This window comes from Denticeps clupeoides, chromosome 3 (genome assembly GCF_900700375.1).
Source record: "Denticeps clupeoides chromosome 3, fDenClu1.1, whole genome shotgun sequence".
Lineage (NCBI taxonomy): Eukaryota > Metazoa > Chordata > Actinopteri > Clupeiformes > Denticipitidae > Denticeps > Denticeps clupeoides.
The window spans coordinates 23520140-23588835 of NC_041709.1; the positions used below are offsets into that span (position 1 = coordinate 23520140).

General features: G+C 45.4%; 8 protein-coding genes across 9 annotated transcripts; 6 read left to right on the forward strand and 2 right to left on the reverse strand.

The window, feature by feature from the left end:
* The first annotated feature begins 204 nt into the window (after positions 1-204).
* erp27 (endoplasmic reticulum protein 27) lies at positions 205-3980 on the forward strand. The gene is made up of 6 exons (XM_028971010.1): positions 205-250; positions 1027-1121; positions 1821-1958; positions 2074-2190; positions 3210-3335; positions 3759-3980. The coding sequence occupies exons 1-6, from the start codon at positions 205-207 to the stop codon at positions 3978-3980; spliced, it is 744 nt and encodes a 247-aa protein (XP_028826843.1).
* Positions 3981-10229: 6249 nt separating this feature from the next.
* bglapl (bone gamma-carboxyglutamate (gla) protein, like) lies at positions 10230-11786 on the forward strand. Its single transcript, XM_028974230.1, has 4 exons — positions 10230-10348; positions 10436-10681; positions 10774-10882; positions 11326-11786. The coding sequence occupies exons 1-4, from the start codon at positions 10288-10290 to the stop codon at positions 11426-11428; spliced, it is 519 nt and encodes a 172-aa protein (XP_028830063.1). The 5' UTR covers positions 10230-10287; the 3' UTR covers positions 11429-11786.
* A 436-nt stretch (positions 11787-12222) lies between these two features.
* Positions 12223-23554, forward strand: LOC114786672 (target of Myb protein 1). Its single transcript, XM_028973972.1, has 15 exons — positions 12223-12380; positions 13436-13520; positions 15378-15456; positions 15566-15715; positions 18545-18679; positions 19302-19427; positions 19546-19662; positions 20107-20240; positions 20496-20535; positions 20618-20714; positions 20795-20867; positions 21660-21735; positions 22287-22346; positions 22914-22953; positions 23103-23554. Exons 1-15 carry the CDS (start codon positions 12329-12331, stop codon positions 23243-23245), a joined length of 1407 nt encoding a protein of 468 aa, XP_028829805.1. The 5' UTR covers positions 12223-12328; the 3' UTR covers positions 23246-23554.
* Positions 23555-25290: 1736 nt separating this feature from the next.
* Positions 25291-27628, forward strand: LOC114786865 (noggin-like). The gene is made up of 2 exons (XM_028974420.1): positions 25291-25970; positions 26993-27628. The coding sequence occupies exons 1-2, from the start codon at positions 25648-25650 to the stop codon at positions 27522-27524; spliced, it is 855 nt and encodes a 284-aa protein (XP_028830253.1). The 5' UTR covers positions 25291-25647; the 3' UTR covers positions 27525-27628.
* Positions 27629-27824: 196 nt separating this feature from the next.
* On the reverse strand, positions 27825-30468 carry hmox1b (heme oxygenase 1b). Its single transcript, XM_028973521.1, has 7 exons — positions 30388-30468; positions 30033-30098; positions 29831-29942; positions 29510-29725; positions 28628-28900; positions 28437-28542; positions 27825-28352 (listed from the first exon to the last, which is right to left on the reverse strand). The coding sequence occupies exons 2-7, from the start codon at positions 30083-30085 to the stop codon at positions 28240-28242; spliced, it is 873 nt and encodes a 290-aa protein (XP_028829354.1). The 5' UTR covers positions 30086-30098; positions 30388-30468; the 3' UTR covers positions 27825-28239.
* A 1035-nt stretch (positions 30469-31503) lies between these two features.
* On the forward strand, positions 31504-38330 carry hmgxb4b (HMG box domain containing 4b). Of its 2 annotated transcripts, none has more exons than XM_028973125.1 (12): positions 31504-32133; positions 32690-32820; positions 33188-33263; positions 33697-34017; positions 34118-34306; positions 34654-34766; positions 34962-35043; positions 35169-35233; positions 35925-36003; positions 36108-36289; positions 37830-37952; positions 38032-38330. In XM_028973125.1, exons 2-12 carry the CDS (start codon positions 32692-32694, stop codon positions 38074-38076), a joined length of 1404 nt encoding a protein of 467 aa, XP_028828958.1. In that variant the 5' UTR covers positions 31504-32133; positions 32690-32691; the 3' UTR covers positions 38077-38330. The 2 variants fall into 2 exon arrangements, with proteins under 2 accessions (XP_028828958.1, XP_028828960.1); XM_028973127.1 differs by lacking the exon at positions 31504-32133 and adding an exon at positions 32151-32349.
* Positions 38331-39166: 836 nt separating this feature from the next.
* Positions 39167-43669, forward strand: LOC114785171 (uncharacterized). Its single transcript, XM_028971011.1, has 5 exons — positions 39167-39337; positions 40228-40787; positions 41019-41829; positions 42266-42492; positions 42845-43669. Exons 1-5 carry the CDS (start codon positions 39334-39336, stop codon positions 43667-43669), a joined length of 2427 nt encoding a protein of 808 aa, XP_028826844.1. The 5' UTR covers positions 39167-39333.
* A 2768-nt stretch (positions 43670-46437) lies between these two features.
* lyl1 (LYL1 basic helix-loop-helix family member) lies at positions 46438-53932 on the reverse strand. The gene is made up of 5 exons (XM_028973576.1): positions 53894-53932; positions 51244-51584; positions 49719-50530; positions 47658-47752; positions 46438-47554 (listed from the first exon to the last, which is right to left on the reverse strand). The coding sequence occupies exons 3-5, from the start codon at positions 50276-50278 to the stop codon at positions 47016-47018; spliced, it is 1194 nt and encodes a 397-aa protein (XP_028829409.1). The 5' UTR covers positions 50279-50530; positions 51244-51584; positions 53894-53932; the 3' UTR covers positions 46438-47015.
* Between the last annotated feature and the right edge of the window lie 14764 nt (positions 53933-68696).

Here is a 68696-nt window from a genome sequence, read left to right on the forward strand (position 1 = left end):
ATGCCAGACCATTAGCCGTCTGTTGCAGTGACACGTAGCCCAAAATCCAGTGGAACTGTATCATTGGCAGCTGTGAGGCTCTCACAGGGTCAGTGGTGGAACTGATGGTGTCAGCAGAAGTAAAAGTACCACTTATTCACATACAGGGTGTGAAACAGAAAGGCTGGACCGTTCAGTGGCATTAAAGTCAATTCCAGAACTAAAATGTTGCTCACTGTTGTACTTTCACTGCTAATCGCTGACACACAAGGTATGTGCTGAAGGATTTTTATTTTACGTTTCCTGTCATTTCCTGCTTCAACTAAAACACAAGATGGAAAAAAACTAAAGCATATAGTCAAATCTTTACGTGTTTTACGTTTTCATGGTGGGTGAGTAGATTTGCTCTTTATGGAATGTTCTTTAGCGTCCTGTTGGACAGTAATTACATTTTGAAACAGTAATGAAGATGGATTCCTTACTAGTTTAGTTTAACATTGAATTAGTAATTATTTTTTAATTAAAAGTTCATGACGCGTTTTAGTTTTAGCACATCAGTTCTTAGCTGATGACGGAATCTTCTCTAGTTTAGCTTAATGTTGGACTGGTAATCACTTTGTGAAGACATCCTGTTACCATGCTGATGATTTTCCTTTGTGATAAAATAAGGGGTGAGTTGAAGATGGAATCCTCACTGCTTTCCTTTTATGTAACAGAGGTCATTTTTATTTATTTGGCAACACACTGGACCTGAAGCAGAAGCAGGTCCAAATCCCACTTACTACCATTTCCTCCCTGTGCAAGACACTCCAGTGTCTCCAGGGGGACTGTCCCTGTCACTACTGATTTTAAGTCAGTCTGTATAAAGGCGTCTGATCAATGCCAAAAATGTAAATGTATAGCAGTAGTATAATAGTGATGTCTTCACTGGTTAAACACCATGTTAGTCAGGGGCTGAATGTCCAGCATGAACTAAGAGTTTAGAATAGTGGGATTCATGGGACTGTATTAATTGTGTTAGTGATAAAAGGTTTGCCTTGTCCTCAGCCTCCACGAACAGCCCCCTCCACAGGCTGGACGACCTTGGTGCAGCTGAGGCCTTCGTGGACTCAGGCGACGTGGCCGTCGTCGGATTCTTTGAGGTCAGGGGCGAGTGGGGAGAACATTGTGAGTGTCTCTGGTATTTAGCGGAGCCTCACAGAGCAGGAAACGTGGGAGAACTTCATTCCTCCGGAGTGTCGTGTCCCGTCACTGCTTCCCTGGTTTTAACCACAATCCTGGTTCAGTTCAGTTCCGTGCTACTGTCCAGCCCACATGGAGACAGGGCAGCCATCCCAGAATGCCCAGTGCTTTGGTCCAAGGCAGGGAGAGTAGGCCCATGTGAGGCGTTGTTTTCCTGGCACCGATCTGTTAGCATAAACCCGACATGAACCTACATTCTGTCCACCTCCAAAACTCCCACTCTATACATTCATTGTACAGAAATGATTTTGGATTGAGGTCCACTCAGCATTTGGAGACGACATACATCTGGACAGCACAAAGATTGCATGTCTCTTTCTTTTTCAGCTGACAGGCTTGTCCAATCATCCAACTTTGATTAGTTACAATTGGTTGAGAAAAATGGAAAATGAAATAGTTACAGCAATGCTAAACATCCGACTAAACACATTTATATGAAATATTAATTGATATAATCAACACACAGGTCAAACAGAATGAAATAGGAGTGCTGAGTTCACAGCAGTGGTTCTCACCTTGTTTGATTAGATTTTGTAGAATCATTATCATATCATCTTGAAATGGCTGCTGTAGAATTGATCTCGTTTGTCTCTCCTCAGAACAAGGACGCTCATGGATATAATGAGTTTTTGGCAGCTGCTGCTGAGGTCAAGTCCATTCCTGTGGCTGTGTGCAGCAACAAAGAAGTGTGGGAGAAGTACAACGTAACTTCAGACACCATCTCAATCTTCAGAAAGGTAGCAGCTGTGCACCATGCAGATCAGGACATTACGTTTTACGTCAAATGTGTTTTACAGAGCACAGTATCTGTGTGTGTGTGTGTGTGTGTGTGTGTGTGTGTGTGTATTGCAGGCAGACCTGCATCAGGAGAACCTTCAGCTTTCGAAAGCCAAGACGGTGGACATTGATGGCCTCAAACGCTTCATTACCATGTACAGCATTCGCTACATCACCGAGTACAACCAGATGGTACAGTATCTTCATGCCACCTCGCATGGCTGTTAAGAGAGAGTCATGTTGAACCGAACATATAGGGTGGTTGATCCAGTTTGTTCAGGGAATTTCTATGAAAATGATTTGGTGAGCTTGTTTCACTAATTTCACTGCTAAAAATGTGCATGTTTATTATACAACACCATTGTCGAAATGGCATTTTGTGGCATTTCTAGCAAAAATACACCCCAAATATAAACTACTACGACTACCAATAAACATACCCTCCATATAATAATATTACCTGTGATTTGTCTTTTTTTAACTGCTACGGGGCCTTTCATTTCTCGAGCCACCTGTGCATTTACATTAACAGCAATTATCAGATGCATTTATATAGAAATACTGAACCTGTGATCCCAGAATACTGTTTTATAGATAGAGTTCACAGATAGATAGTTTGATAGTTTAAAGTTTAAAAGTAAAGAGGTGTAATATTGCACAACAGTTATTGCACTTCAAGACACACAGAATGAGGTAGGACAGAATGAATAGTGTATGAGTAGTGCACTACTCTTTTTACAACAGCGTTTAAATAATAATAAGGCATGTGTGTAGTTACTGTGGTTGATATATGGTACAAATGACACATGTTCTGGGGTCTGGTGGAACCTACTTCTTGTTATCATCAAAATGGCAGAGACCTTTCCCATCTTCAAGAGACCATTAAACACTTGCCTTTCTTAAGTAGTGTAATCTAAGCTAAATACACATAACGATTCCATTGCCATAATCCCGACTCTTAATAAGGTTTGCGGTGGTATTTAACTTAGTCAGTGTCTAACAGCAGTTGTTGAGTCTAGTTGTACAGTGAAGATCAGATATGGACTACTAAATGCTGTAGATGTAAATGTGAAAGTCTGGCTTTCCCAATAAAGGGAAATTCCCTACAGAAAAGCCTCAGATATTATAATATAGTGTTTCAAATGTTTTTGTGTTATTTTATGTTTTCTTTCATGGATACACCATGGAACCCACTTATGTTCTTTTGCCAGACCGCAGTGGGGCTATTCAAGTCTGGAGTCAAGACGCATCTCCTGCTCTTCACCAACAGAGGGAGTGGTGAATACAGGAAGCTCAAGGAGCAGCTGGCCACCTTGGCTCCAGAATTCACTGGAAAGGTCTGGCCACTAGTGGACTTAGAGGGGATTTGTTTTCTGTGGTGGCACCGCCACTGGGTGAATAAGATCCCTGTCCTACTAAACCCAATAATCCATCTTCCAGAAGGTTCCACAAATCTGATTATTTCAACCCAGCTCTAGCATTCCGAGTGGACAGATGAGGCATTTTCCATAGCAGGGTTAGCACAATCCTTCTAGGATATTGTTAGCTCACAGCTGCAGAATTCACAGCCCCATTTTCTGAAGCTGAGGTTGAAGGCTGTAGGTTTGGTGCAGGAACAAATAATGTGTAAATAACATATACACATTAAATAGCAAAAGGTGATTCTAACCATGAATTCCAGCCATGATTTAGGACCGAGGAGGAACTGACCTCAGGTCGTGGATAACTCAAATTATTAGTGAATATCCTTTCTGTTCCAGTTCCTCTTTGTACTGATCGATGGAGAGGAGAAGTCCAATGACCGCTCACTGGACTACTTTGGCCTCAAGCCTCGAGACCTACCCCGAGTCGGCATCTACGACGGCCATTCCGACAGGAAGTGGCTCATGTCAGAGGGAGAAATCTCTACTGACCGTGTGCGAAGCTTCTGCCAATCATTCTTGGACAGGATTCTTCAGGTATTCTTCAGGTTCGAGTGGTAGTAGCCTAGTGGGTAACACACTTATCTGTGAACCAGAAGACCCAGGTTCCAATCCCGCTTACTACCATTGTGTCCTTGAGCAAGACACTTAACCCTAAGTTGCTCCAGGGGGACTGTCCCTGTAAATACTAATTGTAAGTCTCTCTGGATAAGGGCGTCTGATAAATGCCGTAAATGTAATGTAAATGTAGGTAAGGTGGGCTCTGTTCATAATTATCAGCCAAATCAGTGAAATAATATAGACAAAAAAAAGTGATTTTACTGTGTCATAATGAATCATGAAAATCTCAAACCAGTGAAACGTTTGGTTTTTACACTGTGTCTTTATAAAAAAACAGGAATAACACAATTGCACTTCTTTTTTAGAAAGTAAACGATGCTGGGCAGCCTGAGGCCAGAACCGAACTCTGAACATGTCGGACGAAAAAAAAACTTTTCAACTTTTTAACTGAATCCTGAATTCTGTGAAATGCAAAAATAAAGAAAAAAAGTTGTCAGGTGAACAAGGTTTATTATTTAAAAAATATAATATTGCCCCCTTGTGGTCTAAAAGGCTTTTAATCCACGTCATCAATGCATAAACCCACGTCAATAAAACAATCATTATATTGATATTTTATGAAATACTTTAAAATGCAGTGCAAATATTTGATACATTTTAAAGAGCACATGACAAGCAGATTTTGTACATTATCTTTATAAATGATGATTTAGGCTTTTGGTTTTCTGCACCTCAGCACGTCTCAGTATTTGTATTTTTGGCCTCAGACCTATATGTGTGTGTTTTCGAAAGACGTCTGTGGCGAGTGGTTTTCACCCACAAGTCACTAGGCTCCTCCTGCCCACATATGGGGTCCTGATCTGATTTTTTTTCATCCATCCACAACAGAGAAAGTAAATTGTGTGCAGATGAATGACAGAATACGAAGTGGAGTAACGAGACCTGAAATAGAAATGTATAGAGGCTATCAGACTTTATACGGCATCCTAAAATGGGAACCAGTGGAGGAGAGCAACACAGATGCAGCATATATACGGCGCTGACAGCAACAGAGAAGAAAAAAGAGCATTTTTGAGGGCCAGACTGGAATAATTAGCAGGGTTCGTTAGCCAACAGGAAACGGGTCTCATAACGAGGGCAGTACTGGATGTCATTGAGTGCAGAGTAGAATATAGGTCTGCCGGTGGTGTGAGAATTGACGGGTTTGTGGACGTGTCCGGCAACATTACAGAAGATGTCCAGACAATGTGTGGCAAAAGGTTTTTATAAATGAGATGAGAGGTATGTCCTCGGGTCAATAAATAGTAGCAACACAATGTACACAATGTGTACTAAAAATACACACAGATCAACCATAGCCTTAACACCACCTACCTAACTTCACTCCTTTAAGATGTGAGGTAGGACCAGTTTTAACATCCCACCGATGCTAAAACGTTGTTGGTTCGAATCCCGATCCGCCAAGGTGCCACCGAGCAAAGCACCGTCCCCACAAACTGTTCCCCGGGCGCCTGTCACGGCTGCCCACTGCTCACCAAGGGTGACGGTTACAAGAGAACACAAAAAGGTGTATTTTTGATTGCGATATGGAGAATTTGGAGGACAAGTCAAACTCAAGTACTGTGCTCCTGAAACCGTTCTTGAAGCATTTCTGCAGTGTGTCAGGGAGCATCATCCTGCTGAAAGAAGACACTGCCATCAGGAAGTACTGTCTCCATGACTTGGTTTGCAACCATGTTTAGGTAGGTGGTACATGTCAAAGTAACATCCATATGAATGCAGGACCCAAGGTTTTGAGATAGAGCATTGCCTCCACCAGCTTGAATTCTTCAAATAGTCCCACATGCCATCAACATGAAGAATTTGTGATTCATCAGACCAGGACATCTTCATTCTGATCTGCATTGCAGGAATTTTGGTGATGGACACTGTGTATTTTGACATTGGTAAATATTTACAGAATGTCCACTTGCTCCGTATCAAATTCCATCCACTGTAAGCGGATCATCAGTGATCTTCACCTTTATGATTACCTCATTACCTTACCTGAGGCCTGGTCTGTGAGCATTATTAACATTATTCTGATAAAATGTCCAGCTGATGGTTTTGGCAGGAACTGGTCTGGTCTTCATCGCTGTGTTGAAATGGTCTACTTGTGCTCCACATGACTGGTGACACATCATCAGGTACCTGTAGATCATGGAATAAGCACCAGCGCCAGGGGTCAAGGTGTCATTGGGAAAGTTCTTGAAAGGTCATTCCTGGATACAGGATCACAGGAATTTTGTTTTGTTGCTCAGACGGCAGTAAATCAGGGAGGACCGAAAGGAACGGAAGGAGTGGGACGTTCTGTTGGAGAAGGAGCTGGACGCAGATCTGTTAGAGCCTTTCTGTCTATAAACAGACAGCGGCTGTAATTGCACACACAGCGTGGCCTGAAGCGGAGCTGGTAGTTATGCAGCGTGGCGTTCGGCCGAACGTGAACCAGACACACAAACATGCCACAGCGGCGAGGCCTCCACAGCTGCGGCCAATGGCTGATGGGATTGCGGTGTCTGGGGGGGCGGAGGCAGGGTGACTTCTCCACATGTGGCCCGCGTTCTGGGTGAACCCGTCGGTCAGCTGCAGGAAACAGACTTAATCTTCAGCTGTGTGATGGAGGAGGGGGCGAGGTGGGACGTCTTCTTCAGTATTGATGCATCATGAAGACAGGAGCATCCTGTTTAAATTCAACAATAAATAATAAAGAAATCATTTTATACAAACCCCCAAAAATTCGGCTCCAGGTAATAATAAATACAGGGATTAACGATAAATAATAAAGGAAAAAATAAACTGTTAGATGAATCTACTAATAATACGGTAACATTGCATAATGATTGTAATTTTTGTTGTTTTGATGTTATTGATAATAATGTCTTATTGTAATTTATAGTTGTTTTGTTTTCCCGTGTGAACTTTACCACCCACCATGTGGAATTAATGTGGTGCATCTCTCGTAGCCAGTGGTGACATCTGCTTATTCGAAAGTATAATTCATTACTATTAACGCAGCTCATCTACGTTCTGCTTGATGAGCTTCATTAATTAGGATCTTTTCCCCCTGGTGTGTCTGCTCAGCTTGGCTGAAAATGAGGAGTGTGATTTAAGGGCAAGATCCCATCATGCAGGGTGTCATTCTGGTGATGGCAAGTTGAAGGAGATGCTCTCAGGATCTCCTCACCTGGCTGTCTTTGCAGACTGTGGTAAATAGTTTTTCTGTGTTTTTCTGCTTGTGGAGAGAATCATTTTCACTGCTAGGACAACACTATCTGCAATGTCCAATCACATCACATCACATGACACTAATACAAAGGTGCAGTGCATATGTAGAAATAACCAACAATAGAGAAATATACACACACTATTTTAATTTAACAAACTGTATTGTGCAAACAGTGCAAATTGAGATTATGGGTTTGGTGGTTGTAAGTCAGTGCGGTCAACAATCCAATGATCCTATGGAAGAAACTGTCCCATTGTCTGCTGGTCCAGGACCAGATGCTGCTGTACCGTCTGAAAAGTGAAAAAAGTGAAGTGACTGTCATTGTGAAACAAGCACAGCACACAATCACACAACCTTAGTGAGCAGCGGTGAGCAGTGTGTGGGGATGGTGCTTTGCTCAGTGGCACCTTAGTGCCTCATTGGCTCTTTGGTGGCTCCTTCCGATTACCCAAGTCCGCTTTCCTACCTGCTAGGCCCACCACTGCCCCACTGCCCAGGCTCCGCTTGATGATGTCCTGTAGAAAGGCAGCAGTGTGTGGGGACAGTATCTTGTTCAAGGGAACCTCAGCTCGGGATTTGAACCCACAACCCTTTGGTTACGAGTCCGTTTCCTTAGCCACTAGGCCACCACTGCCCCATATGATGTTGCCCAGTCTGACAACCTGGGGTCTGACAGGAAGTTGAGCATCCAGGTGCAAAGGCAGCTGCTTGGACCCAAGTCCCGGAGTGTCCTGTCCAGTTTTGACTGAATGCTGAACTGTTCTCTACAAGCAGCATTCTCACATATGGGTCCTTCTTCACGAGGTGGGAGAGGGCAGTGTGGAGTGACAACAGGACCATGGCATCGTGGGACTTTTATGTTAATGAGATGTTGTACTTGTTGGATGGGCTTTAACTTTACAGTTAAAGTGATGGCTTTGGGGAAGAAACTGGACATAAATCTTGTAGTGCGTGTTTTGATGGACCTACTGAATATCCAGAGGGCATCAGTTCAAACAGATGATGGGCAGGATGTGGTGGATCCTTCAGGTTGCTGTATGTCTTCTGCAGACAACAGGAGGTGTAGATATCGTTTTGATATTTATGATATCTCTGCTCTACTGTAAAATCAGTATTATGAGGTGTATCGTGTATGGTGGAATGATACCAGTGCTGGCAGGGTGCAGAAAACGGGCCGGGATCCCCGCAGTGGTGCTCTTCTCACACTTACGCTGGTTCCTCCAGGCAGACAGCGAAGCAGACGTTGAAATTACAGCCCAGCACAGCCACAACAAATCCGTCCCCCAAGAATAAACCGGAGAGACGAGGCAGAGGCCGACAGCAGGGTCATCGCTGCCGTGCACCCCAGTCCACACGCCCCGCCGAGCATCTCAGCAGCCGCTGGCCTTCCTACACACGCCCTCTCCTGAGCCAGCACGGGCTCTGGTTGTAAACTTGCCGTTTTGGACGCCTTGCAGGAAATGCTGCGGCTGTGGTGGGCCGGGCAGCAACCTCTAATTAAGCTCCGTCACATAATGAGTCCCGGACGCTCGATTAGCCGAAGGCGGCTGCCGGTTGGGGTGGCACTTTGGGAACTGCGGGGGCGGCTGAAGGCAGCGGGCAGCTGCTGATGTGGGGACACCTCCATATGGGTCGCGTGCCTCATATCACTGCATCTGCTGCGCCACGGCGCAAAGGTTACAGGCTCCGCCTTAAATCCCACTAATGACTTGCTGTGTTAGGGTTATGTAATGAATGTCCTCACTAGAGCATATGACAATTTTTAAGTAGGAATTTATGCCAACCCTTCGGCCCCAACCAAGTGTTGCGTGTGTAAAATAAGAACAGATTGCATAATGAGGATGATTCTCATGAAACTGTTTCTCACTCCCACAATAATTTACAGATTATAGTAACAGAGCATATGATGTCATTTACAGCTTGCGCACAGCTTTTTTTAAATATATTTGTGAGACCGTGATATAGTACTAATCACCTGACATTCAAATTTGGTGTGAAATAGTAGCGGTTTTATATTGAATGAAAAGTTCTTCTATATTAGTCCATTCAGGGTTTTAAATAAAAAATCAATCGGAATTGACCTTATCTGTTCTCTGTTTCTGTTGATGGTTACTGACACCCAGAGCATGGTCTGCTTTCTTTCTTGTTTTATCTATTTAATTACCTGACGCCAGTGAACATCCTTAGTGTTCAGTGCTGAACTCCTTGTCAGTTTAAAATGGACTTATTTTGAAAAGTGTAACGTGTCTTCAGACTGAGCAAATGCATAAGCTGTTAAATCAACTTTCAGATCTTTTATGACTGGATTTGTATGAAATGTGGGATTTTTACAGAGCCCGTACTTTGTCATTTTTACTTGGATACAGAGGTTGAGTCAATTCTTTAACTTTTTCTAGTTAACTTACTAGTTTAACTTTTTTACAAAAATTTTTAACACAATTATACATACTTCTACTTCAGCAAAGAATTAGTGAACCAGCACAACTGAGAGAAGGTTCTGGGTTCCAGCAGTGGTAACAGTAATACCATCCCCATCATTTAGTTCACAAATCCAAACCAGGAAGGTGGTGTTAGTGATCAAGTCTGAAAACTTCTTCACCAATCATCCCACCTTCTCGCTGCCTCTGTCACATTATTCACTGATGCGGATGTTTCTTTTTCTAGAACACATACAGTTAGTTCTGCATTTATCATAACACATTTCTGTTTCTAGTTGACTGTCCATCCTGAAGAGAGTGTGTGTGTGTGTGTGTGTGTGTGTGTGTGTGTGTGTGTGTGTGTGTGTGTGTGTGTGTGTGTGTCGTGGAATGAAAACCAGCATGTGGGAGTGAGTTGCGGAGTGTGGCATGTGGAGAAGGGTGGTGTGCCGGGGTCAGGTTGCCACACGATTCTCAAACCAATCACAATCGTAACCGATATCCCCCCTGTGCGCAGAAAACACTATAAATACTCAGGAGCGAGGAAGGCAAATCACAGCAAGGGGAAGAAGAAGCCAAAGAAAAGAGCATCTCTGACTCTTCCAGACATCCAGAACAGTCCAGGATGAAAACCTTCGCACTCCTCGCCATCTTCGGCGTCCTGTCGGTCTGTCTGTCCATGGGAGGTAAGTTTTATAGATTTTTAAACCTGACAAACGTGAGATGTTTGATAGATCAGATTTTTAACCCCTTTTATTCTCAATCGGTCTCAGTTCCACAAGCTGTGGAGGATTATGGCCTACTGTCCACTGCCGGGCCACCAGACACAGACGGATCTGATTCTAGCTCTGCCTCATCTTCAGCTTCTGACTCTTCAGCTTCAGACTCCACATCCTCCTCAGAGTCCAATTCCGATTCTGCGTCTGACTCCGCGTCCGACTCCTCCTCAGATTCCACCTCCTCCTCAGATTCCACCTCAGATTCCGCCTCATCCTCGTCGGAGTCACACAGCTCTGAAGGTGAGACGTCCTCAGACGCTTCTTCTCTTTACGTGTCGTGTAGAGGACGTTCCTCACGTCTCCAGATGCCTGAACTCAGACTGTGCACACAGAGAACCCGGCTCCAGAGGTGGTGGTGAAGAGAGACGTGGCGGCTGCTCTGCTGAAGAGACCGAGAAGAGCGACGGTGGCGGCTGATCTCAGCCCTGTGCAGCTGGAGAGGTGAAGACCATGCAGATCATAATTCATTTGATCATGTGTCGCTAAACTGTCACAATATTCAGATGAGGCTGTTCAGACCAAGACAACCAGGAGATGTAATCTCACCAGCAGGTCCTAGCCCTCCCCAGTGGGACATGCCAGAAAGAGGGCAAATTATCATCAGTACTATTGATATTTTTGTAGAGGACGTCATCGTCCCTGCATCGGATCTTGCCATTATTCTGCCAAACTACAAGACAAAATTGTTCAGCAACATATTTTGTATTAAATATTAAAAAGTGCTGATTTTATGAGTAGAGTAAGCTACAAGTTCTTGACCTGAAAAATTCTAAAATTCTTATTTTATCTCCTACATTTACTACATTACTACAAATTATCTGCACAATTTTCTGAAGCTAATCTCAGAGACTGATTCGCCTGCTTTTTTTTGTCCCGTTGTCCAGTCTGAGGGAAGTGTGCGAAGCCAACCTGGCCTGTGAGGACATGGCTGAAACGGCGGGCATCATCGCCGCCTACACAGCATATTATGGCCCCATCACGCTGTAGACCTTCAGAGGCATCCTGCTGGGCCCTCCATGAACTCTGACCCCTCCTCTGGGATGGAAGAGCGATGAGCAGCAGTGCCGAGGCCTGTCATCGTTACACAAAATGAAGGGTTAAACTATATACGTTACATCTTTATTAATAAGCGTATGGAAATGGGGGTGTTTCTGTATTCTGCAATTTTTTGGTGCTTTTTTGGTGCTCGACGTGCTCCTTTGTGGAAATGCTCTAGAGAATGTCCATTCTCAACATTTATTTTGCCCATAGATATGACTTGCAATATGAAATGTTTCTCTCGTAATGTACATAGTTGTGTAAAATACGGTGCTTACTTGTATAAAATAAAACTTTTCTGAAAATATTCGTTTGTTTGAATTCACGTCATTACAACCACATCTCTCGTAAGTCGGTGCTTGTCCTGAAGGGGGCAGTATTTCACCACAAATCTCGGCCGCCGTCGTAATAAAGTATAAATAGATTGTTATGAGAACAGAAGGCATTTAGCAAGTGTGACGCTGCTTGTGTAACTATTGTGTAATTGTGCTGTTATTTTATGAGGCATAACACATCACAGTTCTTGCAGGCTCGGGGGAGAGATTTCACATCCTGAGACAAATTTTAACACAAACCTGCAAACCCGGAGCTGTAGTAAAAGCAGAACATTACTGATTTGGAATAATAAGGTCTGATTAAAAATGTTGAATAAATAGGTAATTTGTCGCTTATTTGCGAATTGTTTCATTCTGTGACGGATCTTCGTGAATACGATAGTTCGCGTTAATGTCTGACACGCCTGCTTCCTGACCCCGGCGTCCACGTGAGCGCGCGTCCGCAGTCCAGACGCTGGCGGGTGCGCGCGCAGCCAGTCGGGATCCGGACTTTTTCAGGGGAAGAGGAACGGCGATGGACTTTCTGATCGGAAATCCCTTCTCTTCTCCCGTGGGACAGCGGATCCGTGAGTGTCGCAGTAATTATGATGATGATGAGGAGGAGGATGATTATGATTTGTAATGCGCGAGCGGCGGAAACACCAAAAGCAGAAGTAAAGTGTGTGATGGTGAAAGAGTGTGATGGTGGACTGTAGAATTACAGAATAGTCTGCGGTAACAGGACTGTAACCAACTTGTCGCGTTACTTTATAACTTCATTTTTTTATTGGAACTTGCGGGTCGCCAGACGGTGGGCGGGGTCAAAAGTTCACCGCAAGCAAGTCAAAAGGCCATAATTAGAAACGACGTAATTACAAGTTCCCGGCGCTCATCGACAATTCTGCAGATTTCACAACAAGTCCCGGTCTCCGCCCCTCAGATAAGGGATGTGAGGCCGAGTCAAAGGTCACGCCGCGCGAAACGCCCCTTTATTTCATCCAGCAGACATCTCGGAATGGGACGGACCTTCACCATCCTCCCTCCGAGCGAGGGTGCAGCAGCAGCTGACAGTCACATGAAGCTGTGGTGTGGGTGGGTGGGTGTGGGTGGGGGTGAGAGAGAGTGAGAGAGAGAGTGGGGGGCTTGGGGGATTTAGGGGATTATAACACGCTGTGGGCAGGAGGAGGAACCTCAATAATTGGAAAACTTCGGTTTGCTTTGTTTTCACCTTGATGTCGCAGAAGGACCCACTCTTCCATTTGTTAAATTTTCCTCCGATGTGTGCGGTCATAGTTATATATATAAAAAAAAATCCCAGATCGTTCACCTAAATTGATCTTTAATTAAGTTGATTCATTATACAAAAAATAGTATTATTCAAGGAGATATTCCTACAAACACACAGGCTGTTGTTTGTTCATTTATTTAGCTTCTTTGTTTTGATTGGTTTTGACATTGAAACGTATGGTGGTGGGCGGAGCCTAAACTGAACCAAACAGCCAACCAAACAGCGTTGATGCTGTATCCCAGATCCATTTCATTCAAACTAAAAAAACAAATCGTTTCCTACTTCATTAAAAGTTGAAATGATGCAGAATATAGAACTGGAACGCTTGGCTAGCTTTTTTCCTTTTCTTTTCAGAACATGCCACCAGTTCCGCTTTACAAGCTGAAGACTGGGGCCTAAATATGGAAATCTGTGACATCATTAACGAGACTGAGGACGGGTGTGTTCACCTTTCATCTGCTCCGCTGTTTTGTGCAGCTTCTCGGTTTGATAATTAGGGCTGAGCAACATGAGCTAAGATTCAAACAGCAAGAACGCTGATCATGATATTCAGTGTAATTAATAAGAATGAAAAAAGAACACAACAGGAGGTTTAGACCTTCTTTTTCTTGGGACAATGCGCAGGATGGTTTCAATGTCTACCAACAAGGAAATAATTCGCACGTCAGTTCAGGATGCAAATAAATATACTCCAGATACAGTATGATGCTGCTGTGTACAGCAGTGTTCTGCACAACAGAGTGGAAATAACAGACATTTCTACACACAGCATAGACAAAACAATTTAATTATGCAGTACAATATCTCACCCATATTCACGATATTGTAACGGAACTTGATATGAATCGTTCAATTAGGGCTGAAACGATTATTCGAAAAACTCGAATGATTCCATTACAAAAAAATATTCAAGGAAAATGATTTGCCCCGAGGCTTCGTGTAATTCGTCACCAAAGTCCATCTATTATCGTATCGCTACGCAGCACCGGTATCATTGTTCTACACGGACTGTTTTAACTGAGGCAAATTTCAAAGATTTAAGGAGGCGCGATTTATTGGCAGAAAATCAAGATACCACTGTGCGTAAAAGCATAAAATGTCTGAAGTGTGGGACTATTTTACGCTGCGTGGACAACGTAGTGCGGTGTATACACTGTAAAACGGACCTGGCTTACCATAAAAGTACTTAGTCAATACTACAGCACCTTAACCAAAAGAATCTCCAAGCGGACTCGGAGCTTCTACAAGGTATCGTATTTATGATTGCTAACTAACATTAGCGCTTCTTAGAACCTACATTATTTGTAATTATTTGCGTTATGAGTCGATAGTGATGAGGCAGGATAAGGCATGAGATCTCACTCATGTAATTAATCCCTCCCCATCTCTCCCTCCAGCGTGCCACACACACACACACACCCACACACTCTGACAGGTAACATCTCAAAACACGCCTTCCCCATACAGAAGGTAGTAATAATAAATGCAACAGATGGACAAATATACGTTCATTAGCATATAGGTTTACTTTTGGGCAAGTTTATAGCATTTGTTGCACAAATCAATGTTTTTGAGACTTGCACATGCATTGCACACTCATGCACTAAGACAAATTCTCTCTCTCTCTATTTTGCACATAACATTGCACAAAGACAAACATTCTACCTACCTACCTCATCTGGATACAACTGGAAACTGAATTGTATTGTTTAAGTTGAATTATTAGTAACACTTGAATTGTTTATTTATATTTTCTTTTTACTATTTTGTACCTTTAAACTTTTTTTTCTCTTTATTCTCAGATGGACTATAGCAGAGGGTGCACCCCTTTTTTATTAAAATAAACAAAATAGGCTAACCTATGTTTCTTTTTTTTTTTTCATGTACATCATGAATGTTTCACAGAAAGGTTGATTTAAATGGGCTTAATTCTGGATACAGTAACCCAAAGGTTTTAAGCTTTGATCTAATTAAAGTATTGAGTTTGAATAAAAAAAAACTTTTTTTGTGAGGAATAACAGCCAATTGCTTGCTCATTTTAAGAGGATTTTCATGTTGCATAACACACTATTGATAGAGTTGTTAAAAAACGCAAAAGTGGAGTTATCCGATTACTCGATGAAAAAATCGCCAGAATACTCGATTCCAAAAATATTTGATAGTTGCAGCCCTACTTTCAATCACAATAACTGTATTTCAGCGATATTTTGCTGTCTAGTTTGTGATCATTCTTTACCACATTAAACTGTTGATGGCATTAGACATGAAATAATAATAATACATGTTTCTTTTGCAGGCCCAAAGATGCGGTGCGAGCGATTAAGAAGAGGATTGTGGGGAATAAGAACTTCCGCGAGGTCATGCTGGCCCTCACGGTAGGGCTGCGTTGCCAGATTTAGACTATAGAATATAAAGCTGCTCTTGGCGCACACGCTGTTTTCGTGGTGAAGCCCTGTGGTCTCCAGACTCCCGGCTCCGTTTCAGGTCCTGGAGACGTGTGTGAAAAACTGCGGCCATCGCTTCCACACGCACGTCTGCAGCAAGGAGTTTGTGCAAGACGTCCTTGTCCGGGCCATCCTGCCCAAAAACAACCCGCCCATGGTGCTGCAAGAACGCGTGCTGAGCATCATACAGGTCAGCGCCCCTTCACCACTGTTGGTATTACAGGCAACGCGGCCTGCCAACACGTTAATCACTGCGATTCGTTCAAAAAGCGTATCATATTCAAATAAATGAACAGCGTTAATTCAGCCACGTTTTATTTATAGGAGGAGCAACCAATCATTGTTTAAGCCGCAATAATCTCGACTGATTGCTCAACTTTGTGGAAAAATTGCATGAATGGATTTGATTGCAAGCAACAAGGCACGACCAACGCAATTTTTTTTATGAATTCATCGCAATTGATTATTTGCATTAATTAGTTTTCATTTAAAAAATGTAATTAATTGACAGCTGTATGTTCAATAAAATATTAATATTGTATATATAATGATGTATTTTTTGTATGTCAGCAAGACATACCAAGATTCTTCTATTACTGAAGCACTGGAGCATTGGAGCATTTCAGGAAATCTGTGCCATGAAACTGGCTTTTAAAGTGAAAGGAGCAGGTCAACCCATCAGCATTTCACGTTTTATCAGTACAAATCATTATAATTATAAATCATGACAGCAGACTAAACCGGTTTGTGTCAGCCTTGTGCTTGCCTTTGTTGTTTTTCCAGCATGTTCCACAAAGTGTCTAGTAAATTTGAGCCATGAAAATACTACTTAAGTCAAGTCAAGTCAAGTCAACTTTATTGTCAATTCTGCCACATGTACAGGACATGCAGAGAATTGAAATTACGTTACTCTCTGACCCATAAAAATAACATTAAATACAAAAACAGTAACAGTAACGAATACAGAGTATAAATACAATTTAAAAAGAAAGGCACAATATACAATTTTAAAAACACCATGTACAAATAAGGGCACATGGTGGAGAGTGCAACATCAGGAGAGTGCAAAAACCAATAGTGCAACAGAGTTTTTAAGTTTAAAGTGACGAAGTGAAAGTGAGGTAGATGGCAGACCAGAGCTGCACAGAGTGACTGGTGCATGGTCAATTTGTGTGATTTAGAGTTCAGAAAGTTTGTGGAGCAGAAGAGGGGAGTGAGGGGAGTGGGGGCAGAGCCGGGAGGGAGTTGAGTTTCCTGACAGCCTGATGGGTGAAGCTGTCCTTCAGTCTGCTGGTCCTGGCCTGGAGACTCCGCAGTCTCCTCCCTGATGGCAGCAGGCTGAAGAAGGTTTGCATTGGGTGGGTGGGATCAGCTGCTATGCAGAGGGCTTTTTTTGTGAGACGTGTGCTGTAGATGTCTGGGAGGGAGGGGAGAGGGACACCGATGATTCTCTCAGCTGCTCTTACTATGCGTTGGAGAGTTTTTTGACAGGACGCATTGCAGGCTCCAAACCACACAGTGATGCAGCTGGACAGGATGCTCTCGATGGTTCCTCGGTAGAATGTGTGCATGATGGGGGCTGGTGCTCTTGCTCTTCTTAGTTTGCGGAGGAAGTAAAGACGCTGCTGTGCTTTCTTGGCCAGTGCAGTGGTGTTTTTTGTCCAGGAGAGATCCTCGGTAATGTGCACACCCAGGAACTTGGTGCTGCTCACTCTCTCCACAGATGCACCGTTGATGGTCAGAGGAGCATGCTGAGTGTTTCCTCTCCTGAAGTCAACAACAATCTCTTTCGTCTTCTCCACATTCAGGGAGAGATTGTTGTCTCCGCACCACTTGGCCAGGCGGCTCACCTCGCTTCTGTAGTTAGACTCATCCCTGTTATTAATGAGTCCCACCACAGTCGTGTCATCCGCAAACTTGATGAAGAGGTTGGAGCAGTGTGACGGAGTGCAGTCGTGGGTCAGCAGAGTGAAGAGAAGGGGGCTCAGCACACATCCCTGAGGAGCCCCCGTGTTAAGGACGATGGTGCTGGATGTGCTACTGCCAACCCGTACTGCTTGTGGTCTTCCTGTGAGGAAGTCCAACAGCCAGTTACACAGTGAGGTGTTGAGCCCCAGCTGGATCAGTTTTTGTGTGAGCTGTTGTGGGATTATTGTGTTAAATGCTGAACTGAAGTCTATGAACAGCATTCGAACATATGAGTCTTTTTTGTCCAGATGTGTGAGTGTTGAGTGGAGTGCAGTTGAGATGGCATCATCGGTTGAGCGGTTGGGCCGATATGCAAACTGGAAGGGGTCCAGTGAGGGGGGGAGGGCAGACTTGATGTGCTTCATGACTAGCCGTTCAAAGCACTTCATGAGGATGGGGGTAAGTGCAATTGGACGGTAGTCGTTAAAGCAGGAAGGAGATGACTTTTTTGGCACCGGAATGATTGTTGTGTCTTTGAAGCAGGTGGGGACGACAGCCTGGGAGAGTGAGATGTTAAAGATGTCTGTGAAGACATCAGTGAGTTCCACTGCACAGTCCCTCAGTACACGACCAGGAATGTTGTCAGGGCCCGGAGCTTTGCGAGCGTTGATCCTGCTGAGGGATCTCCTCACACTGTCCGGGGACAGAGTCAACACCTGGTCACCAGGAGGGGGTGTGGTCTTCTGTGCTGTGGTGCTGTTTTTCCCTTCAAAGCGAGCGAAAAAGGTGTTCAGCTCGTTCAGCAGGGAGATGGTGCTATCACAGGTCTGTGGAGGGGGCTTGTAATCCGTGATGGTTTGTATGCCCCGCCACAGGCTCCGTGTGTCTCTGCTGTCTTTGAAGCGACTAGATATTTCTCTGGAGTACTGTCTCTTTGCCTCTCTGATGCCACGGGAAAGGTTGGTCCTGGCTGTCTTCAGGCTCGCCTCGTCTCCAACTCTGTACTCATAGAGAACCATCATAGAGAACCATCATCATAGAACCATTAATCATAGAGAACCATCACTGCAACCGTCCCTCATTGCAACGTCCCCTCTTCTGTCTTCTGCAGGCCTGGGCAGATGCCTTCCGTAACACCACATCGCTGGCGGGCGTGGTCTGCGTGTACGAGGACCTGAGGAGGAGGGGACTGGAGTTCCCCATGACCGACCTGGACGCCATGTCACCTATACACACCCCCCACAGAGTAAAGTGTTCGGCTCACTTTCCTCTGGACTTTGTTCTTTACACTCTCCAGTGCTAAATATAGCCCTGGATCTGTTTTTTTTTTCCTTTCCTGAGAAAATTCTTGTTTTATCATTCTGCTACTTGAGCTGCAATTTGGTGGGAAACTGCGTTCATGTTGTTTAAAGAGAGTTAGGAATGTGGCACTAGCGCACCCTGATCCTGTTGTTTCCTTGTTTGAATCTAGTGTAGAGAGGGAGGGAACTCACCCAGCTGATGAACAGTTGTGCAACAACATACTGAATTCCATGTCGTTATGTGTATAACAGCATAGTAAAAAAAAAGCAGATTAAAATGCATAGTGAAAACAATCCAGTGACACAGTATGGAAAACCAGCCATTTTATTGTTGAAATGGGGCTTAGAAATGGTACTGCATCAAACCAGGACGTGTCTCTAGACTGATGACCGCTGACTTTCCTCCATGATCCATCAAGGTGCCTCACTCCCAGCCGGAGCCAATCAGTACAGAGCTCTGGATTAATCTCGTCCAATTAAAATACCTGGATTGGAACTCTCGCAATTTTTAACATACAACGTTATCAGCTGATCTCCTCTCTCTTTCTCACTCTCTCTCGTGGTCAGAGTGCTCCGGAAAATCAGACCTCATCTGAGCCACCAGCACCCCACCATCAACCCCAGACCCCACTGCCGCCACAGGCTGCTCCCACTTCGCCGACTGAGGGCCCTGTCACAATTACACCCACCCAGGTAGTGAACACGCCCACGACCGTCCACGTCCCCCGCTGAAAAACGCGTGTAGGATGGAGTCTAATATGTTCGGATTTCGAGTACCAATGTGTTTGTTTGATGGTTCTTTGTGTAACAGAGACAGAAGCTGCTGGCAGAAGTGGAGTTGGTGAGGGGTAACCTGACAGTAATGAGCGAGATGTTAAACCAGCTCACGCCTGGAGAATGTCCCGTTTCAGACAGAGAGCTGCTTCAGGTCTTTCTCTCTTTTTAAAAGAGATTTGTGCTGAAGCTCTGATGAGATGTGTGCTGCCTGTAAATTCCCTGTTATTGCCCTGAACTCTGACCTTTGGGTACAGTGTTGCCAGACTGAGGGTTTTAGCTCAGTTTGGTAGATAATGTTTTTTTTATTCCACCTCCTGGTCGAAAGATCTAGCTGTGCTCTCTGAGTCAGATGGCTTTGTGTTAAAAACTCACCTTGTGTCAAGTCCTGTTCACTGCTTGTCATGTAAATGTGCAAAAACCACCAAAAGGATCCCAATTTGGCAACGCGGCATCGGCACTTGAAATTTTGTGACAGAGCCTTGTTCCGGCTCCTTTGTAAAAACGATTGTGGATTTATGAAAGCATGAATTTGTTACAACGTTGTAAGGTTAGGCTGAGGAGCTGACGCGCTCTCTTTTTCTGTGTGAACCAGTAGCAGTTGTACACCGTGTGTAAAAGCATGCAGCAGAGGGTGGTGGAGCTGGTCCCCAGTGTGAGCGATGAAGCCCTGGTTGGTGAGCTGCTGGTGTTGAATGATGACCTCAACAACACCTTCATCCGCTACGACAGGTACAGCATGGCGGTGCAGCATTACACAATGTACATAATCTTCATTACACAATGTACATAATACATTGGCAGTAGACTGGGAGAATTTTGTAAAAGGTCTGTTCTTTGAAATAATTACAGACTTGGGCTGGCAAGAATATATTAACATATCATATATATTCATAAACATTTTTGCATGTATATATACAGACAGACACATGGCCAGTTCTGCATGGGTATAAAATATAGTCTTGGTTTTCTCATGTTCTTCTCCAGGTTTGAGAGGTTAAACAGCAAACAGACACCGTCAGCAGAGGTAAGATGTGTGCCCAGATTAGATTTCATAATTTCATGTCTGTTTCTCTATCGACTGATCCAGCTCTTTCCCACCCGGACAGACACCAGCGAGTATAAATCTTATAGACCTCAGTCCACTTACTCCAAGCCCCATAAGCCAATCAGCCACGGCTCCATCCAATCAGGCAACCCCTTCTGGTGAGATTCTTTTGAGTTTCTTATGAACATCTCGCAGTTTTCCTCCTGGGTGTGAAATGAGTTGATGTTGTCTCCCTCAGGTACGGCAGAAGATGCTGAGTTTGACATGTTCGCTCAAACCAGAGGCAGTTCTTTAGCGGAACAGAGAAAAGGGTAAATGGATGAACCACAACTTTAGTTTCCTTAAGTTCAGTATTTGTGGATTTCCGCATCCCTAAACCATTGATTTTACCTTCTGTCATTACATGCTCTTACGTACTGTATACTATTATACACTCAAAGGTTTGGACACACCTACTCATTTTGGGGGGTTTTACATTATAGAACAAAACTGAAGTCACAGGATTATGAAATAAGACACATGAGGTTATGTAATAAACAAAAAAATTGCAAACAAGGCAAAAACATTTGCATCTCTCCAAATCAGGGAGCTTTTGCTGTGATGGCAGCATTTCACACTTTTCTCTACACCACCTTAAGTTAGACAACGGTGACGGATTCCAACAGTAATTCTTATCATTCACTCATGTTAATGAGCAGCTCATCAAGCGGCTTTTGATGATGACAATAGTGAACAAAGCCGCCATGAAGGAAAAAGAGGCGACTCTGAAAAAACAGTCACCAAACATACTTCACTTTCTTCTGATACAACAAATACTAAATATGTTTATTATGTTTGATTCTTTAAAATGTCTCTATAACCACCACAGAGTAGGTTCATCCAGGTTTTGACTATTATGCCATTATAGATGGTACTAGACATTTCTAGACTGTTATATATTGTTACAGATTGTCAAATACTGTTTTGTACTGTTATAGATGGTTACGTACTGTTATATACTGTTATGAATGGTTAAATACTGTTAAAGACAATTATATATTTTTATAGCTGGTTACATACTGTTGTTGACTGCTGTAATCTTTTCACATGGTTTTATGCTACAGTGTACGTTATGAAGACCCAAGAGCGGTGGAAGGGTTGGCTGGAGCACTGGACACCCGCCTGCAAGTCACAGGAGCGGTGAGGCTACGGGGAGAGGAACAAAGAGACAGACATACAGAATGATCAATTAATAGACAGATAGATATATAGTTATATTATTTAATATTATTTAATTTAGTGAAATGTGGTTCCTATTAATTGCATCTAGAAAAAAATACAAAACAGCCGCGCAGTGTATCTTAATAAATTATTGAGTCAGTATGAAAAAAATTTAGATTTTATTGAAAAAATTGTAATAATTTTATTAGTATTTTTACTAAAAATAGTGTTTAAAGTACAGATAATCAGAGTTAGTGATCATAAGTGCCATGTCAGGAAGAGTGATGTAGTTATGTATAGACTAAATCACAAAATATGAATTGTTCACTAACAACTATGATACATCCAGGCTGGTCCAATATAGAGATGATGTGTCGTTAGTGTGTATATTTAATGCATTGCCCAATCATTGGTCTCAATCCTAATATCTGTACACTTGCATTTTCAATAAATTCCAATCGAGACATTCGAAAACCGACAAATTTGCTGTTATGTGTAATGACTCTGTGAATTTGCTGTTCTTGTTGTAGACGCCGGCTCCTCAGTCTGCAGTGATGAACGACCTGGAGAGATGGATGTCCATGGACATGGTAACAGTCATACCTCCACCTCACGTTCTTTTGAAAATGCCATGTCACTAGCTTTAGCACAAATTTTCACTTAGACGAAGGATGAGGACCAGAATTCCATGGGCAGCATCTGGTCTTGTGACATTATGACTATAAACAATCTATTAAGGTGGAGTGAGAACACATTTTACAATATTCTCACTCCCCATATTCTTCCTAGTCGGTTCTGATTACATTCTTTAGCTTTATACGGAAATAGCATGATGATCATAATCAGTGAAAAGAAAAAAGTAAAAAATATTCGTATTCAGGAACATATCACCATGGATTAATGTGATGAAGACCAGTGGTGCTTGAGACATTTTAGCTTATTATTGATGAAGCCAATAAATGCTTTTCTTTCGTTTCCTTCATGTCTTCATTGCTCTTTCTTATATGTTTGAAATGTGAGGATTGCTTCTTGGCTTCTTTCATCAGAATTAGGTAAAAATGTGCTAAATGCACAGGAAATCCCAGAGATGGAAAAAGTGAACGTGAGAATCATCACCTCTGGTTTTGTGGAACTGAATATCTTTTTTTTTTTTTTAGCCTGAAGATGTTAATGATGCTGACGGGGTCACCAGTGAAGGTGAGTAGGCTTGGCCGGCATTCGTTTTGGAGACACTATGATTATAAATGGGTTTCATGTCCTCCTGAGGTCTGTCCTCCTGAAGTACTGGTGAGATATTTCACTCGTTTTCCACCACCCAGCCAGATCTCTTCTCCTCTTTTTTTCAGAATTTGACAAGTTCTTGCAGGACAGGGCAGTGGCAGCAGATCATCTGCCCACGGTCACCAGGAACTCCACCACCTCCTCATCTGCTCCACCAGCATCGTCCTCCCAACAAGAGATGTCACATGACCAGCTCTTTAAACTGTAGGCCAGTGTGGGCGTTGGTCATTAGAGGGCACCATTATGGCTTGTCCTGGCATGGTGACCTCATTAAAGTCTGATTACGATGAAGAAGCCCTCATCTCTGTCTGTCTCTGTCTTGACCCACTTTGAACCTACCCGGTGTGAAAAGCTGCAGGATTGAGACCTGATTGCTCTGAACCTGTTTGGAGATTCTCTGATTTTATGTATCCTTCACCACAAAAAAGAATATTTCTAATGTATTTTGTTTAATGTGGAAAAGTGAAGAAATCTGTATGACATGTATCTGGTCTTAAAGTACAACAATACACATCCATGTTTGCAGTTCTGTCTTTTTAACAGAACCCGTTCATTTGGAAGGCATTTCTCTGTGTTGTACAGTTCTTGTTGGATGTTTCTGAGGTGGTTCACAGATGATGGTGATGGTGGGTGGAGGTTCAGGAGGTGTGTGGTGTATGGAATTACAAAAAGTAAAAAAAAAAAAAAATAGAATACATATGAGAATAAACCTGAAGCAACTCACCCACACTATACCTGAAACTGAGCAATCAGATCTCAGCACGTTCCTCTGTGCATCATGGGTGCACACCTGGACCAGATGGGATCGTGGCCTCCTCATTTCCTTCTTAGATGCCTCTATTTTAATAATTTAAGATTGGAGTCATCACAGTGGGTGTAATTCCTGTTAAAGATGAAGGATCAGCTGAACCCTGAAATGCAGCGTTTTAAAAAAGACGCTACAGGGCTGCCTGGGTGGGATTTTTGTGAGGTTGTGTAGGATCATGGTGGTGAGTTTTCCCTTTCTACTGCATTTGAGGACCCTGCTATTTAAACAACTACGGAAAGAACTGAGAGGATTGTCAACTTGATCTTGTTCACGGTCTGAAATATGAACTCCCAACTGCAGTCAACTCCTGGATGATGTGCAAATTTCCACGTTTGTTCTGAGAAGTGTGTGAACCCATGCCTGATGCGTGCAAATGTTCGTGGTCATGATATTTCTTCACTACTGAACCTGCACTGCCATCTGCAGGACTGTAAGGTTTTCCTGTTCTCCGGAGGCATGATGCATGAGTCCATTCTGAAGACATCAGTGATCTTCCTAGCCTGAAGCTCCACCTGTAAAAAAAAAAAAAATTTCATGGAGAACGCGGGCAGGTTAGGAAACCTTTTAGATCGGAATTGTGTCACCACATGGAACAGAGGTCTGAGTATGTAGATCTTCTACGAGGACCCTGTGAAAAGACCGTTTTTGGTAAAAAACCTACAAGACGAGACAATATGTGATCAGCACCAAACTTCAGAATCTGCTGCAGCAGTCACACTGGTGGAGAGGCATCTTCTGAGGGTCTCTGGGTGTCTGAAGGACACTGGTCTGCAGCTGCTTACGTGGCAAGCAGGAGCATTTTACACAGTTTTTCACCATTTCAGAAGATGCTGTTTTTAGTTCAAAATACATTTCCCTGCAACACTTTATCACATTGTTACTGTGTTGGACCTCTTTGTAAGACCTTTACCAGCAGGCATTAGGCAGGCTTTTTAAACGCCATATTAGTACTCTGTTGCAGGGCTAAACTGACACAATATAGGCCACAAGCTCATCACTTTTATCATATTGTACCGTTTCATCCACACGTACAGTACAGGGCAAAAGTTTGGATCATTCAATGTGTTTATTTTCATGACCTCCACTGAAGGCATCAAAACTATGAATGAACACATGTGGAGTTATGTACTTAACAAAAAAAGGTGAAATAACTGAAAACATGTTTTATATTCTACTTTCTTTGCTCTGATTACTGCTTTGCACACTCTTGCCATTCTCTCGATGAGCTTCAAGAGGTTGTCACCTGAAATGCTTTTCCAACAGTCTTGAAGGAGTTCCCAGAGGTGTTTTTAGCACTTGTTTGCCCCTTTGCCTTCACTCTGCGGTCCAGCTCACCCCAAACCATCTGGATTGGGTTCAGGTCCGGTGACTGTGGAGGCCGGGTCTCCACTTTTTGTTAAGTACATAACTCCACACGTGTTCATTCATAGTTTTGATGCCTTCAGTGAGAATCTACCAATGTAAATAGTCATGAAAATAAAGAAAACACATTGAATGAGAAGCTGTGTACCGTACTATACGATAAAACTATCAGGCCCGCTCGTCCAAAAAGCGAGATTTTGTCGTGTAACTTGAACAAGTAAATAAAAGTTCTCTTCCGCTTCTTCGGGCGCGTCCACGGGGAAGCGTCCCATCCTTGAGCGCCAGATAAGCGCCTTTTGTTGGCCCGATGTTGTGCGCGCCGCGCTCCTCAAGGATGTCTGCGCTGATAGCCCGTGGAACACCGAGATATTTCACCACCAACATGGGCCTTTTCGGGCTATTGGCGTGACGCACGCCGCGTAACGCAGCCAGACGGCATCATGGCGCACGCCTCGCTCCACCTGTGCGGCCTCGGGATTTGTCTGCTCGCCGCCCTGGGCGCGTCCCGGGGAGCCCTTCCCGGGGAGCCCTTCCCGTTCCCGGCGCAGTCGGTCCGGCCCTACTCCCTCTCCATTAACCGGGAGGACTACCACTACGCGCCCAAGCCCAGACACCTGCGGCCCTCGCGGCTCATCCGTCTGCTGGGCGCCGCGTTCGAGCCCTTCTGGATGTCGGTGGAGCGGCCGGCCGGGGCGGGCGTGTGGCTGACGGAGGAGGCGGCGGCGCGGAGCGCGGCGCGCCGGGACGCGGGACGCCCGACCAAGTAAGACGAAATCCGGTGTGGGCTCATATACAGCGAGTCCACGGAAACAACATCGATTTGATCCAAGAGATGAAGTTGCGTGACAGTTGCTCGATTTGCATGTGAAATAAGTGAAGCAGCAGCGAGGGCCAATCCGATTACTTCCATTTTATTACCTTCCTCCTAAAAATAATAATTAGAGAAAATGAAATAGAGCTAATCGGGTTGCCAGGTAATAAAAGAGAAACAAGCAGGTGTGCGTGTGAGAAGAAGCGGTAAACAATTCCATTTTTTAAAGATTTATATTCTCACATTGATGAAGTTATTAATTAGACATTTACCATTTGAGCATGTGCAGCACAACCTGCCAATTGTGAAGAGGCAGTTGAGAGAATCTAAAGTTGTCTTTTATATATGGACTTTTTTTTCATATTGAAAGGGGGAGGGGCATTAGGAGAGGGGGTGGAGCCAATTGACCAACCTAAAAAAGATCAGCTTTAAAAGGTGAAGCAGACCTCTGCTTATATTTTGATATGATCTACACATCACAGAGGCAGAATGAAAAAGACCCACCCACCCTAGACACAATCCCACAATGCACCGTTTTTTTACAAATGCAATTATGCACATGTTCAGTTTTTTCAATGCTGTAATGGGCATAGTATGTAGTGATTTCTGATGCCCACAAGACAAATGCATGAACAAATGAACAAATGTTTGGACAGCTCCCTATTTTTAACCCTCTCCTGTCAATACTTCATACGCCCAGGTCCCTGAAAATGATCCAAAAATGTGGCAAACCACTAAACAGCTTAAAATAGCTATGACCCCTTAACACAAATAAAAATGTGTTCTCCTCAAGCAAATGTTTTCACTCTTTTCGGCCCAACCTGGCAACTGCCTCCTTCCTCATTGGCATGTTTACAGTGTGCTCAGTGGACATACAAGCATCTCAGGACCACATCTGGTCAACCAATGCACCATATCTTATGTAGGTCCAGACATATCAATAATTATTTTTCTGCCCTCATCTCCACTTGAAGGTTGACAGTCCAGAAGGTACCTGGTGGTGAGGCTTCTGCGGCCCTGCTGGCGAACTTCACCACAATCACCAGGGGCTTCAACATCAGCGCCTCTCCAGAGCTGGTGGAAGGTGCTGCTCGCTACCGGAGGAAGCTGGAGAAGGAAGCGGAGGACCTGGACCTGAGCTCGCTGCCCGGCGACGTGGCAGGGGCCGTTAGGGAATGGCTGGTCCGCTCGGCCACGTGTGGCCTCCGGTACCGGTGGATGGACTTGGGACCGGTGTTCTGGCCCCGCTGGCTGCGCCACACGGACTGCTACCGTGCGGGGGGCGAGGAGACCTGCTCCTTCCCCAGCGGCATGGCGTGCAGACGGGCACAGGTCACCCATTTAAAGATTCTGGCCTGGCACTGCTGGGGCAGCGAGGAGAACGGAGTTCGGAGGGGTGCTGATAAAGTGACACCTACGGTGAGGATGGGTGCACTGAGCAAAAACTGTGTATGGAGACAAGTCCCGTATCCCGTGGTGACGGCCTGCAAGTGTTCCTGCAAATAATTTCAACCACATCGCCAGAAAAAAATAAATAAATAAATAAAAAATTCCCACTCAATCATCCAAAGCTTTTCAGGTCACCGTAAACTGGACCCGTCAAACCAACACCAAACAATTCAATGACATGAGCTGTCTGCATACGAATCAAAAACAGCACACAAATAAAAAATGCTTTAAATACGTCTTTAAAGCTGCCTACTTTTGGGTTTTCTTTTGCTATCCTGAGCTTAATATAAATAATTTTATTTTGCAGTGTAAAATCTAGTTGAACTGGTGATGGAAAAAGGGCCCGTGGAAATCAGAAAGAATACAAAAATGATTTAATATTTACAGGTTATTTACAACACAGTCAGCATTTTCAAATATCAGTGTACAGTACATACATGAAGATTACAGTTTCGCACAATGATGGGTGTTGATGAAATCAAATGATCACTGACTTGATAAGTAAAGTTGTAACAACATTTCTCCACTTCAGCTATCGTTTGATATTAGTCCTATTTTAGCCAGTTATTAATTGCGTCACACAATGTAATTACTGAGACAACCCGATACCAATGTATTCGTAGCCGATAGGCTGTAATAAGTTGACTGGCAAAATTCAATTGCGTTCCCACAGATGGTATCGGTTTTGCTCTGGAGCAAAACCACAAACCAACAAGAAAAATCTAGTCCAGAAAACCAGTGCATCCTTGTGTGCAACATTTAATTCTGAAGTTTAAATTGCATACATCCCCATTCCCACTGCTAAAGCGACACAGACGCCCAGCATCATCCTGAGCAGAGGGGAGGCCGAGAGGAAGGATGAGGAGATCTGCACCGGTTTCTCGCCTGAAAACACACAAGAACTCAGCTCAGCGGGCGTGTTGATCCGAAACAGCATGGTCTACAGGAGACCAAGCATTAAAAACTGACCGTGAACAAGATGCTGCTGCTGCTGCTGGATGGGTTTCTCATGTGTCCAGCTTGACTCAGCTCCTAGCTCCACAATGCTCAATGTCTTCTGAATGTCGTCAAACACCTGCAAAGCGAACATCTTCATTTAGCATGGCTCCTTTCACATGTGGGACAGCGATTTGGAGAAGGACGAAGATCGGGCCCCTCACCTGGATGTTGAGCTGGAAGGCCCGGACCGCCTCCTGCAGGAGCCCTGCTCGCTCCTCGCTGGACAGCTCGATGCTGTTCATGCGTCCGCGGTACAGCTGCTTGAAGCGGTTGGGGCTGCTCACGCCAGGGAAGTAGAAGAAAGACAGGCCGTCATTGCTCTTCAGCCCCAGGGACTTCTGGGTGATGCGCCCCAGTACCTGGCCCCCAGACAGGTCTCCCAGGTAACGCGTGTAGGCATGAGCGACCAGGTATTCAGGGTGTTTCTCACCAATCTGAGAGCAAGCAAAAAAACAAACAAACAAAAAAAAAGTTAAATTAACCACGCCCAATGTACAGGCAGTTTTTTAACACATAACCAACATGCCATTACCAACATAAATCCATTTTTGAAGGCCACATTGTGTTAACAATAATTGTGATGAGCATTGTGTTAACAATAACAGTGATGAGCATTTCTGGGTTTGAAAGTGAAATGAAAGTGAAGTGAGTCATTGTGAAACACTACAGTACAGCACAAGGTGACAACGAAATGTGTCCTCTGTATTTAACCATCACCCTTGGTGAGCAGTGGGCAGCCATGACAGGCACCCGGGGAGCAGTGAGTGGGGACGGTGGCACTCAGTGGCACCTTGGGATTCGAAACCGCTTCTTTACCCACTAGGCCAACACTGCCCCATTTGAAACTACAAATCCAGTGAGTTGTGGTGAGATTAATCCAATATTGGATCAATCACTCAACTTTGACATTTCCGATGTTGTAAAGATTTTAAACTCTTAATACAAGCTTTGGGGTCCATGGTGGAATTTACTAATCATCTGGTTGAGATTTAGTTTTACTTTGTGTATGTAAAATGTCCATTATTTTAAACAGTAGCGGGTACCTCTCTGAGTCTCTGGGTGTAGTTCAGGGTGGCAGCTGGAACAACGATCTTGTTACGCCAGTCCGGTCCATAGAAGTGCTCCAGGTCCTTCTCCAGACACTCCAGCCTGGCCAACTCCACGGGGAAGTAAACAGGTGCAACCGCAGGGTGAGAGGCATTGTGGTCCATCTCCTCCTCCAGAGCTTTATATATCTCATACAGGGAGCACAGGAGCATCTGGATAAAGGGACACGAGGACTTAGAACAATGAGGTGGAATCCAATTCCAACATTTCCCCAAGGAAACGTGATGTATCTGTCCTTATGAGGACTTTCCTGTTACCTTATACTGGGACAGGGTGACCTGTCCTTTCACGTAGCTGCGCATCAACTCAGTGTTCTCTGCCCGGACGTGGCTGTCTTTCGTCACAGCCTTTATCTGCTCTGACAGGTCACTGTCAAAAGGAACACAAAACCCAGTGAGGTGGAGAACTGTGGCCTTACACAGGACAGGACTGGGGGGGACATGGTTAGCAGGCTTGTACCTGTCAGTCACTTGTGTGTCAGTGATGGGACGTTGTTGACCTTCTGATGTCATGATGTCAAGATATCTGTGGAATAAAAGCCCACAAAAAAAAATACAATTATTTCCAATTTGACCTGATTCCTAATAAAACATATGCATATCATGATCATAGTGAATGTAAACATTACATTCTATATTTGATTGGCAGTTCTGCATTGGTCTGGCATTTTGTAAAAAATAATTGTGATAAATATCCAGAAATGAGAAACAGAAAACTTTTTCACTTTCAGATTCTACACTGTCGCAGCATTCCTGTGCCGTTTCAATTATAAAATTGATCACTACAGGCCAGTGGAGCTTCTAGATCTACTCACGTCCAGTTGAAGGTCCACACACTTCTCGGCAGGGTTCTGGTATCAGTAGGTCCTATTCTTCCCACAGCTCCAGGCTCTGGTTCTGTGTCTTTGTGTGTCTCTGGCCACCCCGGCTGCTATTTATAAAGCCTTTGCGCTTGGCCCCGCCCATCTCCCACAGTCATCTGAGAGGAAGAGGAATCCAGATCGTGACTCGACACCATGCCGGCTGGCCCAGCAGAGAGAAATCAGGAGAACAAAGCTGTGGGGAGGCAGGGAGGGGGGAAGTCCTGCAGCTAAACATGACTGTGTACATTTTTCCCAGTCGCAGAGGGAGGGAGGGAGTAGGAGGAAGTGTGGAAATCCTGACTCAGGATAAGGTCACATGACCACAGGGAGCTGCTAGAACAAACACTGATTTCTCATTTTCATTTACGCCCTTATCCAGAGTGACTTTCAACAAGCAATTACAGGGACAGTCCCCCTGGAGGGTTAAGTGTCTTGCTCAGTGACTACTACATAACTCAATTTCAGAAGAAACGTTTGCACTTAATTATAATTGTAGATATAATTACCACTGCTGTAGTGTACCTGTGTATTACTGATAAGTCACGTGACCATTTGGTTTGATGTGTGGTACACAGAGTAATTCAACTTTACAGAGCTGAGCAACTTAGTGTAGTCAGTAGTCTGCAAAAGGCAGACATTTAACATTTACATCGTTTATCCAGAGTGACTTACTTAATCAGTAGTTACAGGGCCAGTCCCCCTGTAACTCCATGGACACAATGGGGTTTGAAGGTTTGACTTTCTGGTTTGTGTTTCAGAGATACAATAAATTAAAATGGACCCTCTCGAGAAACACCCTCCAACTGTGTTCAGGGTCTTTGTTCAGGAGCAGCTCATGGTGAACTTTGACCTCTTTGTATACCCGGTCCAGGTGGTGCATCATGGGAACTGAGTAAAAAAATCTTCCGAATAAAATTTTCGTGTAAATATGTATAACAAATACCCCCGTGTTCTTTAACGTTTAATGAACGTGCGCTGTGATTCTGCGCCTTTAAATCTGCAACGTGACTCAGCGGCGGGAGGTGGGCGGAGCCTTGATCCCAAACACGTGACTCAGCAGATCTGCCGCCAAGGCCAATCGGATCCCAGTTCTGGACACAACGACGCGCGCTGATCACGCGAGTTCCCTCTCATGACCAACTTATATCAAATATTAATCTTTTGTGCACTAGATAATACAAAAAAAAATACATTTTCGCTAACTCTTTGTAACTATTTACAAATATAAGTATTTGCAAAAAATGTATTTCATTTCGCAAAAAAACTATTTGCATTTCTAAAGACTGTTTGTCTTCAAGATAAATATTAAAAATATTCCAAAATTTTATTTACAACAGAATCAGGATGAGATTATACGGCTTCAAACAGATAGGTGAAACTACGGGGAGAATTGTCTGGATGTAGGGATGTGCGGACCGATCCTAAAAATCGATACTTTTGATACCAAGTTGGCATCAGTATTGGATCGATACTAGCACAATGGTATCGATTTTTTAGCTCTTCTATTTCTGTACTAAGTTCCAGGTGAAAGTAAAATGCCGGTAAAAAAAAAAGCTCGGCGTACATGACGTCACGGGCACCGCACATCCCTGGCGGGGTGATCCACCCGGCCGCTGGGGGCGCTGTGCCGCGCGGCGCCGCCACTTCCTCAGTTTCCTGTGAATCGGCGATGAGCGGCGCTTGAAGCGGCCGCTCGAGGTAAAAAATGCCGCCGCTCGCCGTCGCGGCGCGGTGTGTGGACGCCGCTTCCCGCCTTGCTGTGTGTCGGCGTTAGTGCGGTGGACGCCGGCACGCCGCCGCTCCGGGCCTGGGCCGCCGAGCGCCGCGGAAAGGAGGAGAGAAGAGCCCGGGCGCGGGGGGAGGAGCTCCGCGGGCTCCCCGGGCCACAAGAAACTTTTACTTTACTTGAATGAAGTAAATTTTAAGGAGGCGCCGCCTGCAGCATTCCTGTACATTTCTCTAATGCGACACTTTAATATATTTTACACAAACACACGCTTACACACAGATAAACAGTGAGCAGCGTGTCTCGAAGTGGAACCTTGTTTTTAATGTACAGGAAATGTCATTACGTTTATGAGATGTACATGTTCAGTGAGAACATTTATTGGTTTCTGTTGAGGAAGACCTTTCTCCTGTCGGTGTGAAGTGAGCGGGTATCTGGCAACACTTCATCACCCTTCATGACCTGTAGATGTGGGACTGTGGTTTGTGTCTGGATGTCTGTGTGAGTTTCATGTTTCTCGGTCCCCAGAGATGGAGGGCGAGGTGGGCCTCGTGGCGGGGCGCAGTCAGCGGGAGAAGAGGAGGTCCTACAAAGACCTCCTCAGAGAAGAGGAAGAGATGGACGCCGAGGTGCTCAAGTCCTCCAAGCATCGAGCCAAGGTGCGCTGGGGGACCAGGCCCATCCTGCCTGCTGATTGGCTGGAACACACTTTACTCCGTGCTCTTTCAATGCATCTTCATTTGCTTCAAATTCGAACCGAAGGGAGTGATTATCATTTTGTCACTTTTTCAGTCTAGTCTAAAACAATAGAAGCCCAGGTGGTGATTATTATATTCATATTGAATAATTTATTTAAATATGAATATCATCATGAACCAATATTAAAGTAAACAGCTAATTGAGTAAGTTCTGAGTCATTTTGCACTGATTTATCAGGGCTCTGTGTTGCCAGATTAGGGGATAAAAAAATTTGCTCAGAACTTTGTGTTTTGAATGGTGCAGTAAGTAATATTGATCTGACCACAGGACTCTGACGAATGCCCAGTTGGAGGGGAGTTGCACAAAAAGAAGAGGAGGCCTGAAGATGATTACTTTTACAAAGGTGAGGTTACTGAAGTGGTGTAAAAGCACAGGTGCGCAGTGGTTGGCCTAGAGAGTAATGAAATGTACCCGTAATTGGAAAGGTTGCGAGCTGCCAAGGTACCACTGAGGTCCCTTTCAACAAAACCCCGTCCCAACACACTGCTCCCCAGGCGCAGTGATGTCTGGGGTGGTAGTAGCCTAGTGGGTAACACTCGCTTATGAACCAGAAGACCAGGTTCAAATCCCGCTTACTACCATTGTGTCCCTGAGCAAGACACTTACCCTTAAATTGCTCCAGGGGTGGACTGTCCCTGTAACTGCTGATTGTAAGTCACTCTGGATAAGGGCGTTAAATGCAGCATGTCACCATGTGCTGTGCTGCAGTGTTTCATAATGAATTTCGGGTGCTGTGTTCCTCGTTGTTTCTTACTTTGGGTTTGCTCTTCTCTCAGATCATAATCACGGCCACTCTCACAGCAAGAAGAAGAAGAAGAAGAAGAAGAGGTCATCAGACGACGAGCGGCCGCCCCTGTCCTCCCCGCCGCCGACCACAGAGACTGCCATGGGCCTGCTCCAGGCCATCACCTCTCCGCTGTCCACCGGTTCAGTCCCCGCCCCCCTCCACCACAGGAAGCCCTCCGACCCTCAACCCTCCCACGCCAAAGAGCGCAGGAAGTTTGAGGAGCAGGAGGTTGCGGCGGTGAATATGATGTGCCAGAAGAAGAAACAGATTGAGTCGCTGCCGGTTGTGGCTTCAGAGGTGGAGCTGGAAGGCAAGTTTCATGCAATGTAGGTGGGGAAAAAAAAGCAACATGACGTACATTACGAACTTAAACAAAAGAACCCTGTGCTTTCCGCTGATGTGTGTCTCAGAACACTACGGTGCAGCCCTGGGCCTACTGGACGAGGACGGCTCCTTCGCAGGAGACCAGCTGGAGGACAGGGGCCGGCTTATCGATCAGTCCTGCACACAGTTTCCCAAGAAGGCCAAGAAGAGCAAGAAAAGTAAAAAGAAGAAGGACAAGAAGCATAATTCCAGAGGAGAGAAGCATTTTTACAAAGGTCACAAGTATTTTACACAAACAATCAATCAATCAATCAATCAAGGTGGCACGTGGGGGTAAATTTACAGCATTTACCAGAAGCCCTTATCCAGAGCGACTTAGAATCAGTAGTTACAGGGACAGTCCCCCCCTGGAGACACTCCGGGTTAAGTGTCTTGCTCAGGGACACAAGTGGGATTTGAACCTGAGTCTTCTGGTTCGCAGGCGAGTGTGTTAACCATTATGAACCACTATTAACCGTTATGAACAACAGGGCATAACATTAAAACACGTAATTAGTGACAGGGTTATCTTTGCGGTTTCACTTTGGGAAACGTGTAACGCTCATTTTTTCCCTCGCTACAGGCAGCCACTCCTACTCTTTTGGCTCATCCAATGGGAGCTCGGGCTATTTGAAGTGTGGGTCTCTGAACCACAGTAAAAAGAGAAAAGAAGAGAAGATCAGAGGAAATGAGAAGGTATCGTCCCGTCATTATTGCTGTCATTTCCAGCATTCAGTAGAAGTAATAAATCATAAACTGGAGACAATGACTCAAAAAAACAACAATATTAAATATAAAAAGAACAGACTCCTTGTGCTGTCTGGTCTGGCCAGTATATATTAATTATATATATATATATTTGGTGTTTTTCTTGACTTTCACGGTCCTCAGGCCAAGAAGAAGGGCATGACTGCATACCAGTTATTCTGTAAAGAGTACAGAGCCAGCATCAACACCGAGCTGCAAGGCCTAGGTGTGTGTGTGTGTGTGTGTGTGTCGCTATCATTAATCAAGTCGTTTTATTTCACTACAATCCGGTGTGAGTTGGAGGCATTTGGATTAACCAACGTTGGCTTTGTTTCCTCTCTGCTCCTGTAGATTTCGGGGAGTTGAGTAAGAAGCTGGCGGACGTGTGGAAGCAGCTACCGGAGGGAGATAAAGAGGTTTGTGTGCCTAATGAACCCAGGGTCATCGTTCTGCTGACCTTCTCTGGAACCACATGGCGATGGTGGTGCAGCATCGTTGCGACGGAGCCTCTTGACACCCACATGATCAGTCTTTTCTCAATCCTAGATCATCTGTCAGTGTGTTATACATTAATGCTATTTTAGCCACATCATTGCCAGATTTATTCGTTTTATATGTTTTTACTGAAGGTTATTGCAGTCATATTCTATGCATGAGTAAATATAATATGCATAATAAGTACACAGCTTACATAATAAATGCTCTGCTCTTGAAGACGCTCCGTGTTCAATATTGACACAAGGCTCCTCCAAGCGGATCTGTGTCCGTGGTGAACAAGCGTTGATGTTTGACCTGAGTCTTCAAGAAGTTGGAGATTTACTTCATTTGTGACATTTTGCAGACGCCCTGTAACTACAGTCAGTAGTTACAGGTACAGTCCCCCCCTGGAGACACTCAGGGTTAAGTGTCTTGCTCAGGGACACGATCGTAGTAAGTGGGGTTTGAACCTGTGACTTTGCGGTCTTCTGGTTCATAGTCAAGTGTGTAGACTTGTACCACCATCTCTGGGAGTATGATTCATGTTTAATGGTGATGTTCTCGTGTCTCTGTGTCCATGTTTGACTTTCTAAAGCCCCCCTGAGCTCAGTAAACTGCTCCTGTTTGCAGGTGTGGAAGGAGCGCGCTCAGTACCTACAACACAAGCAGCAGCTGAAGGCATCCAGCAGTAAAGTGGACAAGTCTAAAGGTGTGTGAACGTTCATCATGCAGGCCGTCATTCTCTTCACCGTGCTCCACTCCCTACGAATTCTCAAATAAGTGCATCATAGATCCACATTTCTCCGTACGTAGCATCTGTGAAGAGAGCAGACATCCGGCCGGAGCTGCCAGTGGTCAATGGAGCCTCAGAAGAGGCGGAACCGCCCCTGTCTCCTGTCAGGGTCCCTGAGGTGGACCCAATCAATGCTGCTGCCCACCTCCAGCTGCTGGGGGAGTCGCTGTCTCTCATCGGCTACCGGCTGCAGGAAACTGAGGTTCCTCTTGTATTCTTTGGTCTATAGTCTTTATTCCAAACCAGCTCCTCAGGCATTTGAGTTTTTTTTTTTTATATATATCTTTTCTTTCTCAATCATTGATAATCTGACTATTTTCCTGATTCAACAAACAACAATTTCCCAGAAACAAATAGCTGTAAATACACTAGACCTGTGAACATTAAAATAAGTTACCGGCATTAACGCAGCTGCCTTTTTATTACTCAGTGATTACATTTGGGCGTGGCTACTGTACAGGACTTATTGTTGTTTTTCACTCATGTTAAAATAACTCCTTAAACCCCAATAAACCCATCCTATTGGAAATGTGGGGTTTCTATTATTGGCTGGCAATCTTGAAAGTTCTTGACTCCATTCAAGAAAGTTAATAGCCATGATAGGCACCCGGGGAGCAGTGCGTGGGGACGGCGGCACCATGGAGGGCTCAGGATTCGAACCGGCAACTTATGAAGGGTATTCGTCTACCTCCAGTTATCTGGGTCCGGGTCGCGGGGGCAGCATCCCAAGTAGGGAATCCCAGACAGCCGTCTCCCCAGCCACCACCTCTGGCAGGACCCCAAGGCGTTCCCAGACCAGACTGGATATATAATTTCTCCAGTGTGTCCTGGGACGACCCGGAGGCCTTCTGCCAGCAAGACATGCCTGAAACACCTCCCCAGGGAGGCGTCCAAGAGGCATCCTGACCAGATGCCCGAACCACCTCAACGGGCTCCTCTCGATGTGGAGGAGCAGCGGTTCTACTCTGAGTCCCTCCCGAATGTCCGAGCTCCTCACCCTATCTCTAAGGCTGCACCCGGCCACCCTACAGAGGAAACTCATTTCAGCCGCTTATATCCGCGATCTCGTTCTTTTGGTCATTACCCAAATCTCATGACCATAGGTGAGGACTGGGACGTAGATCGACCGGTAAATCGAGAGCCTTGCTTTCTGGCTCAGCTCCCTCTTTGCCACAACAGATCAGTTCAGTGTCCACATCACTGCAGATGCTGCCCCAAGCCACCCTTTTCTGGTTGAGAACCATAGTCATGGTCCTCATCCCTGCCGCTTCACACTCAGCTGCGAAACTACCCAGCAAGACCTGAAGGTCAGAGCCTGATGAAGCTAGGAGGACCACATCATCCACAAAAAGAAAAAGACTAGATTCTCCTGCCACCAATCTAGACACCCTCCACATCACGGCTGCGCCTAGAAATTCTGTCCATATAGGTTATGAACAGAACCGATGACAAAGGGCTGCCCTGGAGTCCAACCCTCACCGGGAACAGGTCCGACTTACTGCCGGCTATCCGGACCAAACTCACAATACTCTGGTACAGACTGAATGGCCCTTAACAAATGGGGTTCGCTTCCTTACCAACTAGGCCACCACTGCCCCTACAATTATGGCCTTTCTCTTACTTGTCTCTAATACTTTTAAAAATCATAGCATATTTTAGTCAAGCTCAGTTGTGTTTAATCACAATTCAGTATGTGAGAAACATTAATCGTTAAAACTAAATCCTCGTTGTCCCCTGTGCAGGGCATGGTGACTGTATCCGGCAGCCTCTCTGTGTTGCTGGATTCGGTTCTCTGTGCACTGGGTCCCCTCGCTTGCCTCACGGCTCAGGTTCCAGAGCTGAACGGCTGCCCCCAACACGTACTGGTGAGTCCGGTCCCGGGGCCGTTTTTTTCCCAAGTCGTGGTTTATAAAAGTATGTTTACTCCCATGATGTGTGTTTCAGTCCGACACCCTGGATAACATCGCCCATGTGATGCCTGGCTTGTGAACAACTGAAGTGTGAGAAATATTTCCCATACTGCCACAGACAGGAAGTAGTATCTGCATGGAAGACATGTGCAGGTCTTTCTTCTTTTCTTTTTAAATAGGGGACTTGAAGCATTGCACACTTTTGCACTGGATAAACTGACAAGGACATTTTTAACCATTTTCCATTTTTAACGTTTGTGATTTTTTTCTTTTTTGTTATAAATATTATATGTATATATCTACACACAATTAAAAGTATTTTAGTGAACCGTTTCAACTGCCTTTTTGTCTTTGTATGCACTGAATAAATACAGACGCTCCTTTCTGAGTCACTGCTTAAATGGAAACCAGTGTCTGGTAGCGGCAATAAGCAATTAAATTTATTATTTTTTTTTTTCATTTTTAATTAATGTATAAATGGCTGGTCCATCACTTGTGTTTTTGATATAATTACTTAACACACTTGCTGTGTGTTTAACATGATAAACATGAGCAGAAAATAAAATTCTCAAAAGATCAACACTATCAAATATAATCCGGATGATCAATTTATGATGAAGATACCTCCTGATGAGCAAGTTTGTATTTCTCCAGGCTTCCCACTTTCTGCTGATAGTGCCTTGAACATTGTACACTGAAGGTTGCGCCGTGTATCAGGACAGAAAGACATGAAATGTCTTCAAGATGAAATGATGGTGAACTAGTACATGACAGGAGATGTAAAATCAGGCTTTTTGCCCACGATTATAACCTGTATCAGTGTTGCTTCCCCTGATGAAGAGAGCATCAAAGTCCTACATTTAAATAACACATCATGACTCGCATCACCACTGATGCCAAGAAGACGTAATGACTGCAGGGAGGTACTGAGGGACTTTTTTTTTTTTTTTTTCTTTTCTTTTTCTCCGTGCTGCAGTGGTGCCATGGTGGTGCACTGAATTATGGTCTGGAAATGTCACCCAGCGTTCCCCACAGGAATCTGGATGCCGTGATTAAGACACAAAACGGCTGATACTTCCCCACCCAGACGTGAAATTCCTGAAAACTGCAGCTCACCAGGGGCGGGGCTGGCTGAGAGGCATGTGGGAACAATGCTGGGGGCTGGTGCTCTGCTGGAGAAACGCCTGGAGGGAGGGGATGGACCTGAAGGTGCTACGTTGTCCCGTCGTTAGACTGAGGACGATGTCTGGGGCGTGAAGAGCTGAAGCCACCACAGCAATATCAATTCAAACAAGAAGATTCCACTAACACAACGTTCAGCACAAGTTCATCACAAATGGGTAAGGGCCATGTTCTGATGGAGGTTTCTCTCAAACGTGCAATTGTAGTTTCAGAAGTACCAAAAATGAGAACATTTACATTTATGGCATTTGGCAGACGCCCTTATCCAGAGCGACTTACAACGTGCTTTCAATTTGTAACAGTGGGAAAAGGTCTTTAGTTTTCATAATTTAATTCAGATGTTCTCCACTCATCATTTCTGTTTCATGTTGGTTATAAGTTGATTTATACAGTCAGTACCTGTTTGAGGCTGAAGGGAAGATGATCTATACCAGACCCTCACGTCTGGAGATTCACAAGTGCAATGTGTGTAATGAAACGTCATGACATGGACCTTTCTATGGACTCAGATTCGAGGTGTGAGAAGCTTTATTCGGATTTGGATCTATGTTAAGTCTATATATGAGTAATTCTCAGGGTGGACCCAGAACACACTTGTGAAAAAATGCTGCTAAACTGGACCGGCGAGCTGGTGAACTGTGTGAATTTAAAACGGATTGATTGTGAGAGATTCTGGAACAGACAGCGCTCCTAAAGTTAATGTTTGGGTTCATATTTCTGGAGAGCAGCTGGTGGAACAAGATGTTCAGTTTCAGGTGCTTTTGAAGTGAATCAGGCTAAAAATATCTGATAAAAAAATTCCCTAATTAATTCCTACACTGACGAGAAGTTATTCCAGCCACGTCTGCAGGTCTTCAAGAGAAGCCTATCTTGAAAATCACTTCCCCCATTGTACAATGCAGCTTTTCTTGTTTTCAGGCTACCTCAGAACTGTTTACTGTTTATAATTCCATCTAAGTCCCTATAATGCAGATGAATGGAATTTAGCAAGTGACAGATGGGTCAACGATGGAACAGTGATCATAACTACATGCTCCTCCCTCTGCAGACTCTGTTGCCAAGAGAGGTGGTGGATCCCCAGATCTTCGTCTGATCCTGCTGGGTAACATCGACTGTGGGAAGACAATGACGGCGGATAATCTGCTGGAACAGCAGGGCTCCTCTCTGGGTTCCTCTCGTTCCACCAGGCTGTGTCACCTCCGTCGGGGAGTGTCCCATTCCCGCTGGCTCACCGTGGTGGAGGCCCCACGCTGGTACTGGAGCGGGGGCCAGATTGAGGCAGGAGTTCGAGCCGAGACACAACGGGCACTGGCCCTGACTGATCCTGGACCTCATGCCTTCCTGCTGCTGATTCCAGTTGGCCAATTCACAGAGGTGGAGCAGCTGGTTCCCCAGGAGATGGAGGCCATTTTTGGGCCAGGTGTCCTTCACCACACCATGGTGGTCCTCACATGTGGGGACTACCTAATCTCTCGGTCGGCTGAGGAGTACCTCCGCCAAGATGACCAGGGTCTCTGCAGAGTGGTTGAGCGCTGCGGAGGCCGTTACCATGTCATCAACAACCGACGGCCCAACGACATGCAGCAAGTCCTCCAGCTGCTGGAGAAGGTTAGCACCAAACCTCAATTCCAAGACTTCTCCTCAGTTTCAGTGACACTGGTTATGATTCAGCCACGCAGTACACTCTGGATACCCATATGGTGAAAATGTAGCATGGTTAATAGGGTGCAACTAATCACATTCAGATGAACTCCAAAAGAGATGTTCTCGAAAGATCAAACAGTCATTAGTTGATTTTGTATTGATATAAAACATGGATATACTTCTGTATTCTTTCAGGTGGAGCGCATGGTCCATGACAGGGGTGGATGTTACATCCGGGGCTCCCTGCTGGGCCAAGATGCACGTAGGAACAAGATGGGGAGCCCTGCAGAAGACGTTGTGGAAATGAGGCACAGCCCAGGCATTGAGACACAGTGGAGCGGACAGAGAACAACGGAGAAGTACAGAGAGGCCATAGAGAGTGCTGAGAAGGAGAGGAGAGAAAAAGAAAAGACTGAGTTGGAGAAAGCTGAGAAGGAAAGGAGAGAACAAGAGAGGCTGGAGATGGAGAGCAGAGAGAGGACGAGATGGGACATAGAGAGACGAGAAAAGGAGAGAGCTGAGATGAAGAGAAAAGAGAAGGAGAGCGCTGAGTTGGAGAGAAGAGAGAAGGAGAGAGCTGAGATGGAGAGAAGAGAGAAGGAGAGAGCTGAGATGGAGAGAGAGGGGAAGGAGAGAGCTGAGATTGAGAGAAGAGAGAAGGAGAGACCTGAGATGGAAAGAAGAGAGAATGAGAGAGCTGAGATGGAGAGAAGAGAGAAGGAGAGAGCTGAGATCATAGACAATAGACCACTCAGTGTCACTGAAACTGTGCAGATGACACCAGAGACGTCGACCGAGACATTCTGGGGTGAAGAGAGGTGGATGAACAGGTGCAGAACAGCAAGAGAGAGGAGAGAAAAAGAGCGAGAAGAGAGGAACAAGGAGCAATGTCCAGCACAAACAGCAGAGGAGACGGTAGCAGTGAGTCACATGGTCAATGGCCTCAACGCTGAGGTGTTACCACGGCAACAAAACACAGAAGATAAACATGTGAAGAGGAGTTCAGGTATGGGGCATCCACTTCCAGAACATCTCGCCTGCTTGGTCTTTAGGAGTTCTAATGTGATGAGTGCATTTAGGTAGAGTTATGCAAAATAGAAATAAATCAGTGCAGACACCTGAAATCGAACCGAGATTTTTTGCAGAATTAGAATCAGAATTACATCAACATGAGCGTAAGTAGCTGGGGTGAGCTGGTGAGGGTGAAGAGGTTGTAGATTGACCAAAATAAATCAATACATTTTTCGTGAGATTTTCTGCCGTAATATTGAAGCTTGTTTTGGCATATGAAAGGAAACTATAAAACATCGGCATGGTGCCCTTATCCTCCCCTTCCCCTGTTTATAATACCAAAAAATATTATATACTATATAATATAATATAATTATTATAATTATTATATTCATTTGTGAAGAAGCCCTTCACTTTCTCTTGTTCTTTAGCCAACATGAACGGTTCGTCCGTCTCAAGTCCAGACATCTCCTCCGGCTTCAGCACCAGTGCCCCAGACATGGATCTGAGGCTGGTTTTGCTGGGCAGCAGTGGCTCTGGGAAGAGCACAGCAGGGAACATCATCCTGGGCCAAGAGGTCTTTGAGTCACATCCTCACAGCACTGGCATAGTTACCCAGCATTGCAAAAAAGGGCGTGGTATCATTGCCAACAGACAGGTGAGTCTCAATCGAAGATTTTTCTCCTGAAAGAGAAGAATGGAAGAACATGCTCTCAATATTGAAGCATGAGTCATGTTTAATACTGCATGTGTCTGAGAACATTTTGTGCCAATCATATTTAAATAATAATTTGTGGAGTGACAGCTGGGGTGGCGTTAACCTCTGGAATTTGATTTCAATCAAATTTACTGTCTGTTGATATAAGACAGTGATAATATAGATTTGATATCTCTTGTGGTCTCCAGAAACCTATTGATTAAATGATATCCTCATCAGTAATGAAGATATTGACATGTTTGTTTGTGACCTGGTGCTGTGAGTGAAGTTTCATCTTGTCCGACGTTCTCAGGTGGCAGTGGTGGACACCCCGGACTGGTCCCGACTGCAGCGCTCCCTCGAGGTGGTTCGGGCGGAGCTGTCCTCCTGCATTGCCCTGTCTACTCCAGGGCCTCATGCGTTCCTGCTCTGCGTCCCCGTGTACCAGCACACCCACCCTGAGCTCCAGACTCTGGAACGAGTGTTTGGGAGGGAGGCTGTGAGCCGATACACCGTGGTGCTCTTCACCCACACGGACAAGCTCGGGCAGGTAGAGGTTGAGGACTACATTGCCTCCGAGAGGCCAGACCTGCTGGAGCTAGTGGAGAGATGTGGGGATCGATACCATGTCCTGCAGAGAGGGAGTGGTGGGGCGCTGGAGAAAAGGAATGTGGCTGAGCTGCTAGGAAAGGTGGAGCAGATGGTCAAGGAGAGTGGAGATGTTCACTACAGCTGCCCTCTCTATCAGGAGACCCAGAGCTCCATCAGACAAAGAAAGACGGAGGCTGTGATGGAGACGACAGAGAGGAGAAAAGCAGGGCAGGAGGACGTTGACAGTCCCACAGGCCCCGGGAAACTGGCGTCCTTGAAGGAGGCGGTGGAGGAGGAAGAAGAAGAGATCAAGAACATGAAGGCAGAGCCTGTTCCAGCTCCATCGCTCCTTCGCTCGCTTGGGGCCAAGGTGGGAGGGGGGGTTCATAAGGTCCCCAAGCTCTTGGCGGGTGGGGTTCTGTTGGGGGGAGTTCTTGGGGCATTTTTCTGGGGGGGCCTGGGGCTGGCTTTGGGGGCTACAGCTGGTGCTGCAGTCACTGAAGCAGCCCGATGGAAACTCGGTAAACAGAAATCCACCGTGGACTGATTTTTACCTTTTATTTACTGCGTTATTCCTGTACAGCTCAGTAAAATATAGATTTTCTTTTCTCCTGTGATCTGATATTTATAAAAGTTTAAACAAAATCTATGCCCACTAGATGGCGCCTTTGCTGATCTTAATAAAAGAAATCAAAAAGTGATATATGTGTAGAATGTATTGTATTGCATGCTATGTTGTCATGATTTACTGCCTCTAATTTCCCATTGTGTGATCTGGGTCGTTTCTGTATGTGTGTATGTGTGTGTGTGTGTGTGTGTGTGAGAAAGAGAGAGAGATGGAGGAAAAAAACTGACCTGAGGTCAGTGACACCGCCCGGCTCTGTGGCGTGCGATCTTCCCCACAGGAAGTGCTCCATGTCGACATGGATGGCGTAACCAGCGCAGGCCCCGAGGTGACATGCCGCAGGTGGCCCTCGGCCGTGCCAGGCTGGCCAGCTGGCATTATCTCTGGCTCGCAGACCCCCGCCCATGCCCCCAGGGCCTCCACTATCAGACGCGTAACAGCAGTTTTGGGCTTCTCGGGCCTGCAGTACCCGTCACAACATGTTATTTTCTTTAATTTTATTCACACCAAAATTCTAAATATTATCAGACTTCATGGAAAAAAAGCAGCTGCAGTGTTGCCAGATTTCACATAGCGTACAAAAAATAGCCAAAACACTTGTGCAAAAGAGTCTCAAATATTCAGCTACCGAAAATGAGAAATGGCTTCATCTATTCTTGAGAAGCAATTTGAAAATTGCCAACCCTAACCCTTGACAAATTGAAAGGCTTCCAATCTGCCCACACAGTCTGCCTTGCATTTGTGTCTCACTGGGTAACATACAGTTAAGATTATAGCATTAATAGTAAATCTTCGCTAAAAATAGAAATGTAAACAAGAATAATTCATTTTGGTGCTCCAAATAACAAAGAGTGTATTCTCTGCAGAGCCCTTATGGAAACATACGTACCATTCTGCCAGTTTGCTGATTCATATGATGTATCTTATATTGTTATTTAGAATGACTGGAAACTGATGTTGTTCAGAGTTGTGTTAACACCTGCTGAACTCTTCAATGGACAAGTTCCTTGCACTGTTGGGGGCCAAACGGGTGAACCAAGGCCCAGGCAGCAGCATTACACAAGTCCCTTCCTGTTGTACTTGCAGTTGGGGGGATGTGAGAGAAGTCCCCCTCCACCCCTGATTTATAATCTGCTGTGCTTCTACAATGTTTCTCTCACTTTTTTAATGTGCTTTCGTCCCATTCCTTGCTTTGGTTTCCACCACAGATTGCTCTCAGGAAGCTCACTTGCCACCAATGAAACAGCACTAACTGTAGCGGCTTCCTGGCCACCTGATCCACCACAGCAGGGTGGCTACTGCAAACGGGCCTTTTCTCCACAGATAACTATCTCCCCGTTATTCCCCCTGTGGCTTTCTGGTCTCCTCTTCTGACACTGTGCAGCAATGTCACCAGGGACCATAGGTGAATACACTAATCATCAGTCCTGTGGAAATATAGCAATTATACAGGAGATTTAAAAAAGGATTCAACATGACCTGTTGACTGGCTGAGAGGAATTATGAAAATCTAACAATACTAAAACATCTGAAGATACATTAATATCTGACAATACAGTAACCTATATCAATACATAAACATCTAAAGAAACATAAACATCTAACGATACAGTAACATCTCACGCTATTACAACATATAACAATACGAAAGTATCGGGAGATTACAATACAATACAATACATCTATCAATACAGTAACATCTCACGATACATGACTATTTGTTTCCTGAACACTGTTGATTAGGAGCTACATCTTCATGGATAGAAATATTTCATTAGAAAAAGGAAAGGTTCTCTGTATGGCTTTAAATGTTTATTGTATGTATGTAATAAATTAATGTTGGAGTGGTGTAGTGCATCTGATCTTAAAGTTGGTGTGTTGTCCAAAGAAGGACACGTGTGAGGATCTGACCGAATTTCACAAGGGCTACTGAGACAGGTTTTGATCCTGACATGCTGTGGTTAGTTTCAACCAAACCTGATCAAAGAAGTACAACTGCTGAACTGAGGTTCCTGTGTGTGTGAGGATGGAAAACTAGACCATTTACATCATGTGGATGGCCGTGTGTGTGCGTCCCTTCAAAAATGGTTATTCCTCAACCATATTCTCCACATCTCTACAGCGCCTCACAATTGACAGAAGATCAATTGTTCCTTTCTGAAAGACACCACAGGACAGCTTCAGAGGTCTAGCGGACTCCAGGTTTCACCAGTCCGGAGTTGTTTTGGTGGCATCAAGGGTACATTCACAAGATTAGCCAGGTTTTATTGTTGATTGATGCAAGGCAATTCCTGTTAGTTTAAGAAAGGATGTTCTCTATCCATAGTAGAAAATAAGAGGATGTTAAATGGGGAACATCATACATTTCTTTTCAGTCTTTTTTTAATTCAACTCAGTTACAGAGAAAACAAATAGAGAAGTTCCAAACATGCCAGCATGACAACACGATGACATTGCTCATCTGAAAACCAGCAAGTTTCACGTAACTGAAAAGTTCTCGCCCAAAAAGCCATTTCATTCAGAATGATTGCATGTATGTGGTCTTACAAGGTTTTCCTTGTATTCAAACAAGTACATCTAGAAGGAAGCTGCGCTGAAATCATCAATCGTAAAAAACATGGACACCTCATCTACCAAAAATAAAATGAGTAACCATCTCTGGCCATGAGCAATGAACAAACGAGAAGGTATCGTGTGTCAACTGTTTAATTTCTATTGTAACGTAAAAAGAAAGTAGCCGTGGTGGACCGGATTTTTTTTACATTTGATTGGTGAAATTAAAAAATAGACCAGATAACGGTACATTGCATGTAAAAAAAAAAAAAAAACTTAACGCCAAAGAACAGAGATCAGTTAAGCAGTCCGGCACTTCTGCGGCCCAAAATGCCTTATATTGCTGCTTCTGTCCACAGGTGGCACCTCCAAGGTTGTGAGTTGGAATCCTGGCTAGGGCGGAATTTACATGCTCTCTCTGCCCTGCGCCCAGTGGGCTTCAGCTCCCACAACCCAGATGGGGATTCATCGGATGTAGATATGTACGAGTTCAGTAGACGAGCTTAGTTGTTGAAGCTCTGTTGAGATTTTGCCAACAGACATGAGGCTGCGGTGATAAAATTGAGAAAATCGCACAGAATTCCTGGGGGTTAGTGGAAATGGATGTGTAACGTGAAATCCTGGAGGGACTGAACATTGCAAAAACAACACACACACACAAAGTCACAATCAGTCAGATTATCCTATTTGTTCAGATTCCGGATATTGGCTCCCATCACCGCTGGTGGCTGGAGGCCGTTACTGTCCGAATTTGCTCTTTCACCTTCTCCATCATGCTCCCACCTTTAACCATACAGTTCCTGGAGCCAGGGCTCTCATCACTGTCCGTATCTCCGTAGCAACTGGAGCCTGGCGAGGTCACCAGAGTGATGACTGAGTCGGTGGAGTCTCTGTTGTGGAGGGCAATGGCCTGAGCAGAAAGGGCCTTTGAAGGGGTCGTTCGGGGTCGGTGTGTCGGGGAATGTTGCCGCGTCTCCTGGTTGCAGTCTTTACTATTCTTAGGTTCTTCATGGACATCTTCCTCCTCCACGCCTTCCTGCGTCTCCCTGTCACTGGCCTGGTCATTCAGCAGCTTGACCAGGAAGTTGATGTACTTCATGGCCAGCCGCAGGATCTCGTTCTTGCTGAGCTTCTTGTCGGGGGGGTGTGTGGGGATGAGCTTTCGAAGCTCGGAGAAGGCGCCATTTACATTCTGCTGCCGCCAGCGCTCCCGGCTGTTGGTGAAGACCCGGCGGGCCAGCTTCTGAGGAGGACCTGCACAAATGAAGATGCGCTGTATCATTGCTGTACTGTGTTTTCATGTTGATGTAGTATCGCTGGTGCGCATCAAGCATAAACCAAAAGAATGGGCACCTACCTTCATGGAGATCAGCTTCAAAGTGTGAGGACGGTCTTCTCTTCAGGCGGCTGTTGTTAAACACTCCATAGCTGCCAGAGGAACTGAGGAAAGAACTGAGGAAAGGGAAAAGACATAGAGTTGCCATCCAGACTAAAACTGCGAAAACAGAGAAGTAATGCTGCTGACAGTCATATTGCACAGACACAGAAATCAAACAGGATGCGTGATCTTCACACAGGAACAGGCAATTCTGAACAGGATCACCGGGCCAAAGAAATCTATAACTCGCAATTATCTGGGATTCGATGTTTCATGCTGTAGAGAAGCCAGGCTTCATTAATGCCTCTCACGGTCAGATAGCGGAAGGTGAGAATAGATCAGACGCTGAGTATAGGCCCAGAATGTGGTGAAGGTGAATGGGCAAGGTCTACCAATGGTTAACCAATGTTTAGAAGTCATACAAAAACACAACAACACAAGCCCATCTGAATCAGTCCTCCTCCCCAGAATGAGATCGGCACCAGCCACTTCTCATATCTAATCATGTCAGACACTGTTGTCCAGAGCGACTTACATAGTGGGGCAGTGATGACATAGCGGGGATGGAAAGGGACCTATATGTGGAGGGTTACAGGTTTAATCCCACTGAGCAAAGCACCGTCCCCACACACTGCTACCCGGGCGCCTGTCATGGCTGCCCACTGCTCACCAAGGGTGATGGTTAAAAGCAGAGGACACATTTCATTGTGTCACCGTGTGCTGTGCTGCAGTGTTTCACAATGACAATCACTTCACTTTCTTTTCATTTCATTCATAAATGTATTAAGATGCCCATCACTGTACGACCCAATCTGTAAATACCATTAGTTTAATAACACTCAAACACTCAAAATTAAACATACAGTTCGTAAGTACAGGTCCTAAAAGGAAGGTTTTTAGTTTTTATTTAGAAATATTTAAACATGAAGCATTAAAGCACATGAAGGGTATAGTTCACTGGTTAATTAATTTCCCTGACTAGAGCCAGCAATAACCGTAATTCTTCGTTTGTGGAGAGGTGGAGCAGTGCTCTCTTGTGCAACAGGGTCATGTGGTGTGTAGTTGCACAGGAGAGCACTGTCTTTTTCAAGTGGTGTGAATGAATCCGTCTATGAAAGCATTGTGGTTTAATGGTGAAGGGGCAGTTCTTTATACCGCTACATCTTCAGACTGAACTTCAGTGTCAAAATGTGGTTGAATGGCCAAAAGTAAACAATAGAGATATTATTATTATTTTAGTATTATTATTGTAATAATTAGTAGTAGTAGTTGAATTTAATTCTATTTTTCTATTTTAGAATGTATATAGAATTTTGTTTTTCTTATTTGATTATTATTTAAAATGCAAATGTAACTTCACCCAGGACCCAGCATCGTGATCAAGGTTGAATCGCCACTGAAGTTTGAAGTCAATTTAGCAAAAAACTAATCAAATGGTAGAATAATCTCATTAGTTTTAACATTTCAAATAAATTGTAAAACAAAGTTTAACAAAATAACTGACTTTAACATAATTCATTCAAGTATGAGCAGCGCTACTCCAAATTATAATACTAAAGTACAAGTAAAAAGTAGTCATCCAAGTATTTAGTGATAAAACTACTCAAGTAATGAGTAACTGTAGGATTGTAATATTTCTTTTTTTTTTTTTTAGAAACTATGTATTCAGACAAAAAAAATATAAATGTGCTAATTCTGGTATTTCCTAATAAAAATAATAATCTAAATAATTTATTAAAGTACCAAATCTTAATGAACTAAATCTGAGTGTGCAAACTATATATGCTAATTATATGTGTTAGCATTGATACATTAAATGAAACCGCCAAACGATAATGCTAATTCCTTCCCATACAGAAAATATTTAGTGGTCTACTTAGCTCATAACTGTAACTGAACAACAAAAAACGTGTTTTTCTTGTTTAATGTAAATCCTGAGGAAACATACGCTGAATGCTCCAGCGCTTCCCCCTGAACACTGAACCAACGATGACCTTTCCACCACACGTCACCACTGAAAGACCCATATGAGCCTCTTACCTGCTGAGGAAAGGGTGTGGTGGCAGGTACTGCGGGTGCAGGATGGGCCCTGGCCCGGCTCCCGGCATGGCGGCGAGCTGGGTGAGGCGTACGTCCCTGTGGGACGCACTGGGGATTGGGTGTAAGGTGGTCAGGTGAGGCGACGGTGGGGGTATGTGGGCTATGGGCGGTTTACTATGGCCAAGGCTGATGACGGGGATGTTGGGTGGAAGTGGAGTAGAAGGTGTGGAAGACAAAGTGGTGGTGGGCGCTGTGGGCTGTTCAGGGAGGGATGGTAGACCCTTGGGGGTCGGGGATGAGTTTGGACGTAGGTCGTTCTCTTCGTCTTTGCTGGTCGTCTCCGCGCGTTCAGGTGTGGAATTGAGCTCCACATGAGGACTGCAGGATCTGTCTCCCCAGCTTCCTGCTTCATTAGCCTTTAGCGGACTAGCCCCACTGCCGCTGCTGCTAGGAATGCTGGGAGGATTACTGGGTGCAGGGCTGGGGCACTTCACAGGTGAGAGGTCAGAGGTCATGAGGCTTGGCGAGGAGAGAGCCGGGGAATCCTGCGTCTCCATCATCGCAGTTCTCCTGCGGTACAGTTCTCGATAGCCAAAGTTTGTAACACCTGCAGTCGCTGACCTCTGACCCTGGCTGTGCCTCAGCTCCCGCTGTGTTGATTACCCCCTGTGATCTGCGTTTGAGTCTCCTCCTTCTCATCCCCAGCGAGAGCAGACGGCACACCCTGACCCCAGGTCAGGCTTCAGGCAAAGTGGCAGGTGAGTGGCTGGTCTGAGCTCAGATGTGGGGGACAGGTACCATAGTGTCCCAGCCTGTAGTGATGAAACCAGACAAAGAAAGGATGAAATTGTGAGGACGAGATCCTTCCCTCCCCCTGAAGTTCCATCCATTCGACCAGCTTCCCTTTTTCTCTCTGTGTTCATAAACACACACACACACACACACACACACACACATACACACACACACACACATATCCCCCATACACCCCAGAATCATCAAGAAAAGGAATGCTGCCTTCATTTTCATTTTCATTTTTGTTGTCACTGCAGGTGAAATACATAGTAACTGTGGCTCTGTAATAATATATATAAACAAATTTAAGTAGAATAAAGTAGAAATTGTGAATGACATACATTTTCAAAAAACAAATTAACAACAACAACAACAATAATACAACTATTATTATTATAAATAATAATGTTGATTAAATAACAATGACAATTGTGGTGTATTATTATTATAATTAATGTTTTTATTTTACTATTGTTATTAGAAATTATATTGTTGTGTTTAGAAAGCATGTATAATATTACAGTGGAGAAGTATGAATAAGTCAGCAATATGAAATGAACGTCCGCTTCACCAACATTTTTCATGTGACAGAAAACTATCAAGTCTACAACTTGTCCAAAACTTGTCCAGTTTTCATTGCTCTGTTGTCTAATTTAAAATGTGCCGAATTTAAATGATTAAAAACTACCAGTTCTGTTTGAGGAACAGAATCTGTGTTTTTGTGACTCACTGCGTTCATCCTGGTCGCCTCTTCTCTCTCCCTTCATCTCCACGCTCACTTCTCTTCTGACCTCATGTGCTTGGATATCCTGACATTGCCACAATTCTCCAGATTATTATTCCCAGGTTGTGTTCGGTCGGACACATTCCAACACGCGAGGCGGACCAGCGTGGCCACGGAGTGGATGTGATACTTTCACCCGCCCAGTCCACTCTCCTTCACTCCCCCCTCCTCTTCTCCACAGACACACACACACACACACACACACAAACCCCTGCTCAGACACGCTGCTCCACTGGGCTGGATGGTACTGGAGAGGGAGCCTTGCTGCAGGGACAGAGTTCCGCTCCCTGCTGGACAAGAGGATGTACTTGTACAAGGTGGCCAGAGCTGATAAGAGCCTCAAACACTGCCTGCAGTCCAGAGATAAGGAAATGTCCCACACACACACACACACACACACACACACACACTCATATACACTGTCTTGCCTGTTGGTGGCGTTATTCCATAGTGTCAACAATCATATGTGGATATGATTAGAGTGTGAAACAGTAATTTCCCAAAAATGACATGTAACTTTGTCAGCTTGCCATTGTCAGCTTTGCCATAAGAAGTTATGGAATATTGCATTGTGAACTTATTTTTTCACAAACACTTACTAGTTTCAAAATCACAATTAAACAATCCACATTATCTCACTTCCTATTGGGCAGAGCTAATGGATGTGACCATTTCTTAAATTTGTCATGAGGAGATGCATATGCCAATTAAATATGGTGCAGATTTGTAATACTGCATGTGCACCACAAGGTGTGATGCGTTGCAATTGAGATGATTGGCGATGCCCGGGACCTATCTTTCCAGAAGTCCTTGTGCCTGTAATTCCTAATGAGTTCCTAATTCCTAATAAAAACCTATAATTATAATTATCCAGGCTGATAGGACTTGGGCCCTAATTACATACAGGGAGTGCAGAATTATTAGGCAAATGAGTATTTTGTCCAAATCATCCTCTTCATGCATGTTGTCTTACTCCAAGCTGTATAGGCTCGAAAGCCTACTACCAATTAAGCATATTAGGTGATGTGCATCTCTGTAATGAGAAGGGGTGTGGTCTAATGACATCAACACCCTATATCAGGTGTGCATAATTATTAGGCAACTTCATTTCCTTTGGCAAAATGGGTCAAAAGAAGGACTTGACAGGCTCAGAAAAGTCAAAAATAGTGAGATATCTTGCAGAGGGATGCAGCACTCTTAAAATTGCAAAGCTTCTGAAGCGTGATCATCGAACAATCAAGCGTTTCATTCAAAATAGTCAACAGGGTCGCAAGAAGTGTTTGGAAAAACCAAGGCGCAAAATAACTGCCCATGAACTGAGAAAAGTCAAGCGTGCAGCTGCCAAGATGCCACTTGCCACCAGTTTGGCCATATTTCAGAGCTGCAACATCACTGGAGTGCCCAAAAGCACAAGGTGTGCAATACTCAGAGACATGGCCAAGGTAAGAAAGGCTGAAAGACGACCACCACTGAACAAGACACACAAGCTGAAACGTCAAGACTGGGCCAAGAAATATCTCAAGACTGATTTTCCTAAGGTTTTATGGACTGATGAAATGAGAGTGAGTCTTGATGGGCCAGATGGATGGGCCCGTGGCTGGATTGGTAAAGGGCAGAGAGCTCCAGTCCGACTCAGACGCCAGCAAGGTGGAGGTGGAGTACTGGTTTGGGCTGGTATCATCAAAGATGAGCTTGTGGGACCTTTTCGGGTTGAGGATGGAGTCAAGCTCAACTCCCAGTCCTACTGCCAGTTTGTGGAAGACACCTTCTTCAAGTAGTGGTACAGGAAGAAGTCTGCATCCTTCAAGAAAAACATGATTTTCATGCAGGACAATGCTCCATCACACGTCCAAGTACTCCACAGCGTGGCTGGCAAGAAAGGCTATAAAAGAAGAAAAACTAATGACATGGCCTCCTTGTTCACCTGATCTGAACCCCATTGAGAACCTGTGGTCCATCAAATGTGAGATTTACAAGGAGGGAAAACAGTACACCTCTCTGAACAGTGTCTGGGAGGCTGTGGTTGCTGCTGCACGCAATGTTGATGGTGAACAGATCAAAACACTGACAGAATCCATGGATGGCAGGCTTTTGAGTGTCCTTGCAAAGAAAGGTGGCTATATTGGTCGCTGATTTGTTTTTGAATGTCAGAAATGTATATTTGTGAATGTGGAGATGTTATATTGGTTTCACTGGTAAAAATAAATAATTGAAATGGGTATATATTTGTTTTTTGTCAAGTTGCCTAATAATTATGCACAGTAATAGTCACCGGCACACACAGATATCCCCCTAAAATAGCTAAAAATAAAAACTACTTCCAAAAACATTCAGCTTTGATATGAGTTTTGGGTTCATTTAGAACATGGATGTTGTTCAATAATAAAATTATTCCTCAAAAATACAACTTGCCTAATAATTCTGCACTCCCTGTACAGGGTAAGCGGAAAGTATTCACAGCACATGACTTTTTCCACATTTTGTTATGTTACAGCCTTATTCCATAATGGAGTAATTGCATTTTTTCTCAGAATTCCACACACAACACCCCATAATGACAATGTAAAAAAGTTTACATGAGGTTTTGGCAAATTACCTTAAGTCTTTTTGAATATGATGCCACAAGCTTTGCACACCTATGCTTGGCCAGTTTCACCCATTCCTCTTTCCAGAACCTCGGAAGCGTCGTGGCATAAGCATTTTAAGATCAAATTCAAGTCTGGGCTCTGGCTGGGCCACTCAAGTTCAAAATCTCAGAATTGTCCTGAAGCCACTCATTTGATATCTTGGTTGTGTGCTTATGGTATGTATCCTTTTGAAAGACTTAGTCTGAGTTCAAGAGTGCTCTGGAGCAGGTTTTTTTCTCTGGTTAATGCTGGAGTCATCTTTCGTTCTATCTTGATTAGTCTCCCAGTTCCTGCAGCTTAGAACCATCCCAACAGCATGATGCTGCCACCACCATGCTCTACTGTAGGGACGGTATTGGCCTGTTTTCCTCCAAATGTGATGCCTGCCATTCACACCAAAGAGTTCAATCTTTGTCTTATCAGACCAGAGAATTTTGTTTGGCCGCTCTACCATACAGACCTGATCAGTGGATTGCTGCAGGACACAGGAGAACCTTCTAGAAGGACAACCACCTGTAACAGCTGTAACAGAGTGACCATCTGGTTCATGGTCACCTCCCTGACTAAGGTCCTTCTCCCCTGATTGCTCAGTTTAGGTGACCGGCCAGCTCTAGGAAGAGTCCTGGTTTTGAACTTCTTCCACTTACGGATGATTTAGGCCACTGTGCTCATTGGGACCTTCAAAGCAGCAGAAAGTTTTCAGTAACCTTCCCCAGATTTGTGCCTCGAGACAATCCTCTGTTGGGATTTCAACAGAAATTGATGGCATGAAAATGGCATGTATTTGGCATGTATTTGATGCCAGCGCCCATCGACTGCCCATTGGTGCTGAACGGCCATGTGGATGATTTTATTTTCTCCAGCAATCAGATAAATGGATATGTTCAGTCCAAGCTCACCTGGCGCCACGAACGGCAGAAAAACTTTGGTCCAGATATCCGTGCGAACAAGACCTTAACTCTTATTTCATGGACTAATTTGAAAACACTATGTGCAGTAATGTAGAAAAATGTATCAATTTATGGTATGCATTGATAATCGGTGCATTGATAATCGGATTCAAATGTAATCATGAGAGCAGTGAAGGTTCACACCTCTATTAGAAACTGTCGAGCAGAAAAAATCATTCCAGGTGACATTAAATGGGCTCAGGGTGGGCCAGATCTGAAAAAACTTGGTACCTGTTCATAATTTCTCAGAGTTGCTCTCCATTGACTCTTAAGACATTAATGACGTTAATGACAGCACCTGCAGTTCCAGACGAGTGACCTTCAGCAGCTCGAAAACCCCAGTGCACTTGCAAATTCCGAAGATTTAAAACAGTAAAGAACATGAATCTGGCATTGAGAGCGTTGTTCCCCTCTTACTAAATATACTGCATTTTCACAGTACACAGTCCCCTCTGAGTCACTCAGCCACTTCTGATTTTGTGCGGCAAGGGTTAAACCCTAAAAGGAAACCATTGAATGCAAACTCAAAAGAATGGGAGAGAAAAGGACCGCAACTGTTGATATTTCAATTTCGCCTGCCGTGTGCACAGCAGATGTAATAATAGCAACAAAGCCTTTCCGGCTCCTCTGTGAGTGAGGAAGAAATCGAGAAGCGATTGTTTTAATCATGGTGCTGGCAAGACCCAGAGAACGAACAAACAAAACATTCAACACACTGTCTTCTTAAGTGGCCGGGTTTGACGCCTGAACTTCAATGGTTCTTCTTTCACGTCCAATACATTTAACGCTGGTTTCTACGGAATTCTCACACACTGGAAAAGTTGAGGGTTATAGTACACACATGCGTTCTAGTTACATAATGATATGTGGAAAGAAAAGCATTTTGAACTGCATTGAATGGACTACATTGACGATCTTGGGGACAGCTGTTTCCTGTCCACACTTCCTGCCTGGCAGCGTTGTCTGTGGGTGCAAGGCGTGGGTGAGACCATCAGCCCATTTCAAACAGGATATATCTGCCACAGTCACAGGTGTGATCGCACCGACGCTAATAACTCAACTCATTGAACATGCCGCATGGAGGGCCCTGCATTTCCGATTGACAGGGTGCGGTGATCGGGTGAGGTGGGCTACTCTGCTTTCTCTAAAGCCTATTGTCCCCTGAAATTAAGAGATGGACTCAGTCATCACAGACTCTGGAGGGTGCTTGAGTCCAGTTTATATGGCTGCATATCACATGGTGAAATGGTAAAAAGTAAGAAATGTATGTATGTGATGTCAGGTTGCTGTGGCACAGTATTGTTTACTGACTTTATTTGAATACATTATACTCTGTACTGCCCTCTAGTGGCTGTATTGATTAACTCTGGCAGCAGCATTAATGACGTGCGGAAGGTTGTTGACTGAGTTGTAGTGTTGTTTTCATCAACAAAATTTATGATGTAATACTATTCTCAACGAACCATGATGAGGACGAGATGAGACATCAAATAACAAAAGGTAAAAACGAGACGTTTGTCATAATGAAAATAACAAACAATTGTTGATGAATAAAAACCAAAAAGACCAAATATGGTTTACAAGATAAAAAGTTGACAAATCGTAAAAAAAGACGTTATTTCCTTGATTAATCATGTTATTAATGTCAGATGATTTCATCTGCATGATCGGGAATGCAGAAACGAGGTGACGCAACTACTATAATTAGCTAAAATGCCCGTCAATCTTTGTCAGTCATTATTGCTGTTCCCTGCATAAAGACTCGGCTGATCATCATCTACCAAGTAAGACTGTTCCTGTTTGTAGCTCACCTACCTGTTTCTTTCCTACGTGTCCTGCCCTATTTGTATCAGTTCATTTGCATGAAAACGTCAACATCACGTTCGCAGATCAAAGTGGTAGAAATTCGCCTGCTTCCTTGTGCTTCTCTGCATTGGGGTTATTCATTTCTACCTACACTCTTTGTTCTGTCTTATTGTTGTGACAGAATGACTGAGCCTACTATTAACCCTGCGGAGTTTGCCGCTTTGTGGCCAGGTTTCCCATCAGGCCACCATCATCGAGCGTTTGTCACGGGAATTCACCCATCTGCGACAGCGTTTGCATGAGATGGCTGTCGGGGGCACGCAGCCGCGACCATAGCACAAGGTTCTCCACCACTGCTCTTGGCTCCGAAGCCCAGTCTGGCTCTCCCTGAGCGCTGGAGCGGCATTGAGGGGAGCGGTGAATCACCGTCTCTCTTAACCACTGTCTCTTATTTTTGAGTTGCAACCTAGTCGCTTCCCCTCCTCCCGGTCCCAAATCGCCCTGCTGTTCTCACTGCTGACCTGTCCCACTGTGGAATGGGCAGCGGCACAATTTCTCTGCACCCAACTCGATGTTGCTGTCCTATCCAGGTTTCGTGGCTGAACTGTTCCACCATTACTACCTGACTACCACCTCCGTGGACAGCCGGCCAGTTGCATCCGGTCCCATCACCCAGTGTACTGTACCTCTCCAGCATCACCTTGAGTCTCACACAGAAGTCTCACTTCAGCTTCCTGGTCACCTCCGTCATCACGTCACCTCTGCTCCTAGGATACCCCTGGCTGACCATCCATGAACCCCACGTATCCCGGTCCACTGACGTGGTGTTGGAATGGGGAGCATATTGCCATTGACACTGTCTTCAGCCACAGGCCTCCACTGCCAATGTTGCTACACCTGCACCTCCACGTCCAATCCTTGACACCGTCCCATCATGTTATCATGACCGTCCAAGGCTGCACAACTTCCACCTCACCAACCAGGCGACATGGCCATAGAGCTGCTACCCGGAACCACACCATCTTTACTCTCGGTCCAATTCTAAACACCTGGCCATGGAGCAGTTTGTGGCAAAGGCACTGCACAATGGTGCCAGGCCATCCCTCCACTTCACCAGCCGCGGCAGGTGAAGTTTTTCGTATCCAAGAAGGATGGTGGGTTAGGGCCTTACATTGATTATCGCAGATTAAATAAAATCACCATCAAAAATCGGACACCTGTGCCACTCACCAATCCTGCCCTCGATGCCCTGTCAGGTGCCACATATTTCACCACACTGAACCTCTGCTCTGCATACAATCTCATCCGCATCCAGGAGGGCAATGAGTGGAAAACTACATTCATAACTCCCATTTGGTTTATGCAATGCACCCGCAACCCGCCAGCAGTTCATCAACAACTCTTCATGACATGCTGGGACGGTGGGTGTACGCCTACCTCGACAACATCCTAATTTACTGAATCTACCCTTGAACATTTACAGCATTTATCAGACGCCCTTATCCAGAGCGATTTACAATCAGTAGTTACAGGGACAGTCCCCCTGGAGCAACTTAAGTGTCTTGCTCAGGGACACAATGGTAGTACGTGTGATTTGAACCTGGGTCTTCTGGTTCATAGGCGAGTGTGTAACCCGCTAGGCTACTACCACCCTACTACCACCCTACACCCTTGAAGCTCACATTCAACATATGAGAGCATTCCTGAAGAGACTGTTCACCCACAGACTGTACTGAAAGTTGGAAAAATGCGCTTTCTACCACATTACCATCTCGCCCCAGTGTGTGGCCATGGAGCCCAAGAAGCTGGCAGCAGTGGCATTGTGGCCCCTACCCACGACGCTGAAACAACTGCAACAGTTTGCCAACTTTTACCGTTGCTTCATCTGTAGCTACAGTTTGGGATAGCCCGCTTTTTTCATGTAAGTTCACTGTGAAGAACTGTGAACTGCTGGCTGTCAAGTGGGTGCTCGAGGAGTTGGGGCACTGATTGCAGAGCTGCGACACCCCCTTTCTGGTCTGGACCAACCACCAAAATCTGATCAACAACAGTCAAGCCAAACAGCTGAATACCCATCAGGTGAGGTGGGCAATATTCTTTGAACAGTTCAACTTCACCCTGTCCTACCGACCCCGCTCTCAAAACACTTAAGCTGATGCAATGTCACGACAACATGCTCCTGACTCCAGTCCACCAGACCCCTCACCAATTCTCCCTGCCAGCCGCATTGTACGTCTCTGGTTGTCTCTGGAGACCCAGGTCTGGGCCGCCCAGGCATCTGACCCCGGCCTGTCCAACACACCACCTGGGCGCCTGTACATCCTTAACAGTTGCCAAACACCGTTCTTCACTGGGGCCACTCCTCTTCTCTCTCTGGCCACCCAGCCATCGCCGGGGTCGGGGGGTCCAATATGTGGTGCACTGGGCGGGTTATGGGCCCGAAGATCACTCACAGACTCCAAGTCGCTTTATCCTTGACCCCTCTCTGGTGACTGAGTGCCGACAGCAAGATGGCTGTCAATCATTGCTCAGTCATTTTCACTGTTCCCTGCGTAAAGACTTGGCCGATCATCATCTACCAAGTAAGACTGTTCCTGTTTGTTGTTCACCTTCCTTTCTTTCCTGCCCTATTTGTATGTTGTCATTTGCCCGCGAACGCCAACATCCATGGATGTTGCGGCTTGTGCTGGTTCATGTTCGCTGACCAAAGAAATTCACTAGCCTCCTTGTTCTTTTCTGCATTGGGGTTATTTATTTCTATCTACACATGCTCAATTATATTGCATTTTCTGTTTCCTATATCTCCGATCTGATTGCACAGATGACATCTCTTTTACGATACACAATTGGACACTTTTTTTCTCCATAAAGTGGAAAAAAAAACAATGAAAACAAAAAACACTGAACAAATCAGAGTGTCTTCCGTGTCTGGAATGGATGTAGTGTATTCTTTACTGTATAAGGTAACAATAATATAATAATAAAATAACCTTGTTTTAATTATGGGTTCAAAAATGGGTTCATCTAAAAGGAAATATTGATTTTGACTGTTCTACTAGACTAAAATGTCACCTGTTCTCACTGACTAAAACATCATCTGTTTTCATAGACTAAAATATTCATGGATAATGCTGGACAACTTGGCTAGACTAAAATGAGACGTGACTAAAGACTAGACTAAATAAAGACTAGACTAAAAGTAAAATTAAGACAGGCTGCTATAAACAACTATACTGAGTCGGTTGAAACAGACTTTATTTTTAAAAGGAACCGTAAACAAGCCTTCAGCTTTATAGGCTTCGATCATTAAAGTGACAGGAAGTGAGTGAGACTGGCAAAGCTGAGGAGCCTGATCTCCAAAAAGAGCTGTCGTCACTTCCTGCTCACCCCGAGTGTGTCCTTTCCTGCACCGCTCTGTAAAAAATCCATCCACTTCCTGTTCCAGATTATTTTCCATGCTTCTGTGTGTGTTGGTCAAGCGTGTGTGTTTCCAGGGTGATGGCTGTCACAGTGACAACGGCACTAAGCTGGCTTTCCTTCACCCTGTCCTATTCATCACATTCAGCACAGTCGGCATCCGAAGCTTGACTTGGATAACAGTGGATGGGGGGAAGGGGTGATGATGGCTGTGTTTTGTGGAACCATCTGGTGACACAGGAAATCACACATCGCCCAACTTCCTCTTTTTCTGTTTTCCACTCTCACTCTCTCTGTTCACACAACCTGAGAGTGAGAAATTATATTATTTTCCTACTTTCAGTGATGCCAATGATGAAGTTTTATCCTGAGGCATCTTCATTTCCTGTCAAACTGATTTGAAGGCCTCAGTTAGCACCCACGTGATGGGGAATATGAAACACCTAAAGATGGAACTGCTCAACTGGCACTCCATAATTCGATTTGAAGCAGCCGATGTATGTCGCTGCTGCTCTTTTCCATTGAGAGCCTGGTTCCACACAAAATCCTGCCTGAAACAAGGCATCATTCTGGGATTCACATGAAAATCACTATTCACTTTTCTGAAATTACAGCTTTTGCGTTTGAACCCCAAAAACATACGTCCTTCAGGGTGACCTGATTTTTGGTGCATGTCAGAAAATCTATTTCTATGAATTGTTTGTCAAAAAGTAAGAGCAACACTTGAATGCGTGAGATAGGGCATTAACAGAAAAGGAACCAATCCTGTCGGGTGATACCTGTAGTTATAGAGAGCCCGCTTCAATGCTTTCTTTTATTGGCTTGCGGAGTGCATTCTTGCTGTGCTGCTAAATAGATACATTTAAACTAGGGTTTTTCAACAAACATAAATTAAATATGAGTAACAATTAAGTAAAAGATAAAAGTTTAGAATATTTACGATTTAAAGTAAGCAGTGGGTTAAAGTGCAGGTAAGACTGGGTGCAGTACAAAGCCTCCATTCAGACACGCGTCCCATTAAAAACAATGCCGTGTTTGGCTCATTCAGTCAGTAGATGGCTAGTTTGCAGGTCTTCCTTTATGGTGTGAAATTACATTACAGGCCATTATCGCCACCTACTGCACATTATTTTGCCCAGACAAACCTATTACAAGTTGGATTAAATAGGGCTCTTAAAAACTGGACATAAATATAAACGCAACACTTTTGTTCGTCATAAGCTGAACTCAAGAATCTGAAACATTTACTACATACACAAAAAAACTCATTACTCTCAGTCGCGACTGCTCCGCCCCCATTTAGTTTTTGACTTTTTAACTTCTTTTTAACAACCCGTCACTGGGAAATCCACCACCATGGAGCGCATTGAATACAGTAGAGACACTCTTGTTTCTATTAGTATACAATGCACTTACAATACGAAGATTTTAACTGCTTTACCGGATCCCAGCTGGCCGAGTGAGATCCGGAGGAAGAATAAAGGAACCGGGGAAAACGAGCCAGCATCAGGAACAGGCAGAGGGCCTGTGCAAGCCGCACACCTCTGCCTAGCATCCTGCTCGCCAATGTCCAGTCACTGGAGAACAAGCTCGATGACCTCAGGGCCAGGGCAAAGTTCCAGAGAAATGTCCAGGACTGCAACCTCCTCTGCTTCACCGAGACATTGTTGAACCCAGCGGTGCCAAACCACGCCGTCCAGCGGGCCGAGTTTTTCTCGGTTCACTGCATGGACAGGACATGCGACTCGGGGAAAAGACTCACTTACTCCTGCTCACCCAACCTGGAACTAATGTCCATCAAATGCAGTCCTTTTTACCTTCCTTGGTCATCATCAGCGCCACTTACATTCCACCAAAAGCGGACACGGACACTGCCTTACGCTAGCTGCAGGAGGCACTCACTCAACACCAGATACAGCACCAGGACGCTGCGCTTACTTTGGCAGGGAATTTTAATAATGCCAGCCTCAAACGCCCAGCGCCAAACTTTCATCAACATGTCACCTGCCCCACTAGGGGCGAAAGAACACTGGACCATTGCTACACAACAATTAAGGACGGTTACAGGGCACAATCTCGTCCACCGTTTGTAAAATCCAACCACGGCGCCATCTTCCTCATGCCTAAATACAAACAAAGGCTCAAACAGGAAGTTCTGGTTCAGAACGAGGTGGCACGCAGGACGGAGCAATCGTTGGCCGCTCTTCAGGATGCACTGGATGACGCAGGCTGGGAAATGTTCCGTAACACCTCTGATAACATCAGCGAGTTTAGGGAAGATGTTGTGAGTTTCATTGGGAAACTAACGGATGATATCGTTCAGAAAACGATCGTCAGAACTTTTCCCAATCAGAAGCCGTGGGTGGATAAAACCATCCGCGACACTCTGCAATCTCGCACCGCGACCTATAACGCGGGACTGGCTTCCAGGGACATGGAACCATACAAGGCTGCGTCATACAGCATCAGGAAAGCGGTGAAAGAGGCGAAGCAGTGCTACGGGAAAAAACTGGAGTCACAACTCGAGTGACTCTAGGAGCCTGTGGCAGGGACTAAGGACAATAACGGACTATAAAGCACCAACATCTGGTATGAACCCAGACGTGTCTCTGGAAGACGAGCTACACATATTCTATGCTCGCTACAATGCTGCAGCTAAAGATGCTAGCGATGCTATGGATAGTGGCTCCAAAAGCTGCAGACAGGAGGACATTGCCAGCACCGAGAATGTGTTCATCATTATCGAGCATGACGTGAGGAGAGCCTTAAGGAGAGTGAACACCAGGAAAGCAGCAGGACCAGACTGCATCTCGGGGGGAATCCTCAGAGCCTGCGTAGACCAGCTAGCACCTGTATTTACAGAGATATTCAACCTCTCTCTATCTCAGTCGGTGATCCCCACATGCTTTAAGGAGTCCATCATTGTTCTGGTCCCAAAGAAACCCCATCCTGCCTCCCTTAATGACTACCGCCCTGTAGCCCTCACCTCAGTATTGATGAAGATCTTTGAACGGCTTCCTCATCTCTTCATTACCGGACACACTCAACCCACTACAATTTGCCCACTGACCCAATCGAAGTACAGACGATGCCATCTCCTACATACAGCACTCACCCACCTGGACACTCGGAAGGGAAATTATGTTAAAATGCTTTTCATTGACTATAGTTCAGCATTTAACACAATAATCCCTTCCACACTCACCACCAAGCTGGTGCACCTGGGACTCAGCTCACCTCTCTGTCAGTGGATATCCGACGTCCTAACCGGGAGACCACACGCAGTAAGGATGGGCGAACATGTCTCAGCCTCAATCACTCTCAGCATTGGAGCCCCCCAGGGCTGTGTTTTGAGCCCCCTGCTCTACTCCCTGTACACATACGACCATGCAGCCACTACAAACTCCACCAATATCATCAAGTTTGCTGACGACACTGTCGTGGTGGGCCTGATCTCTGACAATGACGAGATGGCCTACCTGGAGGAGATTGGAAATCTGGAAAATTGGTGCCAGAGGAACAATCTCCACCTAAACGTCAGCAAGACAAAGGAGTTAATAGTAGACCAAGCAGGAGAGGACCTACCAGACCCCTGTCATCAACAGGAGCCCTATGGAGAGAGTGGACAGCTTCCGATACCTCTGTGTTTACATGACGCAGGACCGGTCATGGTCCTGAAACAACATCTGTGTAGTGTTGCGGCTTATGCCAGTTTGAGTTTGCATAGTAAGTCGGAGGGAACTTACCTGCCTCCTTGCGTCCCACCGCACCGGGATTCCTTGTCTCCTCCTCATGTTCTGGTTCTGTGGACCGTGACAGAATGACTGAGCCCACTGTGAATCCCTCCGATTTTGCTGCTTTATGTGATCGGGTAGCGCACCAGCAGAACCTCATCGAATGTCTGTCGCAGGAGGTTCGGCACCTGCGGCAGCATTTACATGAAGTTGCTGCCGGGCACCGTGAGCATGAAGCGGCGAACACGCCGCAGGGTCTTCTCCCCCCCGTGGCTCCAGAACCCAGTCTGGTGCTCCCGGGGAGTGGCGAGGCACTACTAACCACTCTCTCTTTGATTTTTGAGTTGCAGCCTCGCCATTACCCCAGTTCCCGATCGCAGATTGAGTTGCTCCTCTCCCTGTTGAACGGTCAGGCTTCTGAGTTGGTGGACGCACAGCTGAATGCCCCCACTTCCGCGTTGCTGACATATCGCAAGTTAAAAAACACATTCTGCCTTCCGGATGGTGTGGAAGATGTCGCGCCGCAGTTGTATCATCTGCGCCAGGGTTCCTCATCCGTCAGTCAATTCACCACACGATTCCGGACCCTGGCTGCAAAAACTCCACTGGTTGTCCACACCCTCCGGATGATCTAGTATGAAGGACCGGCCCGACGAATCCGCGGCGAGATGGTCAGCCGGGAGATGCCAGCAACTTATGGATCATTTATCCAACAGGCACTTTGGATCGATCGCAACCTGCTGGTGCACCCGACAACTGCAGCTCCCACTCCAACCGTGCATCGGACCCTTCGACCCCCATTTTCACCCCCACGAACCACCGTTACTAATCCAGAAAATTGGGGGGAACCCATGCAGCTTGGACGGAAGGGCTTGTGTGCATACTGCGCTTCCCCCTCACACGACGCTTAACCTGCCCGTCCTGTTTTAGATAACGTACCTCCCTGTTACCACGACCTAGCCGCCATCTTCAGCCCGTCCAAAGCTGCCCAGCTACCACCTCATCGGCCAGGTGACATGGCCATTGACCTGCTACCGGGAACCACTCCACCTAGAGGACATCTGTATTCTCTCTCGAAAGCAGAGCGATTGGCCATGGAGCAGTTTGTGGCCGAGGCGCTTCAGAATGGCACCATCCGCCCATCAACCTCACCGGCCACGGCAGGATTCTTCTTTGTCTCCAAGAAGGATGGTGGTCTGAGACCCTGCGTGGACTATCGTAGTTAGTACAATCAATAGTTACAGGGACAGTCCCCCTGGAGCAACTTAGACTTAAGTGTGTTGCTCAGGGACACAATGGTAGTAAGTGGGATTTGAACCTGGTCTTCTGGTTCATAGGCAAGTTTGTTACCCGCTAGACTACCAACACCCTACTACCACCCTACAGTTCATTAAAAACGCTCTCCAGGACATGCTGGGACGGTGGGTGTATGCTTACCTGGATGATGTCCTCATCTTGGAATCCCACATCCAACATGTGAGAGCAGTCCTGAAGAGACTGGAAGAGAGTTGGAAAAATGCACCTTCCACCAGCGCTCCACCACGTTCCTGGTGTAAAAAAAGACCATGTGGTGTGGGAGAAGAGAATAGAGTGTGTAGAAAAACTCTTTCTCCCTCCACACAAAGTACTGTATTCAACCACTCCAATTTGATGTTACCTGGCAGAAAGAGGCATGGCACAATAGAGGTTAAAAATGAACAGTTTCTAATTTCTTAACACTGGTAAATAATTATTGTAGTTACATGTGAATATTGAATGTAAAAAGGTACCAAGGTTACAGAGAAAATAAAAATGAGAAGAAAGAGTAAAGAGGGAAAAGAGGGGGAGAGAAAGACTCAGAAGCCTTCCGGCTTCCGATGGAAAACCCCCTGAGCAAGAAAGCTCAGAGTCCCTTTTCCACATGTGAGCAGACCTTTATACCCTTGGCCTACAGGAAGTTGTCACTGGCCTACAGGAAGTTGTCACTGACCAATCAGAACCTGTTGTTTCTGATGTCATGCCCCCGGTGCCTCCCATTTGGGGAAGACAAAGACAGCTGACACTTCACACGTTACAGTCAGACAAAAGGCATGTAAAACAGAGATGCTGAATCTTCACGCACAACCATCCACACAAGAATGACACACCTCCCCCTGCAGACAGCTGTTTTGCAACACAAAAGGCATGCTCGCTCCCGTGATGTCCATCCTTACACTGGGTTTTACCATCTCGCCCCAGGGTGAGGCCATGGAGCCCAAGAAGCTGGAAGAAGTGGCATTGTGGTCCCTACCCACGACGCTGAAACAGCTGCAACAGTTTCTTGGGTTTGCGAATTTCTATCGTCGCTTCATCCATGGCTACAGTACAGTCGCAGCCCCACTTACTGCTCTCACCAAGCCTTCTACACGCCCTTTTCACTTGACCACAGATGCCATCCATGCCTTCAAGTCCCTGTGCGTTCGTTTCACCACTGCTCCTGTCCTTCAACATTCAGATCCTTCACTTCCATTTGTTGTGGAAGTGGACGCACAGAGGTGGGTGCTGGCCCTGTCCTCTCTCAACACGGTCCGGACCGGGAATTGCACCCGTGTTGCTTCTTCTCACGGAAGTACACTCTGATGCAGCGGCGTTACAAGGTTGGGGGACCGTGAGCTGGTAGCAGTCAAGTGGGCACTTGAGGAGTGGCGACACTGGCTGCAAAGCTGTGACACACCCTTTCTAGTCTGGACCGATCATCCAAATTTCATCACTATCAAAGCGTCCAAACAACTCAATCCCCATCAGGCAAGGTGGGCCCTTTTCTTCAAACAATTCAACTTCCACCTATTTCACCGTCCCAGTTCCAGGAACCAAAAAGCCTATCCTCTGACCCTGAGCCCATTCTCCCACCTCATCACATCCTGGGTCTTCTCCAGTGGTCCCTGGAGACTAAGGTCCGGGCTGCCCAGACGTCCAACCCTGGCCCGGCCAACATCCCACCAGGGTGCCTGTACATCCCCAACACCTGCCGGTCCGATGTGCTGCATTGGGGCCCCTCCTCTGTACTCTCGGGCCATCCAGGATGTCAAAGGACCCTCTCCTTCATTCGCAGGGGGTTCTGGTGGCCTTCGTTACGGCGGGATGTACAGGCCTACGTGGACGCCTGTGAGGCCTGTGCCTGGTCCAAGACTCCAAACACTCCTGCTGTTGGTCCCCTGCGTCCTCTTCCCCTTCCTCATCGTCCCTGGACCCACCTCGCCTTGGACTTCATCACTGGTCTCCCTGAAGCCAATGGAATGACCACCATCCTGACCATAGTGGTTCGCTTCTCCAAGGCCTCCATGGGTTCCCCCAGGAGATTGTCTCCAATCTGCGACCCTAGTTTGTCTCAGCTTTGTGGAAGGCCTTCTGCTGCCTCATTGGTTCCTCCTGCAGTCTCTCCTCTGGCTACCACCCTCAGACCAATGGTCAGGTGGAGAGAACCAACCAACAGCTGGAACCTGCGCTGCTTTGCGTCAGACCATCAATGCACCTGGCCCGGTTTTCTCCTTTGGGCGGAGTTGGCCCATAACTCGCAGGTTTCCTCCGCCACTGGATATAGCCCGTTTGAAGTCTGTTATGGCTTTCAACCTGCCATATTCGCCTACCAGGTGGCCGCAGGTGGGGTCCCTTCAGCCCGTCAGATTATCTGTGGCTGCCAAAACGCCTGGAGAACAACGCGGTCGGCCCTCCTCACCGCCACCCGCAGGACGTCAGCCCAGCACGTCCGCCGGCACCCACGCTGACTGCGCTTCCGAGTGGGACAGAGAGTGTGGCTGTCCACCCAGGATTTTTGTCTCAGAACCGAGTTGTACAAACTGCCCCCTCCGTACATCGGGCAGTGTCGGATCCTCAGCTGGATCAATCCCCTCGCCTACCGTCTCCAGCTCCCTCCTACTGTCCATGTCCATCCAGTATTCTATGTCAGCAAGCTGAAGCCGATCGTCTGTTCATCCGCCAGCTCCGGATCCGCTGCCGCCACATATTGTTGACGGGGGACCGGCTTACATGGTTGAGCGCATCATCGACTCTTGCCGCAGGGGTCGGGGGTCCAGTATTTGGTGCACTGGACCAGCTACGGACCGGAGGAGCGATCCCGAATCCTGAGTCGTTTCATCCTGGACCCTTCCTTGGTGAGTGAGTACCAGCAGCGTACCGCTTCCGCTCTGGGGCCGTCGGGGGTCGGCCCCTTGAGGGGGGGTACTGTTTTTCAGACGAATATAACACTTACACACGCACGTATACACACACTGCTCAAAAAAATACATAATTATATTTGTTAAAATGCGTCTAGCACTTAACAATTTCCGAGCATGTTCTTTTTCTGACAAGTTAGGCCTTATCAGGGCTCTTAGTTTTGTAAACTCAAAATCTAAAGAAATTCAACGAGAATTGCTGGTGTCTTCTTCTTGTAAGTCGCTTTGGAATAAAGTGTCTGCAAAATAAAGTAAATTTGAATGATTGATGTGTATATGTGTTGTGTGTTTATTGATTAATTTTTACAGTGAGGGACGTGAGGGTGTTAGAAGGGCAGCATGAGCTCTATTTCATGAGTGGTGTTGAATATGCATTTGAGTGCCTTTTTTGCGGGAGATCTGTGATCGATAATTGCCATGATTATGACTGTGTGTCTGTTATTTGAAGTGTGCCCATCTGTTTTAAATTAATTTCGGTGTATATGACCGCGGGTCCTGAAGTGAAGTTTGCTCTCACTGCTAGCGATTGCCTGGGGGAAAAAGAACAACTGATTTGTGGTGATTATTTAATAAAGCTATGGCATTTTCTACATTCCTGGTGTGCTGTGGTATCTAGACCTGACCAGATTATAAAAAAGAAAGGTGGTGGCAGCAACCCTTAGTGGCGGGAAT

Excerpts from the sequence above, each read along its gene's own strand:
- LOC114785171 (XM_028971011.1), top strand. Across the intron at positions 40,788-41,018 it reads TCCTCCAGCTGCTGGAGAAG|GTGGAGCGCATGGTCCATGA; the intron begins GTTAGCACCAAA and ends GTATTCTTTCAG. Across the intron at positions 42,493-42,844 it reads GTATCATTGCCAACAGACAG|GTGGCAGTGGTGGACACCCC; the intron begins GTGAGTCTCAAT and ends CGACGTTCTCAG.
- LOC114786865 (XM_028974420.1), top strand. The coding sequence starts at position 25,648 with ATGGCGCACGCCTCGCTCCACCTGTGCGGCCTCGGGATTTGTCTGCTC. Across the intron at positions 25,971-26,992 it reads GACGCGGGACGCCCGACCAA|GTTGACAGTCCAGAAGGTAC; the intron begins GTAAGACGAAAT and ends CTCCACTTGAAG.
- LOC114786672 (XM_028973972.1), top strand. The coding sequence starts at position 12,329 with ATGGACTTTCTGATCGGAAATCCCTTCTCTTCTCCCGTGGGACAGCGG. Across the intron at positions 21,736-22,286 it reads GCCTGCAAGTCACAGGAGCG|ACGCCGGCTCCTCAGTCTGC; the intron begins GTGAGGCTACGG and ends TTCTTGTTGTAG. Across the intron at positions 22,954-23,102 it reads TGACGGGGTCACCAGTGAAG|AATTTGACAAGTTCTTGCAG; the intron begins GTGAGTAGGCTT and ends TCTTTTTTTCAG.
- hmgxb4b (XM_028973125.1), top strand. The coding sequence starts at position 32,692 with ATGGAGGGCGAGGTGGGCCTCGTGGCGGGGCGCAGTCAGCGGGAGAAG. Across the intron at positions 35,234-35,924 it reads TACCGGAGGGAGATAAAGAG|GTGTGGAAGGAGCGCGCTCA; the intron begins GTTTGTGTGCCT and ends TCCTGTTTGCAG. Across the intron at positions 37,953-38,031 it reads GCTGCCCCCAACACGTACTG|TCCGACACCCTGGATAACAT; the intron begins GTGAGTCCGGTC and ends TGTGTGTTTCAG.
- bglapl (XM_028974230.1), top strand. The coding sequence starts at position 10,288 with ATGAAAACCTTCGCACTCCTCGCCATCTTCGGCGTCCTGTCGGTCTGT. Across the intron at positions 10,349-10,435 it reads GGTCTGTCTGTCCATGGGAG|TTCCACAAGCTGTGGAGGAT; the intron begins GTAAGTTTTATA and ends AATCGGTCTCAG. Across the intron at positions 10,883-11,325 it reads AGCCCTGTGCAGCTGGAGAG|TCTGAGGGAAGTGTGCGAAG; the intron begins GTGAAGACCATG and ends CCCGTTGTCCAG.
- lyl1 (XM_028973576.1), bottom strand. The coding sequence starts at position 50,278 with ATGATGGAGACGCAGGATTCCCCGGCTCTCTCCTCGCCAAGCCTCATG. Across the intron at positions 47,753-49,718 it reads CCACACCCTTTCCTCAGCAG|TTCTTTCCTCAGTTCCTCTG; the intron begins GTAAGAGGCTCA and ends CCCTTTCCTCAG. Across the intron at positions 47,555-47,657 it reads TGAAGCTGATCTCCATGAAG|GTCCTCCTCAGAAGCTGGCC; the intron begins GTAGGTGCCCAT and ends TCATTTGTGCAG.
- erp27 (XM_028971010.1), top strand. The coding sequence starts at position 205 with ATGTTGCTCACTGTTGTACTTTCACTGCTAATCGCTGACACACAAG. Across the intron at positions 251-1,026 it reads GCTAATCGCTGACACACAAG|CCTCCACGAACAGCCCCCTC; the intron begins GTATGTGCTGAA and ends CCTTGTCCTCAG. Across the intron at positions 1,959-2,073 it reads CCATCTCAATCTTCAGAAAG|GCAGACCTGCATCAGGAGAA; the intron begins GTAGCAGCTGTG and ends TGTGTATTGCAG.
- hmox1b (XM_028973521.1), bottom strand. The coding sequence starts at position 30,085 with ATGACATCAGAAGGTCAACAACGTCCCATCACTGACACACAAGTGACT. Across the intron at positions 29,943-30,032 it reads GACACACAAGTGACTGACAG|TGACCTGTCAGAGCAGATAA; the intron begins GTACAAGCCTGC and ends TCCTTTTGACAG. Across the intron at positions 28,353-28,436 it reads GCAGCAGCATCTTGTTCACG|GCGAGAAACCGGTGCAGATC; the intron begins GTCAGTTTTTAA and ends GTGTGTTTTCAG.